We start from the raw sequence: 72,089 nt of genomic DNA, 5'->3' as shown, positions 1-72,089 counted from the left end.
CATTTTTTGAATATAAAATTCCTCATATTTCTTTTTTGAGGAATTTCATGTTCAAACAATGATAGTTTTAGTAAAACGTGCATGGGTCATGCTTGCATAAATACAGTTTAGATGAAAAAAGCATTGACCTTATAAAAAAGTCATAATTAAGTGTATTAAATTTTTTTTTTTTGCTTCAGGGAGCGTTAGAAAACTGAAGGCCTTTAAAATTTACAATCGGGCGTATTTGAATATATTATTAAAATATTAGAATTTTGAAAAAAAACACCGATCTTTTAAAAAAAAGCAAAGTATAAATATTAAAAAAAAGAATAGTATTTTCTGGCTAAAACATCGGTTGAAATAAAATATCAAAAAATATATTCTTTATAAGGGGCCCACTCAACAAGTCAAACCACAATCTAATGGAATTTTTTTGAATTAGAGGCAAAGGAGTGTTCTCTAGAATAAAAAAAAAATCTTAGTTAGTTTTAAATAAAGCCAAGGAAAATAATTGGATCTAAAGTTTAGACATTTTTTAAAAATTGCAAAATAAATGCTAATCGAGCTAATTTAACGCTCGTAAATTCATGTCGTAAACTTTTAACGAAGCTACAAACACAAAACTACCATATATATTTTTCTATTTAGATTTCACCCTGATAAGATTTTTTGACTTTCCTACTAGGTTCTTTTTTTGCTGGGTGGCAGACCATATTTTAACACAGTTGTAGTATTAAAATTTCCTTTTAACTAATCTCTATATACAGTACCATGTGTATACTTTTGTGAAGCACTTACAAAAAAAAATGTGACACAGTAATGTATCCAAGAAGGAGATTGCAAATTGAAGTTTTATTATTTTAAGAAACACAACTAAACTGTTTCACCTCAAAGCGGACTTTCAAACTGTAAATCTGTAATAAAACAATAATAATAAAAATGACAAATAATACAACATTTATGTAAATTAAATTAAATTTTGAGAATACTTAAACTAAAAAAAATATATTAATGCTAACAAACTTAAAAAAAAAGTCTTGAAAAATTTGTTATAAGCGTAAACCGGTAAAGACAAACAATTAAATTATAGTACATAGCAGGGGCGTCGCGTGGGGTGTTGCACTGCCGCAATTGCAACACTTTAAAATTTTGTAAGAAAAAGTCAAGTATCTATATTCTATAACGTTTTCGTTTTAATTTATAGAACAAAATCTTTTATAAAACTCCCATTTAGAAAACGACCATTTTGCTCTCTTCACTGCCGCAAACTATTTGCAGACTGCCGCAAATGAACTCAAAAAAGCAAAATATTATCAAGAATTACCGCAAAATCAATATCTTGCGGTAAGAAAGCTAAGTTGAAAATTCCCTAAAACAGTACAGGCTTAAGTATTATTCCACAAGCTATTGTAAACAATAAATGAAAACAAAGCTAAGCAGAGCAGAGGTAACTTTAGTAGAAGCAACACAAGCAGAGGCGATTCGAGTAGAGGCAACTCAAGTAAGAGCAACACAAACAGAGGCGGTTCGAGCAGAAGCAACTCGAGCAGAAGAAAATCGAACAGAGGCGATCCGAGCAAAAGCAACTCGAGCAGAAGCAACTCGAGTAAAAGCAACTCGAGCAGAGGCAACTCGAGCAGAATCAACTTGAGCAGAAGCAACTAAAGCAGAGGCAACTAGAGCAAAGGCAACTCGAGCAGAGGCAACTCGAGCAGGGACAACTCAAGTAGGGGCAAAAAAGTTTAGTCTGTTGTTAATTATGATAATCAAAATTAACAAGTGTTTTATAAAACTTAAAATTTTGATAGATTTTTTTCATAAACTAAGTGATAAAAAAAGACTTTTCAAATGATTTATGGAGTTTTAGTGCTTTTAATTTTACTAAACAAAAAAAAATTATTTGCTTTAACAACTGTTATTGTGATGCTATTTCGTTAAGCTTTAAAATTTTTCAAACTTAATTCAGTTAATTACTTCTAATTCTTTGTTCACTTAAGGCTTTTGATAACTGTTTTAGTTTTAAAAGCTTTATGACTGTTTTTAATATTATTTTCTAACAAAAGTAAATAATAAAAAAAACTATTTAAAGTAATTAAGTTATAAATCTAACAACAATAAAGTCTTGATGTATTATGATTAGTTGGATAATGAGCTTAAACATCAAATTTCCTACATTAATTTTTCCAACTTTAAAGTTGAAATGTTTTCTAATATAAAACCAAAAGTATGAGATTAAAGATCACTTTTTATAACAAAAGACTACATTAACAGTTTATATCTTATAGCTTTAAAAAAAATTCTTATGTTTTTTACAAAAAGGGTATGAGATGTTAATTGTTTTCTTTTGTTCACTACATTAGGTATTTTAAAAACACAGGTCAGAGTAACCAGTGGTATTTAGAGTTTTAATTGACAAAAAAGCTATGATTTCAAACTTTTTCAAAAAGGTATTTGAAATAATAGATTAGTCTCAAAAGATAAAACATTAAATATTTCTTTCATTCAGGCATCAAATTATAATCTTCATAAATATGCAAAACTTTATTTCTGTAAAACTTAACTTTTTTTCTTTAAGGTTAGCTACTAACAATGTGTTTTTGTTATGTATGTACATATGTTCACTTGTACATCTATTTGTTTAATGTAAAGTCAAAATGTTTTATATGTGATTTAAATTTACATTTTTATAAACAAGCTTTACTTTCTAAAGTGAGTTTATTTCATAACCATTAGATAGAACTGTAATCTTTAAAATATAAAGTTTGTTACTTTATCATATACGTAGTATATTTAAATAACCTATGGTAAAAAAGAATAAAAAATAGTTTTATAAGATAATAACTTAGTTCAAAGAATATTTATGTGTACTTTAATTTAGTTTTGTAAAAACGTTTTGTCATTATGGACCTAAAACTAAACGCAAAAGAAAAGTTTAAATCTTCAAAAATACATACATTCACTACATTTGATCGTCAACCTCTGAGTAAATTTAATGCAACAAGAACTCCTAGCGGAGTAAAACACAAAAATAAAAATTTAAGTAGCGTTTCTTTGTGTTCAACAAAAGTAGATGAAAAAAATTCAATATGTCACGTAGCTGAGATACGCCAGTAACTTAAGAACTCAAGCTTAGAAATGCGACAGAAATGGAGTGAACAACTCGTGCTCAAACTAGTTTTGTTACAACAATGTTTTAGAGATAAATTCGTAATCATTACTCTTGAGTCCATTTACATTGATGACAAATGTAACCTTACCATAGATCTAGAAAAATCAGAATTTGACAGTGTGGATATGTTAGATCTTTATGTAGCACCGGAAAACATAAATAAAAACAATGATAACTACTCGATTCATCAAACTATGTGGTCTGCTGGTATTTGTCTTTACTATATTAATGCGTTAAGTTTTCCATGGCTTAAAGCTTCAACTGAAGATAAAAACTACCTTTCTTGGCTGCAAAAAGAAAAGTTTTCTTTTGAATTTAATAGTTTTGTTAAAAGAACTTTAAAAGCTTTGTTGTGCCCAAATCAAAAAATAAGTGTATTAGCAAGAAACTGGATGCCTAACATTTTTGTAGATGACCTTGATCGAGAAGTTGTCAGTAAGTGTAGCTGATTTGTTTGTTTAAAATTACTTGTACGAACTTTTTTTTAATCAAAGATGATTCAAATAAAGCAAAGTTATCTTGTCAAAATTAAATGACTTTTAATTAATAGTATGCTGAATTCATATTTTTAATTGAGTAGTTTTTCACAACAATAAAATAAAGTAAATTATTTTTTTATTTTAGTCCAGCTTTTTTCGATGCTACTTGTGGATATCAAAAATAGTTTTAAAGCGAATGATGAAAGTGTTAATTTCAAAGAAGTTATACCTAAAAATGGTGATTTTATAAATATATTTATATAACTATAATCAGGATTATTATTGTTTTTTTGATACATGCTATATACTGGTACATGCTGTTCTAGACAAGACTTTAAAGGTATCCAATAGGTGTGCGACTCGATAACCGGAAGGTTTTTTGTGCACCAGGTCTTAAGACCAAAAATTTTGAGCGCTTTTATTTGTCGTTCAATAAACAATATTATATTTTTGTACTTCAAATACAAAATAATAAAAAAAGGAACGAACTTTTTAACGCCTGTTGTATTGACTTGTACACAACTTTTTAATTTATATAAACATAAACAAAAATTATTATTCTTAACTTTACTGAATAAATAAAATGACTTAAGTTCTTTCTTTACCAATATACTTCATTAATTTATTCTTTGACAAAAAAGATAAAAAGAGCGCAGCAGTCCAAAATGCGATGAAAAAATCAGCTCTAGCTGAACATTTAGTAAACAATACTTGCTGTGGAGACAGTTTTGATATTTCAAAAATTAGAATAATGAGACAACGTTCAAACACTTTGGAATAAATAAGACTAGAAGCCATTCTAATACATTTAAATAAACCTTATTTCTTTAAAATGAAAAAAAATAAGATTACACTTTAGCCTTATTTAGTTAAAAACCGTTTTGTTTAATTTTCAACTTTACTTATTTTGATTACGCTTAAATTTAGTTAATTGATTAACTAGTTTATTTTTGTAATATATATTGTTTGTATTTTGTCTTAGTTTATGTTTTTAATTGTACTTTCCCTGAAGAAAATTGATGAAACATATTGGAAAATAAAGAACTTGAGTTATTTCATTTAATGAGGTAAGTTAAAAATAAGTCTGATTTTTAAATTGAAAAAGTACTATAATTGTTTATTAAACGGAAAAAAAGCGCTTAAAAAGTTTGCTTTAAGAACCTAGTGTATGAAAAACTTTTTGGTTATCGAGTCATACACCACGGATAAAATTAAATGTTTTGTACAGGACAGGAAATACTAAGAAATAAACAGAAGTACTAAGAAATTTAAGCTTTTAAGAAATTTAAAAACACAATACAACTGTAACAGTTAATCAAATAAAGCAAGCGTTTAACAGTGAAATACAAATAGTAACACAACTGTACCAATTAATTCAATAGAGCATACAACTATTAAAATAAAATGTGTTACATTTTTGTTTCACAGATTAAGCGGTTGCTTTATTGAGTGAATTGTTATAGTTGTGTTACATTCTTCTAGTTTCTTAAAGGTCTAAACTTCTTTCTTTTTACTTATAATTGTAGCTACAGCTACACGAGTTAAATAACGATATAAATTCACTTTAGTTTTTTTTACTTATGTTTAGTAAATATTGATGGTATTTGGTTGTGTTCTGTTATAATGGAAAACCATTGTTTCAGTATATAATTTTTCTTTAAAACTATAACACAATTTTAATTATAATAAGCTTTTAATTTAGAATAAAAGAACAACTTTTCTAATTAAACTTTGTTGTTTAAGAACTTTGCTACTTTATTAATTTATTTTTAGCTGAATCGCAAATAACTAGGTTTAAAACTATATTGACATATAATTTTTTAGCCGAAATCCAATTTGGTCCAATAAGTCTAATGTTGAAGTTTGATAAATATGGAAAAAATGGGTTTAATCACGAATTGATAGACAAATTAACTCCAGAAGAAAAAGACTTAAGCTTTTTGTGTGGCTACGTCAGTTTTAACCCTGTTTTTAAAAAAGAAATAAAAGAAGAAATGCCTCAATATACAAGGAGTAGATTCGAAGTTGTCACTAAGGCTAACAATTATGATAATCGTTTAACAATAGTTCCAAGAGAAGAATTAGAAAGTTTAAAAAAGGGTGAACAGTTTAAAACATCTTACTTCAAAGATAATGCAGTAAAAGTTAAAGAACGACTAAAAATTAAAGACGATTACATTTGCAACACACTAAGCTACTGTTCGCCTTGGTTAAGAAATGACGAAAAAACTTTAAAAAACCGAGGTAAGGTTTACACATCAGTTTACGTTATGTTTGAAAACAAGAAAAAAGTTATAATGACGCAACAATGTGAACGAATAGTCGGATATATTTCATACCCGCTTTGTGCGACAGCCACAGTTTTGTTTCCACCTACTAAGAAAGATGAAACTTGGACTGTGGGTTGGATAAAGGCAATTACAAAAAGTGACATAAATGCCGATTATGAAGATAATTCAAAGTTTTTCTTTAATTATTCTTTTTAAAACTATTGACTACCTGTAGCAATAATCGACATTTATAAATTTAAGATGTTATTTTTTATGTTTAATTTTGCAAAAATTATTTGTGAATTTGAGGTAGGGCGTATTTGGCATTTTTTAAAGGTATACTTATTTTTTTCATATGTGGATTCTCAACTACTGTTAAGTATTTTTTATTTGCAGGTTCTTTTCACAATCAAGTCAGCATGCAAACGGAATAAAATTTTGCTGTGATACTCATGACGCTTGTCCTTGGTTTAATAAAGAATCAGTTGTAACTTTGAACGGTCCACAAGAGAAATACTCATTGCTTAAACTAGATGTCTGTATTGAATATACTTAACAAAAGATTTGTTTACTAAATAAATTAGTTTTTTTTAATTTTAATAAATAAGCAGGTTACAGCTTTAAAAAAAAATTAATTAATAGTGTAACTTTAATTTGTATACATTTAGAAAAATTCTTTTATTGAAGAATTTTTAAATGAACTGTCCATTAACTATTTTGGTTTTGTAAAAAGTGTTCTTCGTCAGCGTTTGCTTACAATTCATTTAGTGATAAAAAACATATTGTTGTTTGTTAACTTAAATAAACAAATTTAATCAATTATTTATTTAATTCAACACTGTACTTAAATCTTGTTTACTAAACCATTTTTTTTTATTTTAGCTCTATGTTTCCACTCATTAAAACACAAATTTTTTTTTTTTTACAACAGATAAATGATTATCATAGTGCAATTTTACCAACTTTTTGTCCTAAAAAAATAGATGAGTCTTTCAAGTTTGTATTCTTGTTGGTTGCGGTTGAAGAAAACAGTGGTAAAATGTTAGTGCTGCAAACAATCAATTGGAAACATCAAGTTACAATGAAACTTTATTGGAAGGAAACACAATTAAAGCTTGATTTAGAAAGTTTTTTAACTAGCGCTTCCTGCAAAGATCGTTAGTCAACATTAATGCACATTGAAAAACTGTGGTTTGAGAAAAATTTTAACTTCAAGAAATTATACTTGAAACTTTTTAAACAAGCTTACTTTTTGGCTCACTCGTTTTGATCTAATTAAAACTACTTGTCGGAAGAACTTTCTTAGTAACAAGATAGATTACATGGAATTCCTTTTTGTGGACTTGATTTATTAAGAAAAAGTTATTTTTAGGCTAGACTAACTTTTAAAATCAGTATCACTTATAAGTTAAATTAAGAGCATGATCGAAAAATAAGTGCAATACATTCAAGTTTTAATTATCTTGCACGAAATTTTTATAGCTCGAAATACGTCGAGGACCGAAATTTAAAATCTAATAACAAACCTATAAATTAAATCTTAAAAAAACAATCAAGTCCAAGAAAATTAAAGGTTGTTTATAGTTTCAACTTCCATTGTAATAATAAATATCTCGATTAAAGGTTACAAAAGTTTTATATTAAAAGGGATTGATATGCTTGATTAACATACTTAATCATATATAGAGTAAAAATCAAAAATTGGTCCATCGGCTTTTGCAGTCCTTTTTTATATATTACGAGATGCTCTAACTAACATAAAACAAAAACTAAGCAAAAACTACAAACATAATTTAATCATTAATGTATTTGATCAAAAAAAGTTACAAAAAAAACTTTATATTGAGTAATAAAAATTGTTTTCTCTATATTGCGCATATTTGTTTGATATGTGGAGCTAATTATGAAATATTTTCGATTTAAGTTTAAGTTTTGCAAGCTATAATATAATTTTAAAGGTTTTAAAATATAAAAAATTTGAGTTTGAAAAGTTAAATGATTTATGAACATATTTTTCATGTATATCACACAACTGTTACATTGAAATAAAACACTTAGCATTATCAACATATCTACTTTAAACAGATAATTTGGAGCCAAAAAAATCTGTTTACACAGTAACCGAACTAGAAAATGCAAGATCAAGACCTTCTAGTGACGATCCAATTTCTAGTGCGTTTAAAAGACCCAACTATTATGACTCAGTAATACAGAAGTTTACTTATAAACACAAAGCAGATCGTACAATCGGTCCGAAATCAGTGCTTCATTCTAACGAGCCGCTCTACTTGTACCATGGTGAACGTCCTTGTGTGAGTTCAACAACCGATGTTGCGACTTCAAGCGGTTGTATTTTTAACCAGCTTTTCTCTACACCAACGTGCAACTACGAGCCTGAGCCGGTGAGGTTGTTGAGAAGGAACATGATAGGAAAATCTGGAGGCTTTTCACGAACAAACGCACCTGAAAAATGCCCTTCGTTGTTTGTGCCTAAATTACACGAGATTAAAAATTACGAGTATGATGAGGATGTTTTGATGGTAGCACTAAGGAATAAAATGGATATTCTTGGAAGAAATGATGTACCGCTAGGAAAAAGACTAAGAGTGAAATCTAACGAGTTGAATAAAAAAGACTGAACTGTCTAGTAATTTATACAACTTCTTCTATAATAAACTAGAAATTAGGTTTAAGAAGTATTTCTTTTTATAAATTATTTAATTATTTTTCAAAAAAAATTTTTGAAGGTGTATTTATTGCTTAACTTTTACTTGCTTTTGTTTTCTATCAAATTAAATTACAAAGCACTAATTATAATTTTAAAATGTTATGTCAAATATTATAAAATTATTTTCTATCAAACGAAAACTATAAATTTTAAATTAATCTAATTAGTAATATAGAAAAAAGTGATAATTTTAAAAATTAATTGTTTTTTACATAGTATTATATTTTAGTACTAAAGTTTTAACCATTAATGGTGCAGTGATTCTTTTCAATAATTGATTTATAACTATGTGACTTATTTTAAAAAATATGCACTCATAATGATTTTTGTGATTTTTATTGTTTTCAAAAGCTTGTTTTAGTATTAACAAAATATAACGGTTAGTATAGATATACTTAAAAACGGTTGCTTTTCAGAGGGTTCCATCAAAGGGGTGCATTTGAAACATACACTAGATCAGGGTTTCCTATACTTTTATCATAGGGCCCTCTTTAAAGAGTTAAAAAAGCAATTACCCCTCTAATAAGGTTTCTTTAAAATTAAACTAAGACCTTTTTTCACTTATCATCACTAAATCTAAAATAGATAGTATAAGTTTCAAATGAAAGATTTCAGCTCCTTTTGCAGCTTATTGCCTCCCTACCTTTCTAAAATAGCTTAGTTTGGGAACCCCGATCTAGTGTAAGTTTCAAGATTTACTCATAACATTTGGTGTAAGTTCTCAAAAAACCCTTAAATACGCCTAAGACCTTATATTTTTGCGAACTTTTATTCCACTATATACAAAGTAACTTTAAAAAAAAACTGAAAATTTAAAAGCTTTTTTTTTTGCGAAGTTTTTGTATAATTTTTGAATTTACCACCTACTCAATTTTTGAGTAATCTCGTAATCTTGGCAATCAATTTTATAAGATTTAAATGAGAAAAATGTATGTGTTCGTTTTTAGTTATAAAACAGAAAATATTCGTGGATTTGAGAAGTTTGTTTAATAAAAATTGCCTTCTTAACTAAAAAAGTAAATATAAATTTACTAAACTCTTTACTACTTTAAATTTATAAATGAACTATAATACAGCTACGTTTTATATATTTTGTAAAATTTAAAAACTGTTTATAAAGATTAAAAAAAGTAAAAACGACAAATAAGGACACCATACCAGTGGCGTCGCGTGGTATTTTTCTTAGGTGGTGCAGAAAAAAAAAATCTGAGTTGACGGTGATCGATTTGCCCCTACTTGAGTTGTCCTTGCTCGAGTTGCCTCTGCTCGAGTTGCTTCTGCTCGAGTTGTCTCTACTTAGTTGTCCCTTTTCGAGTGGTCTCTGCTCGACTTACTTTTACTTGAATTGTCCTTGCTCGAGTTGCCTCTGCTCGAGTTTTTTGCTAGAGTATTATAAATACATATATAATAAAGATAAGATTTTGGTTTAATAGCCATCTGTAAATTTTAGTTTTCTTAAACATGTTTGTTTTAGGCTTAATGTACGTAAAATAGAATCAAAATTTTTAAGCTACGCAGTGCCGGTTGAGTACCCACTTTTGTGCTGTGTTCAAAGTGCGTACGTAAGAGACATGTTGATGTAGCTATTTATTAAAGCGAAACTTATATTAACAAACAATAAGCAGCCAAAAATAGCCATACGTAGCTTTCCCAAAAAAATTATCAATATATATATATATATATATAATTGATTAATTATTTAAAAGCCCTTCAAGTGGGCTCAGTTGAAAGTGTTTAAGTTTAAACATTAACCTTATTTTATATATATATATATATATATATAGAATTAAGTTATTTAACTTAATAAATTAAATTTTTCACACTGAGCCCACCTTGAGGGCTTTGTTAATAAAAAGGTTTATTTAAAGATGCAAAACTCGAAGAACTCAAGTTTCGTGATTACTCACTCATCAGCTTCAAAACAAGTTTAAAATAAAGCACAAAACAAAATCACTAATGAAGGTAAAAATTTTTTTGCATAAATAGATTATGACGTAATTTTCAAACTATCAAAAATCGTGCAAAACGGCTTGTGCAAAAACTAATCCACCAACAGACAATAAACTAGCGAAAATTCATATAACTTCAGTGAGTAACTACATATTAGGACAGATAATTGGAAGAGATAAAGATAAAATTAAGATGAAAATTGAAATTTAGGTTATTTTAAGATGAAATTAAAACTTGTTAAACTTTAAAAGCGACTTTTTTATATGTCTACAAGACGATACAAACTCGCTTCTTTTGTTCAAACATCTTTTGTCTTTCAGTGCATACACAACGGCTGATGCTTCTTTGAGACACAGCCTACATATCGGGCTATTGCCGTCGGCTATAGGCTGTGCTCTTTTTATAACTTCCCAGGATATTTCATAGTCAATGCCGCTGCGCTTTAAGCCACAAACATACTTCGAAAGTTCAGTGTCATTTTCATATATGCCGCCTTTAAAAGATTTTTTATGATTGGCATACCTGAATCTAAACTGAGTCGAGCACAAGCCGACATAGAACTTCGTCTCAACGCCAGAGTTAACTGTGGCCTTGTAGACGATGTTCTCTGAACGGCAATTACCCCCTTTCAAATTATATTTACAGCTACCAGCGCAGCCGCATTGACTTTGAATTCCTGAGTTTTGATTTAAAATTTTTTGGTTGTGTGCCTTAATGATATTCTCTAAATTTGCCGTACACGAATAACTTATTCGCATATTATGTTTGTTGAAGATTTTAGTTAGCGGATTTTGTTTATTGAAGTGTTTCTTGACTAGATTTATAAATTTTCTTCCAATATTAGTTTTTACAGAATTGCTAAAAGGAGGGTTATACCAGATTACATTTCTTTTTCTTTTGTGTTTTTGATTATTAGGTTGTTGCTCAGGTTTTTCGAATTTAAGTTTGTTGTCGTATCCGCATTTTTTCATTATTTTTTCATATTCATCTTTAGTCTTTGAAAAATTTTCTTCTTTGCTTGATCGTATATTTAGGCGTTGATTTATTATGTTAGGAATTTGTTTTATAATGTTTTTAGGGTGGCTTGATTGTTTGTTGACATACATAATTTTAGCGTTTTGTTTCCTGTAAAGCATAAAAGAGATATCATTCAAGTTGAGCTTCACATCTAGGAAGTCAGTTATCACTAGTGGAGATTCCACAGTGACTCTCAACCCCATAGATTTGAAGAAGGCATGGGTTTGTTTTTTTAGCTTCTCAACTTTAAAGCCAGAAGAGTTGGGCAATACAGCTAGACCATCGTCTCTGTATAGCCCAACTCTATTTAAACCAAAGATATCTTTTAACCCGTCTAACAAGAAAAGTCCAACAAGTTCGCATAGTTCTGCGCCCATGTAAGACCCCTGTGCTACGTTTCCAAAAACCAAAAAATTTTAAATCAAAACTCAGGAATTCAAAGTCAATGCGGCTGCGCTGGTAGCTGTAAATATAATTTGAAAGGGGGTAATTGCCGTTCAGAGAACATCGTCTACAAGGCCACAGTTAACTCTGGCGTTGAGACGAAGTTCTATGTCGGCTTGTGCTCGACTCAGTTTAGATTCAGGTATGCCAATCATAAAAAATCTTTTAAAGGCGGCATATATGAAAATGACACTGAACTTTCGAAGTATGTTTGTGGCTTAAAGCGCAGCGGCATTGACTACGAAATATCCTGGGAAGTTATAAAAAGAGCACAGCCTATAGCCGACGGCAATAGCCCGATATGTAGGCTGTGTCTCAAAGAAGCATCAGCCGTTGTGTATGCACTGAAAGACAAAAGATGTTTGAACAAAAGAAGCGAGTTTGTATCGTCTTGTAGACATATAAAAAAGTCGCTTTTAAAGTTTAACAAGTTTTAATTTCATCTTAAAATAACCTAAATTTCAATTTTCATCTTAATTTTATCTTTATCTCTTCCAATTATCTGTCCTAATATGTAGTTACTCACTGAAGTTATATGAATTTTCGCTAGTTTATTGTCTGTTGGTGGATTAGTTTTTGCACAAGCCGTTTTGCACGATTTTTGATAGTTTCAAAATTACGTCATAATCTATTTATGCAAAAAAATTTTTACCTTCATTAGTGATTTTGTTTTGTGCTTTATTTTAAACTTGTTTTGAAGCTGATGAGTGAGTAATCACGAAACTTGAGTTCTTTGAGTTTTGCATCTTTAAATAAACCTTTATATATATATATATATATATATATATACATTTGTATTCAAATACGAAACACACAATACGAGGAAAACACAGAAAGTCGTATTTTGTTTTTAAAAAGAACATTTTGTATAAATATTTTATAGATTGTTAGAAATACACCGAAAAAAGTTTCATTATTATTTGTTGTTTATTATTTTCGACTAAGACTCATTAAAAAAGTTATCAGACTTCAGTTTTTAATCCATTTCATGAAATTGTTTTACTTTGAATATTTCTTATACATTTCAAAAGCTTATTTTTATTTTTGTAAGTATTTATCGTTGATTCGTTCTAGTATAATCTTAAACCTGATAGTTTTAAATGTTAATGTTGGTGTTTTTGAGCTCAAACGTCGAATTAATTTTTATTATAACTTCTGCTTGGTTTCTTACTTTACTGAACAAAATTTTACATAAAAACAAAATGTTAATTTAACTGTATGCAAAAATTAACTGATGCTACTCTGCTAGTTTTCATTAGCAAAAAAAAAAAAAGAAAAAACGCTGTCTGTAGGAATTTTAAAAAATATAGTAAGCAAAGCAATGAAATACTGTAAATATAAAACTTATCTTAAATTTAAAAACAAGTTTTTGATGATTGTTAAAAGAATAAAAAATCAAATTGTATAAGTATAAATTAAGTATTGATTCTAAAACTAGTTGTTTAAATAGTTTATAAAATGTAAAATATGATTAAATAAAGTAAATAAAACAGAAACTAAACATCAAAGTATATGTTTTATTTCACAAGGATGAAAAGTCTTTATTATAAATGTTTGATAAAATTTTTTGAAATTAAAATAATACAGTGATGTTTTTAAATCACTTTTTAAAACTAAAACTTGTGTTAAGAAGAAAGCAAGAAGAGTAGTGAATAAACATTAGAAAGTAGTTATTAACACCTTTGCTTTTCATCGAAATATTTTAGTTTTGGGACGCTCCCTAAAAAGCACTTTACAAATATTTTATTTAACTCATTTGAAAGATGCTAAATATTAAAAGCATTAAAATATAAAAATATTTTGTTAGGAACTTCAGTAATTAAATTACTAATATATAGTTAATTCAAGCTAAAAAATATTTATGACAAAATATATTAAGAACGAATGCTCATCAATCCCTGGATACAGTGGAAAAAAAATGTCCAATTAGACATTTAGTAGGTTTTTTTTTTAAGGTAGAAAAACATCAGAAGAAACCCACTCTACAATGATAAACGTTTTCTAAAGGTCATACAAGTGTGTTTGAGCTCATAACGTGTTATTCCACCTGCCCTATCTTTTAAATTTACTAAAAAAATACTTTTTGATTAAAAATAAAACTAAATCTGTCTAAAAACTAAAAAAAATGTTTAACTAACCAAAAATAATAAACTAATCCTAACCCTTTATTAAACAAATAAAAATAAAACCTTTAGTGACACACCATTTGGCAAACACTCACAAGGCTAAAATCTCAACATCAAAAACCACAAAGTGTGGGAAAACGATGAAGCTCAAATCCCCAAGCAAGTATCCACCGGCGCTACAACAAAAAACACATCAACAATCCAATCATGTGATCACTGCCACCAGTGTGAACTCACAATCAGCTGTTGCAACTCAAATAAACCAATATCTAATTATAAGTATTTAGTTCTAGAAAAAACGAGCTAGAATAAAATAAAACTGTAAGTAGGAAAAAAAGTAACTATTTAAAAACAAATAAAATGTATTAACAATAAACAAAATTTATTTCAATAATTTATAACAATCACTCTTACATTAACAGGACATTCAGAAAATAAAGACCAACACATCACAATCTGATGCCCCAATAACATCAATCAAATTTCAACAAAAAAAAACATACTTTCAGAAGCACTCTAGATCTACTCCTTGTAGTTATTCAACAAAAAGTTTTTATATCTAAATTAAAAACAATCTTTTTTTAGTTTTTTAAAAGTTTCAGGGACACTAGACCAAAACTTAGGACCCAAATACCTAAAGCAGTTAAGGCCAAGTCTTGTTCTAGGTCTTTCATTTATAAAATTCATTTTCTTTGAAAATCTTGTATTGTGTGAGTGAACAGAGCTAGCAAGTGTAAATCTATTGTGTTCTAAATCAAATCCTGTTATAGTATTACGCATCAAATTACAAATTTGCAATCTATACACATCATTTAATTTTAGTACACCAGTTTTTTTTTAAAAAGGGTTTGTTGTGGTCAAGGCAGGCACATGACAAACATACCTAATTACTCTTTTTTGCATACAAACAATTGGTTTTAAGTAACAGTCAGCAGCACCACCCCAAGCAGATATACAATATTGGAATATAAAACAAACTATAATACACCATTATCAAAGTACTTGTATCCAAATAATATCTCAATTTTGACAAAACATAACAAGTCTTAGACAATTGCCATTTCAGAGAACTCAAATGTTTCTTCCAATTCAGCTCATAATCCAAAACCACACCCAAGTATTTTATACTATCACTCCGCTCAATAAGAAAACCATTAAGCTTCACACTAAATTCACAACTTTTTGATGTTTTATTGAAAAGAAAAAATTTAGTTTTTGAATAATTAATAAAAAGTTTATTACCACACAACCATTTATCAACTTTAACCAGCTTGTTATCAATAACTTCATTTAAATACTCAGGGTCACTATGTTGGTAGCTCAAGCAGGCACCATCAGCAAACAATCTCATATTTATCTCAGTAGAGAAAAAAATATCATTAATATACACAAGAAACAACAAAGGACCCAAACAAGAACCTTGTGGTATTCCAACATTCACAATTTCACGCTCAGACACAACATTATTTATGACAGTTGATTGGCTTGTATCATTTAAATAGTCTTTTAATAAATTTAACATTGTACCTTTTATCTTATATTTTTTTAGTTTAGATATTAAAATTTTGTGATTCACCTTGTTAAAAGCTTTAGCCAAATCCAAAAATACAGAGCAATTTATCAATTTGTTCTCACCAGCCTCAATTAACTCATCAACAATCTGATTCACAGCCAGTTCAGTCGTACTATTTTCTCTAAACCCATATTGTTTCTCATGCAGTACCTTATTCAACAAAAAGAATTTTTTCAATCTCTCACACACTAAAAACTCAAAAGTTATACCTTTTAAAAACCAATCTAATTTTCTAAGTAGAGAAAAGCTACTGTATTTTAATACTTACTTAATAAAGTTTGTGGTTCTTTCAATTTTTAAAATATAAACTTATTGCTGAAAATTATTTAAAATACCTAAAATACCTAAACAATGTAAAACATCTTATGTAATTCCAGTATACAAAAAAGGTATCAAACACGACCCATTAAATTATAGGCCAATATCCTTAACCAGTACGTTTTCCCGAATTTTTGAACACATTATTTCCCAAAAAATATTTAACCACCTCTTCGACTTTAATTTATTAACACCAAAACAATTTGGCTTTGTTCCCCACCAATCATCAGGAATTCAACTATTAACATGTTTTCATACTTGGCTAATAACTTACTTAAACAATAAATCAGTCACAGTGGTCTATACTGACATCAAAAAAGCTTTTGACTCTGTGTCACACATTACATTATTAAAAATTATGACTCAATATGGTTTTGATGATAAATTGGTTTAGCAAATTTTTAAATAGTAGGACACCAAGTGTACTCATTAACAACACATTATCAGATCCTCTGAAAATTCACAGTGGAGTACCACAAGGTGGAGTCATTGGTCCTCTTCTCTTTTTTTTTTTAATTTACATCAACGATATCACTTTTAATACTATCATTCAAAGCGAAATAAGTCTATTTGCAGATGACACAAAAGTATTTAGCAAGTCAGAAACTTCTTTACAAATAACATTAGATAATATTCACGAATGGCTAAAAACAAGAAAACTTGATTTAAATTTAGAAAAATGCCAAGTTCTAACCATCAATAAAAATAAACCCTTCCCTATTAACCTTTTAATTAATAAAACTAAAATACCAGCAGTAAAATCTTTTAAAGACTTAGGAATACATATATCTGAAAATCTAAAATGAAACAAACATATAAGTTATTTATATAAAATTGCTCAAAACTCATCATATCAAATACTTAAAAGTTTTAAGACCAGTTCTGCTAGTATTCTTACTAAATTATTTAAAATCTACGTTCGCCCTAAACTCGAATACAATACTCCAATATGGTCACCCTATTTAAAAAAAGACATTATTAGGCTTGAGTCTGTGCAGAGAAATTTTACCCGTTTTGTTTGTATTAGATGCAACTTATCTAATACCTCATACAAAGATAGATTGGTGAAACTCAGATTGGAGTCTCTAGAGTATAGAAGATGGCAGTTTGACTTGATAACTCTTTTTAAAGTTGTTAATGGTAAATATAAAGAATTTTTCAATAAGTTTTTTGTTTTTTCTCTGACCAATTATAATTTGAGAGGAAATTATAAAAAAATAAAATTTAAATATAATTTTAATAACAGTCAGTGGCAATATTCTTTTTTCTGCAGAACAATAAATACGTGGAATAAGTTACCGCAGGATGTGGTTTTGTGTGGGAGGGTGGAACAATTTTGATTAAAACTAAAAAAAATCGATTTAAATAATATAAACACAAGTAAAATACAGTGATTAACAACTAAAAATTCATTGTAAAATATTAGTATCACTAAGATTAATTTTTCTTCCTTACGCCTTCCCCCTACAGATTATAAGTTTTTATATATAATTTTTGTAAATGTGTAATCTTTTTTAGTCTATGCATAAGTTTTTATATGAGAATTTATTTCGTTTTGTTCTATGTGCATACTAAGTTATTGTTTATCATGCAGGACTATTTGTTTGTAATTTTTGTACTATGTTATTTTTAGATTTTAATTTTCATTGAATGTAATTTGTTTGTTTCTTTTTTCGTGTGTATTGTTTAAGCGGCTCAGGTTTTAATGCCCGAGTCCATCTTTGCACAATAAACTCCAATAATAATAATAATAATAAAAAATTGAAAACTTTTAGAAAAAGTACAAAATAAGTTTCAAATACTTGTTGTTATTTTTTTATGGTAAAAAACACTAATCTCAAACTCTACCCTCTAGTTATAATAGTAATGTTAAAAACTAAATCTAAAAAGTTAAGAGTAATCCATTAACCTTTTATCTAAAAGTAGATTAATAATTTTACTGTGAAGAAAACACTTAATAGTCTTTTTTTCTTATTAAAGATGCCATTATCTGTGAAACTAAAGAATAACTAAATATCTTACTTTTCTTTTTGTAAACATTTTTGTTTAATAAAAATTTAACTAAGGTTGTAAGCAAGTGAATTTTAACTTTTCATACAACTCTAAAATACTCTTTCTGATTATATTTAAGTGCTAAGCAATAGTTAAAAAAACATGGATATTTTTAATAAAAAACCTTAAGAAATCGGTTGATGGAAACAAACAGGGTGGCCATTTTATTTTGAAAAACCTGGAGTTTTGAACAATTTTTTTGATTTTTTATCAAATAACAGTTAGAAGGCGCGATTCTTGTTTTCAACCAGAACCTTATTTTTGCAACGTTACTGTCAAACTAAATACTAAAACAATATTTTTCTAAGGATCAGCTTGAAATTCAAACAATATAAACATGCTGGTCTTCAGTAGTAGTTATACAAACATTCATAACAATGTGAGCAGTATCTTTGAAAATATTAAGGTTCATAGAAACAAATTTCTGTTATGATGTCTTTGTACTGACTTGAAGTTTAAAAAATATAATGAATGGTATTTGATAGTATCTAAACAAGTTTACATAATTATATGTGCAGTATCTTTCCAAAAAGGATGTTTTAATTTAGAGCTACAACTTGCCTTCTCCAGTAAGAATTCTATATATTTTTTATATGTAAATAAAAAAATAAGATTAGAAAAAAGGAAACAATTTTACTTTATTAACAAATAAATTAAATGATATTCAGAGTTTGTATACTTAAATGTTGTTGTATTTATTAAGTTAACCTGAGTATTATTTCAGTAATTTTCTACCTTTATAATATATATTTTTAATTTTATTTATACTAAAAATAAAAGAACAATATTTTTGTTTAAAAAAACCTTTAAATTTCTAAACCCTAGTGGCCACCCTGAAAAAAGAAAATCTTTTCTAATAAACATATTGCACTCTCCAACTTACATTCTTTATATCATAAATGTTACTTTCAATTTCATCAAAATGATAAAAAATTATCTGATAGCTAAGATAAAGCTCTACAAAATATGATAAACTTGCAAAAAATTAAAAACAAGGCTATTTACCATGTAGCATCATTTTTATTTTTAAAGTTTTTACATTACTTAAAAATTATGGGATTGGGTCAAATATGCACAAAGACATTTTTGCACACAGGGTCAAATATGCAGGAAGGAACATTTTTGCACAAAGGGACATTCTTGCACAAAGACATTTATTCACAAAGATACTTTTGCAAAAAAATGAAAAATATAAATAAAAATTTATGAAAAAAACAAAAAGATCAAAAAGATAATTTGATAAAAAGAAACTAAAAAAAATAAAAAAGTTACCGACCATGGGTAAGGGTTGGGGTAACAGTGATACTAAAAATAAAATTAATAAAAAATTAAAGTTATAAAAAAATAGAATAAATTGTATATTTTTTTAATTTAGTAAAAGTGTCTTTGTGCAAAAGCAACCCTTCATGCAAAAGCTACCCCTTCTGCAAAATTGAAACCTTGCAAAAGTGTCTTTGTGCAAATTTGAAACCTACTTAAAAAGTGTATTGGTGCTAATGATTAAATTTTTAAATGTTATTATTTTAACTTTAATCAATGTAGTAAGATATTAAAAACAGGATACCGATGTTTTTCAATACTTTTTCAAAAACTACTGCACCACTTTAAATATTTACATACTTATAAAACATAAGTTTTTATTTAATACATATTTACAAACTTACATAATTCAATACATCACAAAAATAGTTTTTTTTAACTACTTTTTAATACAAAAGATAAAGATAAAAATTACATTATCACTTTATGAATAAAAATCTTTAATTTTTTCATAATATTACATAAAAAGTTATATCAATAACTAATGAATTATATAAAAATTATTCTTTAATTTCATTTGTAAACTCTTTAATTTTAGAATGTGCTCTAAAATAAGTAAAGAGGAAGAATTAGATGTCATGTTGTCTTTATGGCAGCATAACAACTTTGAAGCTGATAAACCAGGAAGATGTAAGCCAAATGAAAAAGCACAAATGCACTTGAGTAATATTTTACAAATGTCACTTTCCCTTGATGACGAAGATCCAACAATAAAATACGAAATAGCTAAAGAGATGAATGCTTATGGGAACATAATTGATGGTTTATCTAAAAGTTATTTTATTTTGTAATCTAAACTGTAGTAAGATTAAAAATTGCTTATAAAAAATCATTTTTATGGTACTAATTTTTTTATTTGTTAGTTATAAATATAAAGCAGCTATTTTTATAAACAGTGTGTTATTTGTTTCTATTTTGTATTTTGTTTAGTGTGTATTTTGTTTCTAAACACTATTTAAAAACCATTGTTTATTTAGTCTGTTGTTTTTTTTTTAAACTTTTGCCTAAATTCATATATAAGTTAAAGTATTGTTTAAAGTTTGTAACTAAAGAAAATTTCTTATCTTTTTCAACAAATTTTTAGAATCAGATAAAGAAATTGGCCTTGACAACTACTCGGAAGCTGTTTTTCAGCAGACTGACCAAGACATGGAAATTCATAATGAAAAATGGACAAGTTGCTTGGACATAAACAATGTAATGGAGTGGCCAGAAGTGAAAGCTTTCATTAACAAGCCAGATCAGTGGGAAAGTGATGTTGAGAAAAAGTGTGGTAATATTAAGTAAGTTAACAAAATTAAACTTTCACAGTACCTAATATTATCTGAAATTTATGAATTATTTTGAGTAATAGTTTGATTATAAATAAAATATGTTTTAGTTTATTTTTTTAAACATATAGAAATGCAAAAATATTCTCCAAATTATTTATAGTATTAAAATTTTAGTACTTAATTTAAGGTTTATGTTTTAAATATACAGTGATAAACTATTTATGTTGCTAAATTTAATATATAGATAGTCTGTTTTAAAATAATTGATTAATAAAAAATGGATTAGTGTGATGCTATTACGGTACTTTATCCTTAGGGATATATTTATATATCCTAGATGATAAAGCAGCTTGTTCCAATCCACTATTTATGATGCCGAAAGGAAGCACAAAGAGCTCAGAATTTCTTAAGTTTGTCTAAAAAGCAAACGTCATTGACCTGTATAAAAAGCAGCACCAAAGCTGTTCAAGGTAAGAGAGGATCTTAAACACTCCAATAAAAAAAGGCTTAAAGTAATTAAACTTATTTGTATTAAATTAAATTTACCAAATGTTTTTTTGTGGTTTATTCATAGTATGCAGATATATGTAGCTCATTGTTGACTAACCAGATGCAACACGTTATAAGGGGTGTGAATTAAATTAAATTACTTCAAATGGTAAAATAAAATATTGAAATATTGAGCTATAATGAAACTGCAAAAACATGGTATAATAAATTATGGGTGATTACTGTATTTATGGTACCTTTTGTTATTAATCACCATCTGACATCATCACATTATGCAGCTGGTGTAATGCTGTATATACTTTTGTAGTAATGTTCTTTGAAGATTTAATTGTTCTTCATTGTTAATTTACAAATTCAGTTACTCTTCACTAATATTTTAGTTTTGGAAAACGTTTTCTTTGTCAACATTAGCTTACAATTCATTTAGTATTTAAAATTAAAAATTTTGTTTCTTAACTTAATTGTTTGTACTGCAAAAAAGTTTAATACTTTATTTATTTCATTACTGTAGTTAAATATTAAGCATAAAAAAACAATTATATTCTAATAAATGCATCATTGGTTTTTAAATTCTGTATCAGTAAAAACTGTATGAAGAGACGAATTTTTGTTTATTGTTAACTTAATTATTTGTACTAAGACAGAGTTAAAAAATGTTTGTTTACTTTAATACTGTACTTAAAGCTTAAGCATAAAAAATATTGATTACATACAAATAACTGTAATATATATTTTTTATGTCTTAATTAAAAAAACTTTATGGCGAGATGAATTTTTCTTAAGTAGTGGCATTTAATGTTTTTTGTTTTGAAATTTCACAATAGTGTTCTACCAGATCTGGATCAGTTTTTTAAATTTGGAATCGTGCCAGATATGATTTTAATTTTAAATTTGCATCTGGCTGGATCCAGATCAAAAAAGCTAGATTAGGATCTTGGACCTGGTAGACCACTATTCTATAAATAGATTTTTGAGTACTTGACAATGTTATACTATAAAAGTGAGTTTGAAATTTATTAAATTGATTTAACCATTCGAAAGTTAGTATAAACAACAAACACCTATAAATCATAAATAATCTGAATAAAAAATTTATATATAATGTGATAACAATAAAATAAGAAAAACATTTTGACAGACTTTTGAAACCAAAAATGTCACCTGTCCAGTCAAGCTCTACAAAATTCAACTTCAAAAAAGGCTTATCACCTGCACGCGAGAAACCTTCATACCAAATGCCAAAAATTCGATCTCAATTTGAGTATAGCTCCTCAGAAGAAGATGAACCTCATTTTACTGCTCAACTAAGCAGCCGATTGCCAAAGAAAAGAAAAACTGAAATTGATCCAAGAGAAAAAAGTAGGATTAATTTTTTCAATTTCCTTATGTTTTTGTTTTTTGTTTATACTTACTGTAAATACATTTTAATAACCTTAATGTAAGCTGCAAAGTTTACTTTTAAACTTGTTCGAGATTAAGTTAATATTTTATTGAAATTAATTATCCTGATAAGTTTATTTCTAATAGTTTTCAGTTTTTAAATTTTTATTTTATTATAAAAATACAGAATTAATGTTTGTTCATTGAAGAAAATCAAAAGAGCTTTATGAAAAAAAGAAAATAAAATTAACTTGTAACAAACTTTATACTATTAAAATTTAGTTTGCAAATAGTTATTAAAATAAAATTTTTATCAATGTTTTTCATCTTTTTTTTCGTAATATAACTTTAGAAGTCATATGTTTTTATTGTAAAACATACTTTCCTTTTTTTACCAACTGTTTAATAAAATTTAAAAGTTTTTAATATTGAACATGTTTTAGGTGAAAGTTTCCGTTCAGCAAGAGATCAACTTGCAATTGAAGAAGCCTTAAAAGGAAACAAGAGACCTCATCCTAGCAACAGTTGGTTAAACTTTGAAGACTCATTTGTTATAAAATTAGAATATATTTCAAGAATTTAAAATTTCAGAATTGTTTTAGCTGTTGTCAAATAAAATAAGAATAATTATTGTCAATTTAAAGGTTTTTTTAGAAAAAGTTGTTTATATAGTTTTTATTTATGATTTTACAAAAATTTCAATAAGATATACAAATCGTTATTAAATAACCTTTTCAGATACTAAAAAAAGCCTTGGATCTAGACCTAGAGGACAGTGTTACGCCAGGTTTGTACCACCCAGTAGAGGACAAAACGAAAATGAGGAGAAAAAAAAAGTTAATTTTTTTCATAAACACTGTATAAATTAAATTAAAAACAAGAATAACAATATATTTTTTATTTTTTTAAAACTTTAATTAACTAAAAAGTTTATAATCTTTACAAAAAAATTTACCATGAAATATTGTTTTATTTATTTTTTAGTTAGCTTTAAGATAACTAATCGTTATTTATCTAGTACAGAATCCACGCTAAAATCTTAAAAACTCTGTAAAACAAGGTAGTATAAGTAACCTAAAGCTGTCAAAAGAAGGGCTTGTACATTTTAATAGTTTTAATTTGTTTCTAATTTTTTCAAACTGCACGTTTAATAGCAAATTAAACTAATTAAAATTCATCTAATAAAAAACAAAATTGATTTTTTTTCAAAACTTACACTTAAAAGTTTGTATTTATTAAATTGTGACTTGTGAATGAGTATGATTAAAAACGTTATTTTCACTAAAATATAAAAATTAAAAGTGATATACAACTGTTTCATTCTTTTAATACCTTTTTGATATAGGCAGCGGAAACTAAAGAGCCTGAGCATCCAAAGTTGAAAGGAATTGAACCTCAACTGATTGAACTTATAAAAAGTGAAATAATGGATCACGGAAATCCTATACAATGGTCTGATATTGCTGGTAGTTTTAAAATCATTGTTTTGTAATACTTTTAAATTTATAATTAACTAAAAATTTTCTTACTTTAGTCTTAAAAGTCAGCATAATTTTTCGTGCAGTTTAAAAAATATTTTCAACATCATTTTGGTTTTCTATAGTAACATTTCTAACTTATATTAGAGCATACATAAAATTGTTGTTTTATTTCTTAAAACATAAGTTTAATAGATACTACTAAACTTTGCTATGTGCTTTCGTATAGTTTGATTTCTACCTTAAGCTTTTAATTTTTTTTTTTTAAGTTTTTAAGACAAGTATTTTTACTTGTAAACTTAATTTCAATTAATTTATTGAAAATAATTTTATTAACTAAAACCTTCTGAACAAATTAAACTGTAAGATAAATTACTTTAAAAAAATATTTCAACAAAGTATATCTTTGTTGAGATTCTTTTGTCATTAGAATTGTTGATAATGGTCAATTGACTATATTCATAACAAACTTTGTGTACAAAATACATGAGTCATAGCATTTATATTATAACCGACACTAATGATTTTTATTTATTTTAAAAGTATACATTTGGTTACTCATATAAAAAGGAAAAGCTTACAGTAAATCTAACTTTATATTTCCAATAACAGTACTATTTTTTATATATTTTACTCTTAGGATTGGAGTATGCAAAAGAAACAATAAAAGAAATAGTGATATGGCCTATGCTTAGACCTGACCTTTTTACAGGATTGCGTGGTCCTCCTAAGGTAGTTTTTTAATAGTTGATCTACAATACGATAGTCAGTAAAGTATTTGTATCCTCTAATTACATGCTTTCTACTCGTAAGCTTAGGCTGCTTGAATATTTTTTTTAAATAAGATCAATTGTTTCATGTAATTTTTAACTTTTTTTGGTTTCTATTTTCAAATGTAATAGAACGTTACCACTGTTTTCTTTAATTTTAGATATTTAAAGTATATTTTTGGGAATTGCCTTAGGAGCAGTTAAAATTTTTCTTCGAGTTAATTGAGTTCAAGAATAAATCTTAAACTTAAAAAAAATTAATTATTTTTTGACAATATTTAGTTGGGTTTTATTTTGTTAAACTGTTTTTTGAGTAAGATACAACAGATTTGGGTTGAAAACTTAAAAGTTTTAAATATATGTTTTATTTAAATAAAAAACAGTTTTATTTTAAATAATTTTAATTTTTAGATTAAAAAACTATATAAAACATATGTAAAATTTACGTAAAATAGTAAAAATATCAAAAATATCGACCTAAATAAGTATACAAATGTTTTTTTGTTCTACTATATAGTTTTCAAATGGTGACATAAATAAAAACAATATATAAAACTACTTTACACTTTATTAGATAAATAGAACAGCTAAATTTGTTTAGAAACAGTTTTATAAATAAATTATAAGAATCTTTAATAAAACATTGACAAGTATATTTAATCATTTACACAAGCTAAAAAGTTAAAAGTACAAAAATTTCTGTTTTCATTTTTGTAAAAAAATTTAATATGTTTTTAGATGTTTCAAACTTATAATGTGTAATCGTTAAAAACTGTTAGTTCTATTGGTGATAAAAAAGTTCAACTCAGGGTTAAACATAATATATATATAAGGCATTAACTTTTTTAATATTTTTTTTTAGTTTTTACTTGTATGTTTTTGATGACTTGTGTTTTCATTAGTTGTTAGGGTTGCAACCATGTATATTTTATATTGATTTTGTCCTCAAAATTAAACAACTTTCTATCTTTGTTTTATGTTTTCAAATGCTTAACGTTTTTGATTAAATCTTAAATGTAGCATAAAAGCTTATGCAACATTAGGTGTTAATTATAAATATAAATTTTGTGGATTTTAATGCTTAGTAGAAACCAGGGTTTCCAAAACTAATTTTCATAAACACCCCCTTTACTAGATATCGCCTATTTACTAGTTATTTATTTACTTTTTTGACCCCTTTGTTGCCCCTTGATAGCCAAAATTGCACACTTTGTGAAAAATTTATAAAACTATAATTAAACTGATATTTAAAAATATATTTGTTTAAATAAAAAACTAAACACTTTTATAAAATACAAAATATTAGTTGTTAAGGGCATAGGGGGAGGGGGCCAAACATGTTTTAAAACTAAAATAACATTGGCTTTTATATAAAAGCTTAAAGTAACTTAAACTACGAGCCAGTTTTAATAGAATTGAAAAATCTTATTTAACTTTTTAAATATTGCAATTTTTCTAAAAAGTTTCCGATACAAATGTATAGACCGCAATTTTTTCAGAGTCAATCTTCTTGAAATTATAAAATCTTTAGAAATATATTTTCTCCTTAATTTTTTGAGCTAAAGACCTCTAACTTTCAGGAAACGCTCCTTTTATAGTTTAAAAGACTTTGAGTGTTGCAATTGTAAAAATATTTAAAAATAGAAAATTAGATAAAATAACAAAACAATAGGTGGTTTTTTTTATAAAAAAATATCTTTCAAAGTTAAAAAAATTTTTGCGTTCAATCTTTTTAAAATCTAAACAGTATACTTTCTATGAAAATTTTAAGAATATTGGTTTAAAAATGAAGGAGAAAATAAATTTTTAATGAAATAGTCTTTTTCGCGTTTTTGATTTGCGCCTTCCATAAGGAACCTAAACTAGTTTCAGTGAGCGCAGGTTTCTCTTTACGGATGAAGTTCGTACAATCTTTATAACAACATGCACAAACACTTTTTTAAAATGATAAGATATGTTTCGGTTAAAATAAAAACATTAACGAATTTAGTTGCATAATAAAACTAAAATAACCATGTAATTTTATGGTATTATATTTAACCAACAGGGTATGCTTTTGTTCGGACCACCAGGCACAGGAAAGACATTGATTGGAAAGTGCATAGCGTCTCAGTCGAAAGCAACTTTCTTCAGCATTTCCGCCTCATCGCTTACTTCTAAGTGGATTGGACAAGGTGAAAAAATGGTCGGTAAAATAAATAAATGGTAAAATAAAATAGATGGTATTTTTTAGGTTTAGGTTCTTATTTACTTTTATTAGTCGACTGATATTTTCCATATAAAATTCAGTTTAAAACGTTTTGATATTTTGTATAAATCACCACTTTTAAGTACATTTTTTACGCTATTTTTTTGGCTTACATACAACTCGTAATCGGACTTGTATACAATTTATGTTGTATACAAACAATATTATACAATATTTGCATTATTATTATTTTCAGGTGAGAGCGTTGTTCGCAGTCGCACAAATAAACCAGCCTGCAGTAATATTCATCGACGAAATCGACTCCCTGCTTTCTCAACGATCTGAATCAGAACATGAAAGTTCAAGGCGAATAAAAACAGAGTTCTTGGTAAAACAATATAATAATACTAGGCTAGATTGTAGTTAAAATACTTTTTTTTACTTAATTTCAAGTTATTTATATTTAAAAAAAATTATATATATTTGAGTTAAATTGTTAAAAAATACTTTGAATTTCTAAATTTATTAAAACAGAATTAAATAAACTCAGTATTTAATCTGTGTGGCTAATAATGTTATTTACGACTCCTGTAGCTACTACAATTAAAAAAAAAAGAATTAGAGAACTCAGATTAGTTTAAATGCATATTTAAGAATATCTTAAACAAACATAAGTTTACTTTTGCTCTATACCTGGTATATAAAATTAAAAAAATTAAAGCTTTAGCTACGCACAAACGTAAAAAGTGTTCAATAAAACGTGTAAATTTAGCATTATAAAGGTAAGACAAAATAAACATACAATTAAAAACAGTAATAACATAAAACTTATTTTAAATGTGCGTACAAAGGTTTAGTCTTATTTTGCTTCAAAAAGTTGCTACATTACAAAGAGAGTAAAGTTAAATTTCATAAAAAAGCAAATGAATGAACAGATCAAGTCTCATCAATTTTTAAATCGGTTATTATGTCGTCACACAGGTTCAATTGGACGGAGCGACGACATCCAGTGACGACCGGATACTAGTTGTTGGCGCCACCAACCGGCCACAAGAAATCGATGAAGCGGCAAGAAGGAGGCTGGTTAAAAGACTTTACATTCCGCTACCGGAAAGTGGCGCTAGAGAACAGGTTTGTGTAGATATCAATATAAAAAAATATCTTTTTTTTTTCTGTAAGAAATTAATCAATTTTGTTTATTACTAAAATAAGCCTTTTTTTAGTAGTATTGAAACGCTACGAAATTAAATATTAGTTTATAAAAAATAATCAACTCTATACCAACCGTTATGTAGTTTTTCATATTGGGTAATTTTTATTGTAAGGTGAAGGCTGTGTGTTTTGCAACTTTTAAACTGCTCTAAGGTTTTGTTTTTAATTTAAAAGGTAAATTTTTGTGTAGATTGTACAACAAACTGTGGAATAATCATTACAAATAGTTTAGCTTTTTAAAAGTGTGAGTTTTATTAACTTATTTGGAAGTGCACGCAGTAAAGTTATATAGTGTTGGTATATTGTGACAGTTTTGTTATGGTTAAAATCTTATATTCTACAAAAAAAAATGTTCAAAAGCTTATTGAATTATATTTATTTTTTTATTACTCAGACTTTTTTTTTGGAAAACAAATTTTCTTAAAATATATCATTTTTAGACTATTTTAAAACTTACGATCATATTGTCCAATAGTTTTAATCATATAATTTTCAGATAATAAGAAAACTTCTTGACAAACAAGAAGGCAATACAGACATGACATCATCTGATATTGGGACGGTTGTCCAGGCAACTAAAGGGTTTTCTGGTGCTGACGTAACCAATCTTTGCAAAGAAGCGGCATTGGGACCAATCAGGAGTATTCGAGTTAGTCATGCGATCTGTTAAAAATTTGTATTTTTAAATTTTCAAAATTCTAAGTATTTATTTAGTATCAAATTTATGCTTGGTTTAAATTTATAAAGTTTTGTTTTAGCTTTTATTCCTAGAATAAAAAATACATATTGAAACTTAAAAAAAAATTTTAGTTTATATAGTTGTTTATAGTTTAATTGCATTATATTTAACTCATTTATTTAAATAAAAGTTAGTGGATTAATAAGTTATTTAATAGCTGCTACTAAGTATAGCTTAGTTGACTTAGTATCGACCCAGGCAAGATTTTTTAAATACTGTATATCAAAAAGTTTTTTTTTCTACAAATAAAAAAAAAACATTAAAAAATACTCTAGACAGGGTTGTTAAAAGTCTGGAAACCTGGAAATACGTGGAATTTGATAATTTAAGCAAAATAGTTATACGATTTGTAATTAAACTGACTATAAGCATAGCAAACTATTTGGGTGGTGAATATAATCAAAAACATGGTACATAACAGTGGCGTCGCGTGGTATTTTTTTTAGGTGGTGCAGAATTTAAAAAAAAAACCCTAACTTTAAAACTCTTTTTTTATCTTAAATAAAGACTTTTTTCTAGAACAATTACATTAAATTGCTAATGTAACTTGGGAAATTTTGTTTAAAAATAAAACATTTATTTCTTCAAAAAAAAAAAAAATTTAAGAAAACAACTTAAAAAAAAAAGTAAATTCTTTGAAAATTAAAGCAAATATAGGAATATTAAAAAAAAAATTAATTAATTTAAAAGACTCAAAAAATTTTAGCTTACTTATGAGTATTGATTTTTAAGAAGGCTTTAAAGTTAAAATTAACAGTAGAAAAAATTTAGACAAAACAAATTGTTATTATAATGAAAATACAGCAACTTTAATAGTTTTTTTTATTTTGCCTCAACTTTATTTAAAAAATTTTTGATTAAACATCATACTAAGAATGGTTATTTCATTAATATTTAACTTAACAAAAAAATAAATGTCTTATCAGACTTGGCAAGGAAATTAAAAAGTCTACAAACAAAAAAAAAATTTCTTCACTACAAAAAAAGAAACACTTTCTTCACAATTTGATCTTATTTTATGTAGTTTTTACAAAGCTACAAGATGCTTTTTACAGATTTTAAAAATTCAATATATTCTTTTAGATATAGCTGGTCAAAGTCAAAGGCAATAAAAGGTTCCTTATGGGAGGCACAAACTAAATCAGCGCTTAAAAAAAGTGTTTTACCCCCCCCCCCCCCTCTTTTATGCCCTTAACATCTACTTTAGAATTATTTGTTAGAAATTATTTTATAAAGTTTTAATTTTACTACAACTCATCTTTTATAAATATAAAAAATTCATATTAACTTTTGAGATATGGTAACTCACAGTCAGAGGTACAAAAGAATCCTTATTAATATAATATAAACTCAAACAACAAATAAATTAAATCACTAAAACCATATTTTTTTTTTTATAAGTTGGCCTCAAAATCTTTAGATGTTTCTTTTATAAAAAAAAAACAAATTGCTGAAATAGATATTTGAAACACTAAGAAAAAAAAAATAACAAAAGTTTTTTTTTTGTATTTATAAAAATATATATTGATACTAAAAAATTTAAATTTCTTTTTAACAAAAGTAAACAAATTTTATAAAACTTAGGATGAAAAAGTTTGATAAAAATTGCTTTAAGAATGATGGAGAATATAGGTTTTTAGTAAAATTGTATTCTTTTGCTGTTTTGATTTGCTCCTTGTATAATAAATCATTGTACTCTCTGGCTTTGACCGGTTGTAACTAAAAGTTTAATTGGAAATTTCAAGTTTATTAAAGAGTAACTATTAGCTTTTTGAAAAAGTTAAAATAACAACAACATGTAAAAAAGTGCCTATAAACCTTCCCCCCCCCCCCCCCCCCCCTTACCCCTCACTATTTTGCACTTTTTTTTTTTACAAACATTAAGATTTTTATTAACTTTTTTTCTAATTTTAATGTCTTTTTTTGGAGGTTTAAAATTCAAAAGTTTTTAAGGGTATCTTTTCTTTATTTAATTTTAATATGTTTTTCATTTTGATGACAGTATTTTTCTCAGGAGCTCAACTTTTAAAGTTTAGTTGGTGAGGCTTTTGAATTTTTAAAGAATTTTAAAGATAATTTTTAAATAAGTAACCCTTATAGCAGTAAAAAATTGGTTAGTTAGTTTTCATGTGGCCATAGGGGTAAAACACTTATTTTTTAATTTTAAATAAGCTTGTTATTTTCAGAGTAAAAAACTAAAACTGCTTTAGTCAGCCTTAATATTTTTATAATTTGGTCTGTTTTAATTTATCTTGGGTCATCTTGATTTTTTAACATTTCTAAGTTATCCTGATTATGAGGCAAGGCAACCATGTTTCAACAATTTTATCTAAAACTTTTGCTTTGTTTATGAAAAAATTAAACCAAAAGTCATATAAAGTAGACTAAACTTTCCTAAAATGTTAAACTACTCTAAGTTTCTAAGTTAAGGCTATTTACTTTATTTAAATATGTGACTGTTTCAATAATACTAATTTTCATTTAATATAAATCTAAATTATTTTTCTGTAAGAGTGAACTAGAAGTTTATATTAAACTTCTTATTTTTTTTTCAGAACTTAAAGTTTACATTTAAAAATAATTTAATTAAATATTTTATTAATTTTATGGTAACAATAATCAGTTATAATTAAGTTTATGTATGCAGATTAAAATAAAAAATCGAATTTCTTAGACTTTAGTGATTTAAGGTTCTTATCTTTTTTTTCTTTAAATATTTCATTCATGACAACTTTTGTTCTTTTATTGTCCAGTTTTAATAGAAGTGATCTGTTAAATTTAAAAAATCATGTGGGTACATAAACTCAAGTTTAATCCTTTGCAGTAGCTTAGCTTTGTTTTTATTTTATGTTTACAATAGCTTGTAGATGATACTTAAGCATATCCTGTTTTAGGGAATTTTAAATTTAGTTTACTTACCGCAAGATATTGATTTTGAGGTAATTCTTGAAGAAATTTTGCTTTTTTGAGTTCATTTGCGGCAGTCAGCTAAGAGTTTGCGGCAGTGAAGTGGGCAAAATGGTCGTTTTCAAAATTGAAGTTTTTAAAGAGATTTCGTTCTAAAAAATAACGAAAACGCTACAGATACTTACAAAATTTCAAGGTGGTGCAGTTGCGGCAGTGCAACACCCCACGCGACGCCCCTGGTACATAAGTACTTTCAGTGTCTAAAAATTACAAACAATTGCAAAGTCAAAGCTAGGATAGAAAAATATAAATTACTTTGTTTGGAGATAGACACAGTATAATGAATAATAAATTTTCTGCGAATAATTTATATTTTGTGAAGAACATAAATTTTTGTAGAAAATGTGCTTTTAAAAAAATTTCCTAAGAAAGAATTTATTTTTATTTTTTAAGATAAACACATTTTTTAAATTAAAACATATTTTTTAGGGTTCTAATGTTTTTCTACTTGCGATAAACTGTATTGTTGTAGATCAAGTTATCTTACCTTTTTCTTTAAAAACTGTAACAGTCGATAAGGTAGTTTTTTTAGCATTGAGCAAAATTTTTTAGTTAAAGTCTATCGTCCGCATAGTCTTCCAATTAAAAAAAAAAGAAGTTGGTAGCTTGATAATGATAATTCTAGAAAAAAAAAGGTTTTTCGAACAGAATCGCCATTGTAGTTGCATCAATCAACGCTAATTAACAAATATTAATGAACTAAACATTTGAATGTGTGTTTCTAGAAGGCTAAAAAAGAAGAAACCAGTTTTATGTAGTATAAATAAAATATTTATTAAAGCTTTATTGAATATAGTTATTACAATTTTGCTTAAAAAAGTGGCTATTATTACTATTAGTTTGGATTCAGAAAAAATTAATATCTCTGTTTAAATTTGTTGTCTTCTTTGCTGTAAAAATACTTGATTAAGTTTTTATCATAAAAATTAAAATAAATGAAAAATTTTAAAACGTGAAAATGTAATACAAAAATGAAAGGTAAAAACTTGTAAAAACAATGTTCTTATCTTCGTTTTAAGAAATAAAAACATACTTAATTTAATGTCTATCTAAAAAGATATTACTTATTTTTGTCAGTAAAGTTCAACTATGATTTCAAACAAACCCTTTTCAAACAGAACATGGACATAGCAACTGTAACTAAGGACGACGTTCCACCAATCAGACTCGTTGATTTCCAAAATGCATTGAAGCATGTCAAATCTAGTGTATCACCCAACGACCTTAAACTTTACCTAGAGTGGAACAAAACTTATGGTTGTGGCTCCATTTAAATTTGTCAGTTAAAAGTTATTTAGTTTATTTGGCATTAGTGCATAAAATCATAGTTTTGTTTTGTGTCCGTGGTATTATACCGTTTTTTAACTTAGGCAATTTGAATTTAAAAAACATTATGTTTGAGCTTCTTGTGTATTGAGCTAATGTTTGGAAATTAATAAAAGTAACTAGTAACTCAGTTTTATAATGTTTTATTAAGTTTTTTTAAAAAGTATGGTATATTTAATTTTTAAACTAAATTTTGTAAAATGTCGTAACAAATCTATCGGAGCTCTAAATAGTTTTTATTAATGTTTTGTTTAAAATACATGATGATATTAGTTGTTATTTATATATATTTTTTTGTTTTAGTTATATATATTTTTTTTTGTTTAAGTTTGTGTTTTTATGTTTAGTTCAATAAATATATAATGTGTCTGATTAAATGATTTCTCTGACCGTTTCATTCGGTTTCATTTTTAAAGTTTAATGTTTTTTTTTCGGTAGTTTTTTAAATAAAAAAACATTCTTACTTCATTATCTACCAAAAAGTATTACTAGACACAATTGTTCCATAGTAAAATATATTTGAAAAAATATTAAATTAACAACTGTTCTTAAAATTCAAAAATTATTATTTTTTATTTTCTAAAAACATTAACCTTTCAATTTGTTATGATTTATTTTCATAACTATATTCATTATACCACTCATCTGTTTTATTTTCAATTTTTATTGTGAATAACAGTAAAATTATTTAGGTTTATTTAAGTAAGAGTTTTTAGGATTTATTAAGTAACGGTTTATTTAGTTCAATAAAGATTTATGAACTAAAAGGGTTGCCAAAAAACCTGAAACCTTGAAAAACCTGGGATTTGACGATTTAGGGTAGAAAACCTGGAATTCTAAACAATTTTTACACGTAAAGTAGTATAACTTTGATTTTACACAAAATATCTATCATACAGATAGCTTTTTTTTGTATCATTAATTTTTTTTTAAACTTATTTTAAGTAGCTTTACAGTTTTTATTAATGTTGTTATGCTATTCAAGACATTTTTTACCTTGAACTTAATTTTTTACAAAAAAAAAGACCCAATAACCTGTACTTTGAAAACATGAAAAAAAATTCTAAAAATACTTTTGGCAACGCTAAACTAGATAATAAAAAGTATACTGTTTTTCAAAACAAACTTGTTTATATTTATTGTTTTGTAATCTAATTGTTTTAAATTTGTTACAAACAAAACAGCTGTTTTTGTACACAATAATTTATTGACTTACAGCGTTTTAATACACTTATGGATGTTTGACTCTGTAGAGCTGTTCATATTTTGTGGGCAGCAAAACACCGTAAATCAATAAGGTATTGCGTACAAAAGCAATTGTTTTAATTTTCCACTTAGCTCCGCTTGTTTAGATCTCTAGGATTAAGCACATTTTTACTAAATATGTTATAATTATCAAAATAGTTTATTTTTGTTTATGTTTTTTTAGCTTTGAAACATACAATTGTCAAAAATAAATCTTTTGGTTAAGTTTTTCAAGCAAGTATTTTTATTTCAGTAGTTTTTGGTTTGTTAAAAACTTAATTCTAGTGCAGGTCTGCCACAAAGTCAGAAAAATCAGGAAAAGTCAGGAAAAAAAAAGACAAAATTCTAAAAAATTGGGGTTTTTTGAAAAACAGTCAGATAATTTGATATAAACATGCTCTTATTAAGAAAGTTTATCATCACTGCATTTTGCTTTCGCAATTCATCTTTTTTCAAGGTCTAATTGAATTTTTAGAATAAATTCAATTAGTTTATGATCTCACGTGTGTATTTACTGAGTGGTAGAGATACTGATAGAGCTGTTTATTGCAAATACATCAATCTTACATAGATTGTTTAAATGATGCGATTGAAGTTATATGAATGAATCCAGCAAAAATAAAAAACTTTAGTTTCAACCTGTATAAAGTTAAGATTGAAAGCTTAGAATAATTTTAAGTTTTTGTTAATGTACTTTTTATTCGGTTACAATTAAGAATTTAATAAAGAAAAGTCAATTTTTTTCAGTTCAATATTGTGCAACCCCGTTTAAGCTTCTATCGAAGACCTTATAATTTTTATTATCGTGTTTAGTTTTCATTGGGAATTTTTATTCGAAAACTTATGTAAAAGTAAGTTATAAGTAGGCTAGAACAACTATTTTGCTAAAAGTAAATTATGAAGCATTCTATAAAAAAAATGAAATCCAGGACTTAAATGTTGTAATTCGAAAAATAAAAAAGAAAGTTGCTCAACAAAGTAATTATGTACCAGAGACATATTTTTATTTTATTTATATAAGCAAGTAAATTACAAGTATATAATCTAAGGATTAGTGTTCTAATTAAAAGCGAAAAATCTAAAATCCTTGTCAAAAATTTTATTAAAAATTATCATTTTCTAATCTAGTTTAGATTTTTTTATAAGTATATCTTAATAATATTAAAACATTTAAAAAAATCCTTATACCTATGTATTATATAGGATCTAGTTTACAAAAAATAAAAATCAAACTAAAAAATTATATGACAAATCTGAATATTTTATTGGTGCTTATGCTTTCTAAAAGTTATTTAGACAACATAAATTTATATAAGTAAAAACAATTATTCCACGTAACTAATTATTTTCTTTGAATAAATAAAGTTAATAAAGAAAAAATAGTTGCGAAGTCGACCAAAGTAATTTGTAAAGTTCAATCGAAATTTCACATTTAAAAACTATCTTTTGTAAACTATTTGATTATAGTAAGATAAACTTAACAGACAAAGCATTTAATTGCAAATTAGAGGGTAAATATTTTTTTTTAAACATACTAATAAGTTCCCTTAAAAAATTAGATTTAATATAAGGGAATGTCATCGATGAGTAGAAAATGCAAAACATATAATTAAAAACAACAACTATTTAGGCTTTAATCTACAAAAAATCAAAGTATAGTGTACATTTAACGAACATTTTATTTTTGAAGACTGTAGTAGTTTAACTACGGAACAAATTTATTTTTCAAAGTTTGACTTTTTAGCTGATAATTTAGGGGAGCGAAATTTGAAAACTGCTGTTTTTAGAGTGTAGCTTTTTAATAGCATATACGAGATTTTAAAACTTTTAAAAAGTAATTTGTATTCTATTGATCACAAAAAAATAAATGCTTCAAGATATAATCAAATGATTTGTTTATAAAAAAATATTGATTGTATAGCTACATATCACTTATTTACTTTAAGTAATTAAATTAAAAAACTTAGCATTAAAAGATTTTACTTTTAGAAAAATTAAAGATGAAATAAAAAAGGAAATACTAAACAGATCATGACGTTGAACTTAGAGAAACTACACGTATAAAATTTATGTCAACAAAAAACATCGACGAAAGTCTGCAGAACAGAAGTCCGGACTTTCGTTTGCCGTGAGACAAGCTCAAATTTAACAAAAGGGTTGATCATGCCAATTTGATCATCAGACTTGATGATCGAATTGGCATGATCAACCCTTTTTTTATAAAATTTAAGTGGTTAAAATAGTTTGCATAGAATATCAATTGCATATTAACTTGTTTTTAATTATAAAAATGTTTAAGTTGCTAAGGAAAAAAAAGTTTTATGAATGTTTTTTTAAAATCTGTTTTCAATTATAAAACTTTTTCAGCTGTAAATATGTATCTACACTTATAAGTTTAACTATGACAAGATAAACAATTTAAACAATCACAAAAAAATACACTCAAACTGTTTAGTACAATAATTAAAAAAAATATTAAAATTTTTAGCTTAAATTCTTTAAATTTTATGTTTTACATTTTTTTTATTAATTACTTATTTGACTATTTTATTTTTTCGAACAATTATAGCAAAAACTTAGTTAATATACTTACACGAAAAGTTTTAATTTTTTAATAGTCGAAATTAAAAAGAAAAAGGGCAGAGAATACAAAAGATAATAATTTTATTAGTTTTTTTTAAAGATCTTATCAATCATATAATACATTTTCAAAATATTCTTTAATTAAATGTATTTAAATATTTTTCACAAAAGTAATGAAAATATTTAACTTAAACTTTAAGTACTGGCAACTTTAGTTTTTGTTACACTATTGTTACGATACCAATTCCACTAATTAAAAGTTAACATTCAGTTTCATAGTAAGTACATCTAAAATAAAGTATAGTAATTGAACTATTATTGTATTTTTAAAGGTGATTATATTAGTCAAAAATATGACATAAGCTTCTACAAGTTAAGCTAAGTGATTGTAAACCAATAAAAACATATATTTAAAGATATAAAATTTCAAGTTAACTAATTAAAAAGCATAGTGGTGAACAAATGTGACAAATAAAAATGCTTACTTATACTTAGTGTTAATAAAAATATCAGATTCTAGTAAGTTTGTCAAACAATTACTAAAGTGAAATCTGAGTGAGTAAAAATGTATACTTATTTAAAAAATATTATCAGTATTGCAACTAGAATTCTTACAGTTAGATTTATTTTAATACAGGATTTAAGCAAACACATCTTTGGAAAAAAATACTGCTTTTAAAGGGGAGTTTTTAAATTTACTTTTTACTAAGTTCGAACTATTTAGTATTAATAAGGTTAAAAGAACGATAAAGACGTGAAATTAATTTTTACTGCTAATGTTGTAAAATATTTAATTCATAAAATATATAAAAATGCAAAAACTGGGTCGCAAGGCATATTTTAAGATATTTCTACTGTTTAAACATCTACGATCTACTAAGATAATTTTTTAGATGTCAAAGAAATAGTCTGTTATGTTTTAATTAACTAACAAAATCTCTTTTTTCTATAAATGACCTCATAAAATGAACCCGATATTAATAATAAAATTAAAGCAAATGAATAAAAAGGGAATATTCTAAGTTTTATTGAACAAATTATTCACTAGACTGGTAAATGGCTTTATTTAGATCATTTAGAATTTATAAACATAAAAACTATTTGTTTAAAATTAAAACTATTTTTTGTCAAAATTAAAAGTTTTTTTTTTTTTTTTTTTAAATTAATGAAAATAAACTATAACAACTATTTTATAATTAGCCAAAGCAAAAAAAAAAAGTTTATTGAACGATATTTCACTCTGTAACAAAGTTTAAAAGTACATAAGTTTTATTAAATAAATTTAAAGGTTTTTAACGTATCAATTTCAACAAAAAAAGTTTTATTTTTCCGTTTGAAATGTTGTATTTAAAATTTTGATTACTCTACTAGTTTGTAAAAAAAATATAATTTCCAAAAACTATGTGATAAATACTCTTTAAAAAAAAGTTAATGCTAAAAAAAAACTTGTACTATTGTTATAGAAGTACACTAATAAACTTTATATTATTATATTATATAAAAGTAGCATTTTTGAAGTTTATTTTTTAGCATCAGTTTTCAATTATAGTTTACTGCACTTGTGTATTTTAGATAGTTGATAAACTGAAAACAATTTCTAAGAAAAATGTTAACTCATCTTTTTATTTATAGCTAAACCAAAAGAAAAAAATTACCTCCTAAGGCAAAAAACTTATAAAAAGAGAATTAACATGAAAGTAGCTTCAGTCAGTAATATAGTTTTTTATTATTATAGAGTTTATTATTTTTAGTTTATATAAATTTATTTATTTATAGATCGTTTTAGTCCAAAACATTTAATAAAAAAAAAGTTTTTTAATTTGTGTAACTAACGATAGTTAAAACGGCTGGAATTATTTGTTATTATAAAGACTACTGTTGAGTTTAAGTGTTTTAAATATGTACAATAATTTTTAAGAAGTAAATTTTTTATGTAAACTTAATAAACTTAAGTTCTAAGCATTTAGCAAAGTAGCTAATTTATTGATAAACTTTTTTTTTTATGTTTTAACATTTAAGCTAAGTGCTTCTAACAATTACTTAAAACGAATCATGTACTTTATGATTATTTTAATAATTCATAGTTATAACTCAACAAAAGATTTATAAGTATAACATAGCAATAGAATAGGAAAAAATATGTTTTTCAAGCAAAACAAATGGTAATGTAGAACTTATGTAGTTTTTTAAAATGCAATGAGCTGCTTTAGTTTTAAAACTCGTGTTGTAATCTTAAAACTTGATTGCTTATACAAGTAATACATACGGGCTGAACTAAAGTAGGCATACTCGATAAACATGTAACAAATTAACACTATATATATTAAATACTTGTACTTTTTTTAAAGCACAGTATATAATTTAAAAATCAAACTGCAAACACTTTATAAACTTTATTCAAAGTTGTTTAAAAAAAAGTTGAATAAATAAACAATACTAATATATTCAGTAAAACTTTATTGGAGAAGAGCTTTTTTACAATCACCTATTTTTTCTATAGAGAGCTTCAAGCGCGACCGTTTAAAATTTGAAAGCAAATAAAAATAATGTCAACAAACATAAAAGTTTAGCCTTTTATAACAGAGAAGCATAAATCAGTTTTTAGCAAAATAATCAAATGAATTTGAGCATTTTGTTTTTTTAATTTTACTAAAACTTTAGTTTGTTTAAATTATAACTTTAATATCAAATGGTTATAACTATTTAAAACAACTAAAGTTTTAACACATTTACTATCAGCTTAAATAAAAAAGTGAAACATTTGGTTAATAAAATATTCATATAAGTAATTAAACTAGTCTATTTAACTATCTGTAGCCTAAAGTTACAGGATTTTATTTTTTAAAACACTAAAATTCAAAATCGTTATCAAGTACAGAAAAAGTTGTTTTAAACATTCAAACCTTCGAAGCTTAAGAAATTCTTTAGCTAGTTATATAAGTTAAATATTTTCTTTAGTCCATAGTAAAAAGCTTTATTAGTTTTATATTGTCTTTGTTTTCAATACTAATTATGTTTTTGAATTAGAATTATGTATAGCTTTATTTTGTTAAGTTAATAAGTGTTTTATAAGGAAGCTTTAACAAAACTTAAATGAAATTGTTTTATAACTGACTATATTAAATGACATAACGTTTAAGCTTAACTTGTAAAATTCAAACAATAATAATAAAAAATGGAGTGCATTCATTTATTACAAAGAGTAGAAATTTTTTTGAAGGACGATTTACAGAAAGAAAAACTTAGTGAACATGTTTCTCACAAACTTTTAGAACTGCAATGCATCATTCAAAGCTTTCTTGGAAAAACAGACAGCTACAAAAGTTTGTTTAGTTTTATTAGATTTATAGAAATGTATCTAAGTCCTTAAATTTTTTAATAAAATCTTGTTTTTTTTTGTTTTTAATAACCTAATCAAAAAAGTATACTATAAATACTTATAGTAAAAACAAATCTTCCTTGAAAAATAAAGTTTAAATTTATTGCTTTTATTAAAGAATGCTGAACTAATTTAAGTTTTACAGTGAATATATTTTAAATGACTTAATCTGTTAATCATTTTATAAATATGTTATTATAGTAAAAATATAAAAAATTTACTTTATGAAATAGTTTTACAAAAAAATATTTGAGTTTAAAATATAATAAAAAGAAACACAAAAATATTTTAATATTAAATTAAAACTATGTTTGATTATTATTAGTTTAAATATTAAGTTTATTATACTTAGTCAAAGTAAAAAAAAAAACTAACTTTTTAATCTAACTTTTCCTTACAAAACCTCATTTTTTAAAGTTATTTATTTACTTATGATTATAACTAAGGCGTTAGGTTTTATAAAAGGTAAATAAAGGTAAATGCTTAAAATAAAGCTTAGTTGCAGTTTAACCTTTTAGTTGGAAATTTTTTCGTTGACAAAAATAAAACAAAGTAAGAATTTTACGTTTAGACTTATTTTGTAATTTTTAGATCACGTTATATATCATAATCTTTAAGCATTTTTTTATGTAGAACCCTTTATTTTCTTATTTTATTGTTTACATTATGAATCTAACTCTGACTATTATTCTTAATTAAATATAAAAACAAATTGTGTTTAAATAATAAGTTTAAGTGTTTTCTTATTTTAAAAGCTACTTACAATTATGCAGAAACAAAACTATTTTTAACAATACAAAAATAAAGAAATAAGTTTATTTTCAGAATAAAACTGAAAGATTTTTTAAATAAGAACTTAAATGCATAAATTAGATATTTATTCGAAAAACCGTTTGAACTATACAACAAGAAAATATGTAATTTAGTATTTAACGTTTTGAAGTTTTCTAATGATCTACTTCTTACTCTACAGTTTTTTTAATATAAAATTTAACATCTTTTAACTTTAAACTTCATCAAAATCTTAATAAACTACTTATAAAAATTACAATGTAGCTTTTATGTAGAATTGTTGCCGATTTTTTATAAACTGTTTCGTAAATACATTTCAATTATAAAAAATACACTGGGTAAAAGAAAGCAGTCTCTATCAGAAAACTATTTTTTTTCCTAAAATTTTATAAGTCAAACTAATTTCATAAAAAATGTTTATACATAAAGTACGTTGGAACACCTAAACTACCTTATAAGATAAAAGTACTAATATTACTATACAATTTATTATTCTAAGTAATCTAGTGTTATGTTATTAATTAGTTTTGTTTTTAGTTTTATACTTTTAGTTGTTGTTAATAATAAAGGAAGCATTTATAATACTCTAGCTAAAGCCGTTCTAGTTTAGTTAGTTTAAGGAAATTAAAACTAGTGATGTACCGGACTCACTATCCGGGTCCGGGTCCGGCCGGATATTGCCATTTTTGTCTGATATCCGGATCCGGCCGGATTCTAATTTTTAAAAAAAGTCCGGATCCGGTTCCGGCCGGATTCTAATTTGAAAAAAAAGTCCGGATCCGGGTCCGGCCGGATCCTAACAGAAATCCGGCCGGACCCGGACCTAGTTAGTAAAAAAGAGCATACTGAAAAGTATTTTTTTAAAAACAAAGCCTGTGTAAATTAATAAGAGTCATTTTCGTCAGTTAAAATTAAACACCTACCGTGATTGGCTCATTTTGTACACGTGACTAATTTACATTTGTTTACATTTAAACTATGAAATAAACATTTCATGAAATGCAACTCTTTACATATGTTGTAAAATTGAAACCTTTGGAATGGATACTTGCATTATTTATTGTTTAAAGTTGAGCTCAGAGAATATTTAGAGTTAATACGGTTGAATGTACGAGCTAATGAGAATCATATGACGAAATGTTTCAAACTAAATACTGATGCAACAAAACATCAGAACATGACAGGCAGTTTATATGTAAGCAGTTAGTTAGTTTGGTGTGTAGCGTGAAGCAACAAAATATCTTGAACGTTTTTGTGAATGCTTATTGTAAGTAGTGTTTTGTTTTAAAAGTGAATATTTCAACAGGTGTTTAATTTTTTAAATATTTAAGACAGGTTTGTAGTTTAATATTTTATTAAAAGTTTTACAGTTTCATGTTTACTAAAAGTTTTATTTAATTTTTTTTTTTTGTTTTAAGTCTTTTGATATAGATTTAAATAGCTTCCAGTTTTTAAAGTGTTACCAAAGTAATAAATAGTTTTGTATATGCTAGTATTTTTTGTTGTGTTTTATATAAAAGATTCATCACTCAAAACTGTCGTGTCTGATTATAGAAAGTAGTCTCAGTTAGAATTCAGTATTTGTTAGATATTAATTAAATAAGGTAGGATTTAATTATGATGGGTAGTACTAATAAGTTAAGTGTACCACAATTAGTCCACAACTTTACTACCAAATTGTCAACCTTTGCTAGCTGTTCTACTGATTATTAGATTAAAGTAATTTTTTAAGTTTTTAAAATCCTCATTCTGACTCAGACTTGTTTATACTCAATCTAGCTAGTTTTATTGACTTAAACAGTGGCAACCCTGCTAGTTTGAAAATTTTTGGGAATTTTAGAAAATCTTGGACTGCCTCAGGCTAGTTTAGTTTTTTATAAAAACTCAGGCTAGTTTTCTTTTAGATTTTGAATGAGCTTGAGCTGATCCAGTTTTCAATATTTTGTAATTTTCTAGTGTACTTTGTTCAAGAACTTGATTTCAGATTTTTAATTGTAAATAACACCTAAATTTGTAAACCTTGTGGCTTGGTGTTCTACTTATTATTAGATTAAAGTTCTTTTTTTTTTCAGTTTTTCAGTTTTGAAAAACCTCATTCTGACTCAGGCTAGTTTATTCTAGTAATGTACCGGACTCACTATCCGGGTCCGGCCGGATATTGCCATTTTTGTCTGATATCCGAATCCGGCCGGATTCTAATTTGGAAAAAAAGTCCGGATCCGGTTCCGGCCGGACTCTAATTTGAAAAAAAAGTCCGGATCCGGTTCCGGCCGGATTCTAATTTGAAAAAAAAGTCCGGATCCGGTTCCGGCCGGATTCTAATTTGAAAAAAAAAGTCCGGAACCGGGTCCGGCCGGACCCGAAATTGTGGGTCCGGTACATCACTAATTAAAACTACATAAAGTAGGGTCGGCTGCAGTTGTAAGGTTTTTGAAATATTTTCATTTATAATAATATGCAAATGAGGTAAAGTGATAATACAGCTATATTAATTAAGAACATCTATACCCTTATACCTAGCTCACCTTACCAAAATATATAAAAACAAAACAAAAATAAAGTTTTAGTAACTAAAACTTAAATTAAAAATAAGTAAGGTTTTAGCCAATCAGAAGCGATCTTAGAACTGCAGCCGACGCTATAAAATATCATTATTTTCGTAGCAAAATATAAGCAGACTAAAAAATACTATTATCGCCTTTTAAAACGTAATTGATTTTAGAAAAAGAAATTGAAGACAGCAAAAAACGTTCGCAACAACCATTACCACCTGTGAGTAATTACCAATAAAAAACTTATTTTACTAACTAAAACAAAATTGTACTAAAATACATTAAAATAAAACTGAACTGCCTTTTATTATATGTAGTTTTGGTTTGAACTATATTTTACTAATTATACTCAATGTTTTAAAATAAAACACTTACAAACTATTCTTTAAAAACAGACTCAATAAACTTCCTCTCTTTATTCATTGTTTAATTATATTTTTTTTTACACTTTTGACTTTTAAACGAAGGAGAGAATTTTTTGTCTTGTATTTTTTGTACTTACAATAAAAATATGTTTATGAAAAAAGAACTAATTTGTAATATATAATGAAAAACAGTTAATCAAAGATTGTTTATAGATTCCAAATCGTAAAACAGAAAATAATATACCGATAGATGATGAAATTTATGAAGATATTTGCAGTGAGGTTAAAATTTAAGTTTTTTTTATACAACAAAAAAGTAAACTACTAAATATTTTATAAAAAAAACTATACCTATAGCATTGTTTTTTAAGTGTGTAACCATACACAGTTTATAAGCACTGACCTAAAGTGTGCCCTGTAGCGTTCATAGAAATTAGTTTATTATTCATAGAAATCCAATTTATTCACGAATAAAAAAAATAAGCAGCTTATTTTACATCTAATCTTTTCTTTTTTAGTAAATCTTATCAATAACTTTTTATATAACTTATATTAGTTTAGACAGTTACACTAAATAATTACTAGTTTTAGACTATAAACGATTAGCTAAAAATAAAGTATAGCAGTCTTACAAATTACAAAAATTTATTTAATATTTAATTGTTTTTAGTTTGAAATCTACTGTGCACAGTTTTTAAAACTTATAAAACAAATGATATAATGCAATTTTTGTCAAGTTATTTACGTACATTTAGAAAAAAAGGGTAAAAGTAGGTATGAAATTATTTTCAACAATAAAGAAATTGAAAAAAATAATATTATCAGCATCAAAAAATTATAAATAAAATAGTACTTGTAAATTAAGAAATACTTCGATTCGAACAACTTCCAGTGTTCTTGAAGTCTAGTTTTTTTGGTTTTCAATCATTTCGGTTAAAATATATGTCAACGTGTTTTTTTTTGTTAAATTGAGCTGTGTACTGAAAACTATAAAATTATTGTTTTTGAAATATATATATCAAACTATGTAATAGTAAACAACTTTTCTACCTATTAAATGAAAAATATAAGTCACGTATATAACGAAATTTATTTTCTAACTTAGTTTCTAAAGTAAAAAAGTTCACGTACTTTAAATTTTTAGTTTAAAATGCTTAAAATTTTAAAGATACCTAACTGCTCGAGGAAAAATCTTTGAAAATATTGTTCTTGATATTTACTAAATTATATTATTCTACTTTTATGTTTAACTCAACAAAAAATAAACTACATTAAAACCTGATGTAGACTAGTAGATTAAATCGTTTAAAAGGATAAAATACTCTAATGAGTTTCTTATTGAGAACTGAAAATTTTATTGTTCACTAAAAAAAGCTTTTCAAAGATATAAATAATCTCAAACAAACATTTAAATATTAGAAGTAACTAAAATGGATCAATGTTTAATAAAAGTTTCGTTTTTATGTGTTTTAAGTATTTACAAAATGTTTACTAATATCAGCATAGAATAAAATTGAAGCAAATAAGTTTTTGATATGTAATAGATAAATTTAAGACAATTTTTTTTGTCCACTAAACCTTTAGCTTTTGTTTACCGTTGAAAAAAATTAAAGGAAATACATTTAACTTTTTTTTAAAGTTATGTTCACATTACCAACACTTTAAGGTGAATAACAATTTTCTTTAAATTTAGGTTAATTCGCTTTTTTCTTATAACTGTATAAAATTGTTATTGCCTGATTTTTAATGTCTCAAATACATACTTTAGTAATTAATATTGAAAAGAATACTACTGTTAAAGTTTAATTTAAAAAAATTTCTAGTCAATTTACGTCGAAGCTAATCCGGTTGAAAGATTTGTATCAAAACAAGAACAAAAACCAAAAAGTAAGTAAACATAGCTATTTTATTAACTTTTAGGATAAGCACTTTTACAACTTTCGTTTGGTGTCTTAAAACTTTTCTTTTAATCTACTGATTTAGTAAATGTCCCAAAACAAATGATTTTTTTTACTTTTTTTTCAAGTTTGACATATCAAATTTTATTTACACTTTTGAAATTTTTAGATTAAATTCATATTTATTTTATGTTGTTTTCTAAGAACAGGTAAACGATTGAAGGATTTTACGTGTTTGTAAAATTTCTGCGAACTTAAAAATAAAGTTTTTCTTTAAGTTGATTAAATGACTATTTAGTTTTTAAAACTGCTTAAGGTTTAATTAAGCGTTAACTTTTTGCGCAATACTTTTTTTTCTCTTACAACTACTTTTTTAAATAGTAAGTATTTTAGTTCAATAAATACCTAAAATATATTTAAAATCTTCTTTTAATAATCATTGCTTAAAATCTATTTTTACTAAGTAATTTTTTTTAGTGAAGCTTCTTAAAAAAACGTTGTCTGAACGATTTATATTTGCTGATAGAGGAAGAAGAAAGTCAAACTTTTCTTTAGTAAACGAAAGTTTATACAAAATACCTCCTGATTTTACTAGTAAGTTTTTGACTTAGTTAAAGAGATGTTTGTTAGATAAACAAGGTTAAACTCCTAATTGCACCAAAAAATATTTACTTCTTATAGTTTTATACCAATTTCAGTTGGTTTTATTGACTTTTATTAACAAATTTATTAACTTAGTCATAACATAAAAAATCTTACTCTTATAAGCTTAAGCTGTTATAAATACTTTTATCAACATTTTCTTATTCATTAAAACTTCTTGATCATAACAGAATTTAAATTGACTATTCTTTTTTGAAATAACTTCAAGAATTGTGTAAACAAAGCGCATACTAGTAATTAATGTTTACTAAATCATGAGTTTAAAGTTAGGATAAATTTTTAAATTAGATTAGTAAGATAATAGCTTGGTTACTATAAGAGTTAGATATTTATAAATTTTATTTTCGAAAAATATATTTTTTGAATAAAAGTTTACAACTATAACTTTTTATTAACTTTATAGTTTAGTTAAAATGAACTTTTTCAGAGTAGATTATTAAGTAAATATTTGTAAATTATAAAGTAAGGTCAAGTAAACAAGCTAAACCATTTTACTACTTTCAAATTCTTCTGTACTATTTTAAGTATGATTTAATTTGCTTGTTCTCAAAAATAAAAAATATACTACAATCTTTTTTGTTTTTCAAAAAGTATTTGAAATATACAAGGAAATGAAACGAAACATTGTGTATAAAGACTTTTACTACAACTTTTTAAGTTTTTTTATTTTTATATCTACAAAAAGTATGAGTTTGCTTTAAAACAGTCTTTTTAATCTATTTAATCAAACACTGTACTCATCTGTATTTTTCCAATAAATATTTTTTTCTGCTACATCTAAACTGTTTTAAATTTTCTCCGCACTTTTTATATTTTAGAATAAAAAAAGTTATAGTGTATAAATGAATTATATAATAATAATTTATTGTCTTCATTAAGATATAAAATAAGTTTTAAGAAGTTTTTAAATATAGTCACTAAAAGAGATAACTTTTAACAAAGTTGGTTAATTTTTTTTCTAGTCAGTAATTAATTCTTTTAATCGTATTAACTGCTAAATATAAATATTATAAGCTAAAAACCATAATAGTTAAAAATTACATTAAGTTGCAAAAAAACTAAAGCTTAAACCTCACTTATCTTGATTTCTTTAAAGCTAAAAACTAACCTTTGTTTTTATTTTTAAAGAGTTTTATTTAAGTTGAATATAACTTAAAATAAAATTTCACAACGTTTTCTTGTTTAATAAGAACTAGAAAAAAATGATTTAAAAACAAATGAACTTTAACTTAAAAAAGAGATATCAAGTACAACTACACGGAAGAACATTTTTTGAAAGACTAAAACTTTTAATTTTTATCTTATAATACCAATATTAATTCATTATCATCGAACTTTGTTTGATTTAGTAATTGAGTATTTTCTGATGAAACTTAAAACTGCTTACTTACTTATAATCTAGTTTAAAAATTAATTGCTAAAAGAAGTTGTTGACAAGGGTTAGCTGAGATATAGCCTACTTGTTTACTGAAATTATTATTTTTTGATTGATTAAGTCTAAGTTTTTGTTTAATATCTGTAGTTCTAAAAAGTTGTTTGAAAGTTTTAATTACTTAAACATTGAAAGTAAGTTTTTACAACAGCACACTTAAGAGTTTGGTCAAATGACAAGTGGAGCAAAAAAGTATGCTCAATAAGGGGGAATCACCTACTCGTACAAAGTAAAAACAAGAAGAATGACACAGTCGTCAACTTGGACGGTTGTGAGTTATCACCAGACGTAGATTCTCATGGAAACAAGAATCAGTATGTGTTCTTGCTCACCAGGGAGAATGTAGAAATGATAAAACTAAAGGTCCATTAATAGAGCTATAAATAGCTTATCTAGTATTAACAGCTAAGAAATAAAAATAAAAATGTTTATATACGTAACTGACAATGTTTTTTATTAATTAGAAAATGTTTCAATGGTAAAAAATATAATTATGAGCTACAAAATCAAATAGAAAACTATTAATCAGCTTATTTGAAATCATATTGAAAATAACTTATAAGATATGTTTATAAAATAATAGTAAAACAAAACAAAGCAGTTTACTAAAAACTCAGGTATTTAACAGTATTAGTAAATGTTGTTTAATTACGTTCTATGACTTTTTAAACTTCCCAATATATATTTTACTGTTACGAATATGAAATAAATTAATAATTTATATTACCTTTTGGTCAAATTTAAATACTAAATATAAAAATAACTTTATAGCACAAAATATTTTAAGACTTGATTTAGTACAGTGTTTTTTGCAGTGGTGTACGACTTAATAAACAAAAGGTTTTTTCGTACACCAGATCCCTAGACCAAACTTTTTAAGTGCTTTTATTTTATCGTTCAGTAAACAACATAGTACTTTAATTATTTAAAAGTGTATATACAAATTTACAATAACAAGAGTTTTCTACTTTTTAACAATTTTTTTTTTGAATTTTTTTAATATTTTTTATAAAAATAAAAAAATCGTAAGTAGTAAATGTAAAACTTCTAAATACTTAATAAAAATTTTAAAATACGTCCTTTAACCCAGTTGAAGTAAAAGGAAAAATATTTAACTTCTAATCTTCTATTTTAAACTTATCAAATAGGCACCATCAGGTGAAGAGTTAGGAAAATGGGTTATGGCTATCACTAAGGCACAAACAAAAAGCCTTACAAAACCAAAAGATGAAAACTGTGATCTTACTGATGAAAATGAGCTTTATGTTGGTATGTGTCAAGAAAGCTCTACTAATGAAGTAAATATACCAATAAAAATTTAACTTAATATTCTTATTTTTTAATGATAGACTAAATTTTTTTTATTTATTTTTTATTTATAAATATTTTATTAATAAACAAACATAACATTGTTGTAAATATGTTTAAAGTTAAATCTAGGAAAAATCAAGTATGACAATTTAAAAATCTTTGACATGATTTAGTTTTGACTTGATTTGGTTTTTAGATGTACCAACAAATGAATAAAAATACTATTTTTATATTATATCAAGTCCTTTACATTATTTTTGTTTTCTAAGAAATAGAGTTTCCTGGTTTAGCTTAGATATAACTGGTACAAATAAAATTAAAAAAATAGATAGAAGTATATGTTTACAACACATGTTAGTTTAACTAGATATATATTTATTTTTAAGCCCGAATTGAAGCTTGTATTTTAATTTAAGTTAGTTGTGTTCATAAAAACCTTTAGTTTTAATTATTATCTATCCAAAATATAGAGATTAAAAAAGTTCAAACTTCTCTAGCAAATTTACGAATTATTTTGCTAAACTAAGTAAAAGCTTGATTTTATTATCATTTTCTTTAAATCTTTAACAGCACGACCTATTGACTACTTTTTTTATATAAAAACACTTAAAAAAATATATTTAAAACGTACGACCTTTTAAAGCTTCTCTTATATTGAATTCTTTTGTAACGATGATGTTTGTAATAACAATGTTTGAATGTAATGAACAACAAACAGCAGGCATCTGAAGACGAAAATATTTACGTCGCTTTCGATCCAGTACTTGAGAGAAGTAGGCCAAGCACGAGCACGAAGAGTGAACCGAGAAGTTTCGCCGAAGTTGACAGCGAACCGAGCATCAACAAATCTCGCTCGTTCACTTTGTCTGACACTAGAAAAATGTCTTCTAAAAGTTCAAAAAGTTTTGAGGTTAGTGAGACCGAAGCAGAAGAAATCAAGGAAAAGATCGAAGAGGTCGACAAGTTCATTCATATGTCAAGGTGAAGAATTATATACTTAAAATATATTTATAAACTCAGTACATGAAATTCGTAAATAAATAAGTATTTTTTTGCTTTTGAGAATGTTCATTAGCTTTTAAATTACCCAACCATGTGCATTGTACATGTGGACTGGTAAAAATTATAAATTTTAATCGTTGTAAAGAATATATAAAGTTAGTCAATTGAAACATTTCAGTTTTGCCTAATTATAAATTGACCTCTAAATTAATTAGTACTACACATAAAAGTATTTTGATGTATTTTAGTTTAAATGTATGTTACACAGTTACGTTAACTTAATTTGCTTGCTAGAATGACTTTACTTAACTATACTTCAAAATATGTTTCGTTTCATTTAACTACAGACTAAAGATGCTTTCATGCTGTTTAACAGAGTATGTGCTTGTAATTTTTTTTTCTGTCTAACTTCACCTTTAACAATTAATTTTAGAATAAAAGAGGCACAGCTACTAAGATACTTTGACGCATCTGTCGAGCAGAAAAACTCCATGACAACAAGTGAAGTTGACAACATCATATCTTTGACCCGGCAAAATATTAGCAATCTTGAATCACAAAAAGACTTTCTTCGTAGAAAGCTTACCGGAGAAGTTGCGATTGGCGAGTCTTTCCGGAGAAATCCCATGCCAATTGACCCAAAAGTTCTAGAAAAGCGAAGAGATTTGTTTGACCGCCACAAAATTAAAAACAAGGTTTTTTTTTCATTATTGTAGTAATTAAAAATGCATTTATATCGTCAGACTTTTGAAAACATAGTGAAAAAATATATGATATTCCACAATTTTCTTTAATGATTTTTGACATCAAAATGTGTAATTTATTAAGGTGTTTATAATAAATACTACCTTTACCATCTTTTGTATATAATTTATATACTTTAAAATTCATGTCTACTTAAAATAAAAATAATAAAATTAACTTTTAATGTTTTATATCACATTTAGTTTATGTTAAACTGCCTTTGCTTTAAATATGAAACATTTTTTTGATAAAATTAAACTTTTTTTCAATTAATTACTGGTTTAAAAGTTAACTTGTTTAAAAAAGAAAAAGAACTTTATCGAAAAAAAACTAAAATTAGAGAAGTTATTCCTAAACTTAAGAAAATGTTTAAAAAACTTTGTCAACACTTTATACTCAACTTGTATTTATTTTAATGAATAGTACTGTTATTATACCTCGTTTATTATACAATTAGTTTTTTATAAAAATATCAAACTTTAATAATTTAACATAAAATAGACACAGAGTTTATTTAAACTAATGATAATTTAAATTAGTCAAGGAAACATTATTATTTTGTTACTGTTCATATAAATTTATGATACTATTTTATAAAACTTCGGTGCACAATCAAATATCTTTTATTCAGACTTTTGAAACAATAATGTTTTAACCTAATAATATATAAAAGTTTTCTGATTTATTCTAAATGTTATCTACTTATTTAGACGCGAAATTTTATAAGCTTCCAAGTAACAACAGTTTTAAAATCAAACTTGCTATTTTTTTATGACTTTCGATCTTTATTTATTGCTTATAGCTTTTTAGCTCGTTTTTTTTTTACTTTAATACTATCTGCAAACATTTCAATGGTCTAAGTATTAGTTAGAATATTTATAAAACTACACTAGATAAAGAGAAAGCTTAGATAAAAACTATCTAAATGGCAAAAATATTTCATAAGTAGTCAATAGTATACAGGGTATTTTTAGTTGTAAGTATACAAACGATACACATAAAAAAATAATTCATCAAAATAGAACTTTTTAGGACGTTAAAATATTTTCAGAACTATAGAAAAAATGACCGATTGCACTCAAGTGCAAGAAAAATAGTGGGAGTTGGAAATGTACAAAGCTTGAAAAGCGTAAGTTATTTTCTTTGTGTTTAAACTAACATAAAAAAACAAAAAAATAAAGTTTTAAAATATTTTGTGTCGAAAATATTCTTATAAAAAATAACTGACTGACAATGTCAGTTTCTATTTTCATTAAAAAAATACACAAACAAATATACACATTTATTTAAAATAAGAAAAACCTTAATTTTGTTTGCACAAACAGAAATTTGAGCAGCTTGAATGAAAGTCTAGTTTTAGGAGTGAAACAAAATTTCCTAGACAAACAAAGAAGATCATATTAGTCGTAAAAATTCTGATTTAGCATAAAGAAGCAATTTTTAAATAAAGATATTAATATAATGTTATTTCATTTTAAAAAGTTTTAAATGAATTATCCTTATCAGTCAAAGCTAATCTAAATTTTATAAAATATTTACTTTAATTTTTCTATAAATTTAGATTTCGTATTAAAACCTGAATTTAAATTTTAACTCAAATACTTTTTTAAATATTTTAATCACAATAAGAAAAAAGAAAAAAAGACTAACATAACATATATGTATTTGTTCTTTTTTTAACTTGTCATTAAGGGATTACCTAGAATTGACTAGTTAAAGTTTAATATTGTATAACTTTCCAAGTTTGTATCTTAGTAAAACAAGAAAAAAAAAACTAATTAAAAAAATTGTTTTTCAATTCTATTAACCTTTTGGTTTAAGTTTTAGGTAGCTAATATTTTTTACTCTCTTACTGTACAATTATGAAAATAATAATGTAGATATGTTGTAAAAAAAACAAATGAAATCAAACAAAAACAAAAAGTTTTATTTTACTTATTTCGTGTTTATTCAGTACCTTTTAGTTAACTAGTTTGTCGATAGATAAATATTTTTTATGGTTTAGTATATAACTGTCTTATTTAAGTGTATTTTTAACTTTTTAAATTTGCTCAGTTTAAGTTTGATCTTGTTTTTAGTCATAATTTTTTTAAATATTTATAAAAGTATGTAAGAAAAGTAGTTAATTATTTTGTAAATTAAGATTTATTATTTGAAAAATTGAAACGAGACGTTATAACTTTTTTAATTTTAAACTTTTTCATGAAAAGTTAAGCTATTAGTTATTAAATTTTTTATATTTTATTTTAGTTTTACTTTTTGAAATAATAAGAATAAGATCTTTAGTTTTTAGCACATTTAAGTCTTAAAAACTTAACAATGAATGTTTAAAAATTTTCAAGCAAACGTATACTTGTTTTATATTAAGACAAAAAAGTACTCTGAAACAACTTTTAGTAATTTTAACTAAATTTTTTTAGTCTGCATTGATAACTTAAAGTTTTATCATAAAATAAAATAAAAAGATAAAAATCACAATCATAAATAAAATGGCAAAGTTTTTTTTTATAAAATGAATTTAATACTTCTTTTTACTCTGATAAAAAGTTTGTAATCAGTTTTAGTGTTTTTATTCATAGTTTAGTGCCGTTATAAGTGTAACTATACACTGTTTTTTTGTTAAATATCAATACAGTTTTGTAAATAGCATTTATAAATGTGAATATATTTAATTTAATTATTTGTTGATCATTTTTAGTTTAACTGTGTAATTTTATTTTGGTTGCTTACTACTGAATTTTTAATAGAAAGACTAATAAGTATTTAATCAATATTTTTTACGTTAGTTTAGATAGATATCTACTAATATTTTTACCTAAGAGTAACAAAAAATATGAGTGGTAAAATAAAATTTAATTTCTAAATAGTAGCTTTATCAAATTCAAGTAAGCAAACTTTTAAAATGATAAAAATCTGCTTTAAAAATGTTTGAAAATATAACTAAACATTAAAATATATTTTTAAGTTTAAATAAGTAATGATTATACTTAACTGACCAAAACACAAATATAATCTTTAATACAATCGAAAAGTTACTATTTTAGGTTGGTAGTAAACGTTTATAGTTTTTTAATTTTTATTTTAGGCTAGATTGAATATAGTTTTCAAGTCCTGGACAAGACGTTAAAAGGTATCCGTGGTGTGCGACTTGATAACCGAAAGGTTCTTTGTGCACCAGGTCCTAGGACCAAATATTTTGAGAGTCTTTTTTTTTGTCGTTCAATAATTAATTTTACCTATAAGTTATTTTTTTTACCTAAGTTAAAATTATAAAACATTTATATTAGCTGTTTAAAAGCTGATCTAGTACAACTTACAAATAAAATATAAGACATAATTATACTGATTTTTTACTTTTATACATTTATGGATTCTTAATATAGTTAGTACTATAAAAAAATTTTTACATGATCTACTTGAGAACTAACAATTTATACTTCAGAACAAAAACATTACATAAATAGTTACCATTTTCGGTATATACTTTATTTTACACGCGAGTTTTTAAACCATTTTTTGGTATTTTGCATATCCTTAATTTTTTTTTACTTTCTTTTTTTTACGATACCTTCTATTTATTGTTCGAAAACCTTTTTCAGACACATTTTAACAACTGATGATCTCTTATAGTCTAATATGAGAGTAAGACATTGTATTGTTTGAAATAATCTATGAAAATAAAATCTACTATCGTTTATTGTAAATATTCACAATTCTATCTTACACACGTATTTTTCATAATACATCTTCAATTGTTGTACTTCCAGATTTTTTCTAAATGCGTAAAATTGCTATAAAATTAAGTGTTATTCTAGTTTATTGAACAAAAAAAAGGCGCTTAAAACATTTGATCCTCGGACCTGGTGCACTAAGAACCTTTCGGTTATCGTGTGGCACACTACATATATCTTTTAACGTCTTGTCCAGGACAAGAATAGTAAATGTTTATTTGACAACATATCGACCAGTGCAAACAAAAGATTTATGAAAATCATAAATTAAAAAGTAGTTTTCAAATGATAAAACAACATCTAAGTAGGGTTGTATAATCAAAGCCTAATCAAAAATGGTATAAAGACGGTAACTATAAAATAACAAGGTGGTAGTATAGCATTTGTTTACTTTTGACTTTTAAGAGAGAAAAGTATATAAAAAAAAAACTTGTCTGATAATATACAAATCAGATAAACAATAAAATAAACACTTTGAATAAATAAAAAATAAACGTAGAACGAAAAATTTAACTTATAACGAAATAAAAAATCCTAATAGCCAACATAAAAATATCTGAAACATGGGTTTCAACTTCTTTAAAAAAAGTAGAAATGAAATAAGCTGAAATATTTTTACTTAAAGTCTTATCAGTATATTTTGTAAATAGTTTAAACATTCAATCTTTTTTTTAAATAACGTGATTGAAACAGCTAAAAAAATTTATACTTAAAAAAAAACGAAAAAAAAGTTATTACTTTTTAAAGATGTGAACTCAACCATAAAATTAGTTTATCTTCTATATTTTTTAAAACTTTAACAAGTATATGTTTATAAATAAGTAGTGTAACACTTACACACTATACGCTTAATAGGAAATAAAAAAAGATTAATGAATATTTGTTGCGACAAAAATTTTCCTATTCTTTCATATTTTAAATAGTTTGCTTTGCCAAAAAATTTAACTATAAAAAAACAAACAAAATCTGCAACAAAAAACTTAGGTATCCTTACAAAAAAGTTGGTTAAACTATTTAAAAGTATACTTAAACATAAATCTCAGCGTGTAATTTATATATTTAACTCTTTAAAAATACATCTAGAACTAAGTTTTAGCAGGGCAAGCTAGAAAATGTTAAAGATATATTATTCTTAACCGCTTTGTTAGTTTATTGTATTCAACTTATTTAAGCTAATTCGATAACCCACTCGATAACCGAAAGGTTTTTTGCTTACCATGTTTAAGATCAATTATTTTAATCATTTATTTCGTCATTCAATATACAGTATTGTTTTTTTTTTCTTATCATACTGATATTTTCAAATTTATTGCTTCAAACAATAACAGTTGTTAATTTTTTCAAATAAATTAAGTTGTACAACCAGCGCAAAAATTCTTTTATGAAATATTAAAACTAATGATCTTTTTACTTTACTTATTTATTTTTTTAACGTAACTAGCTTTTAATAGATGAATAAAATATTAGTTGGGTTTAAATCTAAGTTGTTTTCGGCTTTTATGTCCTTAGATATGAAAATGTTAATGTGTTTTTTTAGTACCAAGTATTAAAGTTTTAAATCTTAGCAACTACTTTTTGGTTGATTTGAAATAATTTTAGAAAATAAAGATAGACCTTAAGCTAGCTTCAAATGAACTAGAAATTTAGATTATTTTTTTGAGTTTTTTTAAATTTAGTTACTAACAAGTACCAAGCTGTAAGTACTTAAATGTTTAAATTGGTTTTGCTGACAATAAGTTTATAAAACTTCTGTGTAAAAAATAATTAGTTGTGAATTATTTCAGACTTTAGCATAAAGGATTCTCCTGAAATGTATGATAAGCTTTTGTTTTTAAGTTTGATGACCTAAAGGTTTAGATTACAATTACACGAGGTCTATTTAACATACTTATGTAAACGTTGTTTGTTTTGTTTCTTTTTTTTCTGTTTAAAATAATATACTTAATGTTAATTTCTTAAGATCAGAAAAATATTTTATTTAAGTAAGTTAATTCTAATGAATATTAAAATCACAAAATTATATTTTAGTACAAATTGAAGCGATAGTTTACAGTTTTTGATTAAAGATTAAATACTTCTAAATTGTGCAGATTTTTTTTCTCCAGAGGAGAAATTACTAAAATTTTATAAAACAGACATGATAAATAAATTCTTAACTTCTATTCCAAGTGAATACAAACTTTGTTTTTTAAACACTGTAGTCTTATAGTATTTTTAAACCTGCGTCGTTTGTGCTCTTAAAAAAAGTTTAAGAAGTATATATTATTTTAATGCAATCTTTTTCAGTTATTCACATGGAGAATACAAGCAGTTTAAGAATAACGTGTAAATTAAAATTTTTGTTGAAGTATTATTTTACTATTTAGTTTTTAGAACATAATACAGAATATCGTATTTAGATGTGGTAGCTTTTTATAAAATTTAGTTTATAATAACACATTATATTTTGCTAAACATGTTTAAATTATATACTCTTTTAAACTATACCACAAGTGAAACTTGTCCTTAAACTTTAGCTGAAGTAATGTTTGAGTATTTTATAACCCAAAATATTTTTTCTGATAAGTTAAACTACTCACACACAAACACAAAATCTGTCATACACAAAAAATGACAATGCTTAGCGATTTTTAGTTTTTAATAGTTATATTTTACACTTTAGTTTGTATATCTACTATAACTTTTGAATCTATAACAAATATTCAATGTCGATTTGTTTTAAGTTTTAATATTTTTGTATAGATATAACTTGTTTTAAAAATCAATTTACTATAATGAAATTGATTGAATGTTGTAACCAAAACAATACTATTTAACCAGACCCTTCAAAGAAAAAGTGATCTTTTCGATTATCTTTGGCCCAATAATAACTTTTATAGTATTTGTTTTTACTTTTTTGTAGGCTAAAACTCAAATCGGTTGTAATGTAAAAAAATAAATAATAATACCCAAATTGTATATAGGTAAGAAATAGTATTTAGTTATCTGTTTTTAAAGCTTCGTATAAAAAAGCACTTTTTAGAACCATAAATGAATTAATTCAATAGGTAATAAGAAAACATAAAACGTTTTTGGTATTTAAAACATTCACTTAATGTAAACTAGTTTACCATAGACATTAAGATATAGCTTTTACTCAAAAATAGATTTAATTACGGTAACGTGCTCAGACATGATAATTTTTAATTCTAAAAGTGATTAACTTGAACATTATACATGTTGATTTAATCTTTTATCTTTTATTTCATTTTCTTTTATTAAACTTAAAAAAGAATTTCTCACAAAATTTTTATTTTGTTTTTGTTTTTTATGATTTAATAGTCTTTTATTATGATTTTTAATTTCAGAACTTTTGTTTCCTAAAAACAGACTTTTCAAACTTCATAAAACAACAAAATGTTTGGTTTACTATCCTTCGTATGATTTTCATATCAGTGAGTTATGAATTAAAACCAACTTTAAAATGCCATCATTATAAAAACTAAATACCTCTTTGTAAGTGGATAACTGCTGTATTTTCTAAGTTCGTAGAAAACATTGTAAATATATATAAGTTAGGCGTAATAAAACTAACTAAACAAAACCTTTAATGCAACTTTAAGTCGAGTTTACAATAAAACTTTAATTTAAAAAAGTCTAGTGTTTTATGCTTTGGTTTAGTTGTAAGTTGAATATTAAAAATTTAAATAGAAGTAAAAGTACACTTGAAGTATTTACTTTGAACTTTTACAAAGTAAAAGAAATACAAGATAGTTTATAATGATAATGTTAGCTTTTTTTGATTAAGTGCAAAATGCATTTTAAACTTTTCTAAAGCTTATACAAACTTATTCAGAGTGAGAAACTAGTTTAAGTAGTATTAGTACTTTATTAAATGTTAGTTTTAAGAAGGTAAAGTTAGTTTTTATGAAATCAATTTTTTTTGATAAAGTTATAAACAATAAGTGGTATAAAACTAGAGAAAACTATAAATAACAAACCACTTTATGTCTGTTATCTAGCAAAAAAAAACAACTTTTAAATAACTTAAAATATGTAAAACTATAAAATTTTAATCATAAAATTATTGTTTGTTACAAAACACGTTTGTTATACTATTAATAAAAAAGTTTCTTTGTTTTGTCAGTTTAAACCACAAAGTCAGCTTTCCTGCTGAATACGTAATATAGTTAAAACATTCAATTTTACAGGAATTAATTAAATCAAAGTAACAACAATGTACAAGTTTGTATAGCCTGTTAGTAAAAATATACACAAAAATGCTTAGTTAAAAGAAAAGGTTCAATAAATTCAAATTAACACTTATTGTTTTAAAAACAATTTTTTTGTAAAAAGTAATTTATATTCTGTAAATTATTGAAACGGTACATATTATTTTCTCGTATGTATACATATTGTCTATTTTTTTGACTTTAACTTTTATTTCTCTTAAAATTGTTTTGCACTCTATAAAGTATGATATTTTTATTATTTAAAATATAAATAAAAAAACAGGCCAAAAATTTCTCAACCAATCTTTTAAACTAAAAAACAAGGTATTATTATAAAAAAATATAATCAGAAGCGTTTTATAAAAAAGCGACAGTTGATATAAAACTGTACAATTAAATATATGTAATTGTTTTCTTAAGCTGCGCAACAAAACAAAGATAAAATCTTCTGTTTAACTAAGATAAAACTTGCAAGATTACACATGTAATGTTTATATGTATAAGTTGCTTCGATTTTCTACAAAATTTTTATTGATTGTAGATTGAGAGTGTAAGGTGCCACGGAAAAAAAAAGTTGAACGCTGTTTAGTACACAAGCAACAACTTTCAATTAAACTTAAACTTCGTTAGACGTGATACATCCTACGGCACGTCATGTAGTGTTATTCAGATTATTGATCAGATTTAATAAAAACTACATGTTTTTTTACAGTTTTTTTTAATTTTTTAGGTAGACGAGAAATAAAAACTAAAGTTTGCACAAAAGTATTGTTTAAAAATCAAAAAAAAATTAAAACTGCTGTTAGTCAATTCGTTTAATGTTTTATGATAATAAAATATCACATGACTTTAATACAAAATTGAATAGTTTTTGAGTTGTATCAAATTAGAAACTTTTGTAATAACTGTTTTAAAAATGATTTTGTACATTTTGAATTAAGAAATTTAAGTTAAAAAACTGTATTTTAACTTATATCAAAATAAACAACTGTCATGTTTTAAATGTTGTTTTCTTTGAAAATTTAAAACCTACAAGTATCATATTAATAAAGGTGTATTTTTTAGATACATAATAAGTAAAAATGTACATAATTATTTGTACTAAACTTTTTCGAAAAAATGTACTGACTTGACCTATAAAAGTAACAAACAAGATAATATTTTAACATTTATATAATATTTGTACAACAACATTTAAAATTTGTTAAACAACGTTAAAAGTAAAACAAACTTTGATAGAGATATAACAAAACAAAAATTTCGAAAAAAAATGAAAAAAAATTTTAGTATTCTACATTTGTATTCTAACTAGTGACTGAGTAACGACCAACTTTTGTTTAGGATTTTTTGGCACGCTTTAGACAACTAAACAACCATTACTATAAATTTATAAAAATTTAAAGTAAACAAAAATAGCTCATGTAATTTAAAATTAAAATAAATATCTATCAACAGTTATTCTAATAACGTAAACAGTAGTTTGTTTTAACTGATATATACAATATGTGTACACATTTCAGTGTGTTTATCAAATCTTGTGTTTAAAAAACAATAATTTGAATTAGTTACATGATTGCAACTTTAGTTTAGGAAGATATATTTTAAAAGAAATTTTATATATATTTTTTAGTCAACAAACTTAACCTCATTTGTCAAAACATTTTAAGAAGATAAATTGTTATCAAAGAGAAATAAATATATTTACTACTTGAAACAAAACAGTTTATATCTTACTTAAAAAAAAAAACTATGGACGTTGAAAGATTTCCAAATGCTCCTCTTGAAGGTAAGTTTAAGTTTTTATTTTAATATAAATTTCCTAAAACGAACTTTTACTATGAAAAATATAAACACAACTTTCATCGTGTAAACTTTGTGTGGTGAAAACTTAGTCAAATGTTTTTTTATTAATCGATTTATTGTAGCAGTATAAAACATTCAATTGAATCGTAACACTTTCGTTTCCTTCGGCTATATTTTACAATGTCACAGTTGATCAGATGTTCTACGGTGATTACAAGCACGTGTTGGAGGAAGGGAGCTGCACGAAAGCTCCAGAGAACCTGTTTGCTGCCTTCATGTTGCTTCTTGTCGTCATCGGCTTGTTCGGAAATGTGTTCATAATTCTCATAATACTCACGCTGAAGGAATATAAGAAATCCGTCGCTAACTGGTTCGTGCAGTTTAAAAAAATCAGCTTTTGATTGCTTGTTAGTTCAGTATCTAAAAAAGTTTTACTTGTTATTTTTTTACAGATTTTACGACACATTCTTCAAAAAAAATTAGCTTTTCAAAAAAAAAATATTAAAGTTTTGTAAAATTAAATATAATATAATAAATTAAAAGTAAAATTAACACAAAAAAATTAGTAATATTGCAAAAATAATTAGATACTAAGTTTTAAGCTAGTAATCAGTAGTATTTAACTAAACATAAAATAAAGCATTTTTGTAACGTTAGTTTTTTTTATACATGTTTCTGATACTTATGAAAAATATAAATAGTCTTGAATTGGTTCAATTTAATAAATCACTGTCCTAATAACCTTACAGAATATTGGTTGCGTTATTGTGTAACTATGGTGCAACTAATACATGAGTAAGTATAACAAAGCTATTAAAAGCTACTTCTGTAAACTTCCCAAGCACTTCAATTCGTTTAAAAACGATTTATGGTAAATTAAGTAGTATAGGACGGTGATAAGAATTATTAAACTAGATTTACACAAGATACAGAGTATAAAAAAGGCTGAAGATACATAATTAACATACACATATTTTTCCAGGTACATCTTGCAACTGGCCATAGCTGATGGCATGTTCCTGGTCGTGCTGCCGTTCGAAGCGGTCTCAGAGATGCGAGGGGGGTGGGAATTCCCCCTGTGGCTGTGCAGAGGGAAGCAGGCGCTTCTGTTCATCAACTATTACGCAAGCATCTACTTTCTCATGGTTGGCACTTGTTAAGTATTTGCTCGCACTTATTGATCTAAGCAGCTATTGAACTGTTGTGTCTGTTTTTGTAAATTTGAGACGGCACAGCTAGTTTATTATAAAAAGTTGTTGTACGTATAAAATGAACAGTTTTACACCTTAACGCTAACTTTTTTAAAAACAAAAGCTTTCTTGAATGTAAAAAATGCTGTAACAAAAAATTAAAGTAGAACAAATCATGTTTTATAATACATGGTTGGCACTTGTTAAGTATTTGCTCGCACTTATTGATCTAAGCAGCTATTGAACTGTTGTGTCTGTTTTTGTAAATTTGAGACGGCACAGCTAGTTTATTATAAAAAGTTGTTGTACGTATAAAATGAACAGTTTTACACCTTAACGCTAACTTTTTTAAAAACAAAAGCTTTCTTGAATGTAAAAAATGCTGTAACAAAAAATTAAAGTAGAACAAATCATGTTTTATAATACAACTTGATTAAGTTTATCATTTTTATTTAAATGAGTTAAAAATATTAATAAAATGAACTGTTTAAAACTTTAAGTAGCACAACCTTGCAAGTTTATAAAGCTTCTGTACAAAATTTCATTAGAAAAGTACGTATTTTGTTAAATTGACACTTTAAAAATAATAAAAGCACAAAAAAATATTAGTTTTGTAAAAAAATTGTCTAAGAAACTGATAAAATTAATGAATTACTAAAAAAGAAAGTTTTTATATAAAAAGTAAAAATGCGAAAAACTAAGTTTTACATTAAGTTTTTAGCGGTTGAATAAACTTAATTAAAATTTTAGTTTTTTTTTTTTAATTTTTGAAGGTAGCCTTACTTATGTAAAATTTTAACCATGTAAAAAAAGGATATTTATAAAAATAAGATAACTTTCTGGGAGAATAAATTATAAAAAATAGATTCTTAGAAGAAAAAAAAAACCTTCATATAAAAATTTTAATTATTATAACTTTTTTTTATTAACTTTTATTTAAAGTTAAATCAGCTTTTACTACTAGGAAAGTTAAAGTGTTTCTGTAAAAAGACTATAAAAACAACTTTAATAAATAAAGCAAACACTTTTTATTGTTCGTGTACACTGTACAGACTTAGTTTTAACAACAAACTTAAGCTAGTTACTTAAGCCATGTTATGTGAAAGGTTTTGTTTTAATTAAACAATCAAACCCTCTTATTAAACATAAATAATCGCCGCTGATGGAAAAACTTGTTTTTTATTCCAAAATTAAAAAAACAGGTGATGAGCTTCGACAGGTATTTGGCCGTCACAAAAGCGTTTGCCTTCAGCGCCTGGGTCAAGACTCTCAGAACGTTCAAGATGTCGCTGCTCATAACAATAGTTGGTTGGATTATCAGCATATCCGCATGCACTCCGCTGTTTTTGTGGTCTGATGTCTCGCCGTGCCCAAAGTTTTGTGCAATTCAGTTTCCGTTGAGTTTGAAACAGGTTAAAAGAATAATTTTCAGTTATATAAACTGATTGTGCTTAGTTAAGTAATTTAAATTTCAAGTAAACAACTTTAAAACTTCTGGTGTGAGAACTTAAACTTTGCAATACGGTGCATTTTTTATCAACGTTCTTTAATATATAATTAAAAACAATAAGTTAACACTTAATTTGTTTTTATATGAGAGACTGTACCATTGTGGTCAAATTTTCTCAATCATTTTATTAATGTTTACATATCAAAACTTAAAAAGTTGTAATCTAAAGTTTTATGAAATACTTTAATAATAAACAAGTAGGACTACTACACACGCGAAGTTGTTTAGAACGGGTAGGTGTCAGAAAAGCACAGCGTCACTTTAGCACAAGGTGACACTTTAGCACGAAATGACACTTTAGCACAGCGTTATTTTAGCACAGAGAGACACTTTAGCACGGAGTGACATTTTTGCACGTAAAAAGTTTAAATTTTTAAAATGTTTTGTTAAATAATGTTTAATTATCTAAAAAAATTAACTTAACAAACAAACAATTATGAAAATTTGTTTTCAACACTTTAAAAGTTTTTGTCTTAAAAAATTATAAATAAAGTTTTTACTATGGGCTTAAAATGAAATAAGAAAGCTTTTAATCTCTATATTTCTCACTTTTTATTTAAACCTTACGCTTAAAGTTTAATCTTATTAGAATTAGTTAAAGGATTAAAAAAAATAATAATAATCCTAGAGCTTGTATTTATTGCTAACTTTATTAAAATAGTTTTATGTCGAAAACTTTAAAGTAAAAGTATCAAAATATTTTTATCTAATATTAAATAGTAAAACAAATTAGTTAAGTTTTTAAATTAAATTTTGTCTTAGTTTTAGGTAAAGCTTAAAGCTTGTTAAATTTTAGTTTACATGTTGCATAGTTTGTTTTTAGATATTTTAAACAACACAGTGCCTAATGTGATTTAAGCAAAGAAAAAAAATGCAAAATAAATTCTGCGCTAAAATGACACTCCGTGTTAAAGTGACACTCCGTGATAAAGTGACGCCGTTCTAAAGTGACACTCTGTGCTAAAGTGTCACTCTGTGCTAAAGTGTCACCCGTGCTTTTCTGACCCGTTACCGTTTAAAACATACGTTTAGGAAATTATATAACTAGTTAGCAATAAGTTTTAAATACTTAATTCTATTTTACTTTATCAATTTTTTTGTTTAAAAAGGAAATAAACATTTCAACACCAATGCACGCTTTTGGAGCTAACAAAATCAACCAAGTCTACGACTACGACTCTTACGACTACGCTATGAACAACTCCACCTCCAACGCCACTTACACAGTTCCTAACTACCTGAACGAGTCCGTTCATTATGACGCTTCAAACATGAGCGTGGAGGAAATGTTCAATCACTTCGCGACGAGCGATTTTACCGATTTTACTTTGGACGACTTCAAGGACATATTTGAAGGATATCAGAATATTCACGAGGACGACCCGAACGAATTTCAGGGAGAGCATTGCATGTTAGTTTTATTAAAGCTAAAGAAGCAATAAAAGAATAATGTTGTTTCACCTTAAATGTTTTCAAAGTTTAAACGCTGTCTAAAACACATATAATAGTACAAAACACTAAATAAATTAATTTTAGAAAACTGACATATTTTACATAAACTTTTATTATTAAGTTCTTTTAAAAAGACTTTACTGTGTTTATAAAAAGTGTTTTTTTACATAGGAGATTTGAAATTAACGGTTTAACAAATAGCTACTTTTACTAAATGCAATTACTAATTTGTATCTATAACAATTTCTGTAAAATTCAAAAGTATAAACTAAAAGAAATTTATAAATACAGCGTATTTTTAGCTTCAAACAAGTTAAAGCTTAAATTTATAACTAACGACTTAAGTTTTTAGAAAATGTTAGTAAGTTTTATAAGTTAAGTGCGTTGGAGGTTTTGCTAAAGTAATTTCAAGAATCAACAAAGTATTAATCATTATATCATTAATTATATTTGAAAACAAATTAAGTAATCAGTCACACTAATTTAAAAGCTACTAAAATTTACCGTAAACGCTAAAAATGCCGATTAGCTTGTACTCATTAGAAGTCAACATTATTAAAACCAGATAGCAATTACAGGTTAGCCAAACAGCTCATTCTCATCACGTTAACTGATAAGTACTCAAGCACACAGTAAACGAACATGCAAACCAAAAATTTACATACCTATTTGGCATGGCACGTTTTATTCCAACGTTTGTTATTCAACGATATTATTTTTGTATTTCGTAAAGAAAATACGTAGAAATTTTATTACAAAATAGCAACATTGTAGCTAAAAAATATTTAAGATTTACTAAAAAGTCAAGTTTATGGTCGGTCTAAAGCATTCTGCGGTATAAAAATAGCAAAAAAGATTTAAAGTTCAACTTTTGATTTAATGTTTGGTCTTATACTTGTTTTTTTTTTTAATTGCTTTTTAAAATTTGTTTTTATTTCTATTTTTTCACAGTATAAATAAATTTAAGTAAGTTTTAACCTACAAGTTTGAGATGTTTAATATTTTACTCAAATACATACAAACCTAAATAGAATTTTAAAACATTCATTAATTAATGAGCAAGAAAAAAATATTACTTGCTTCACTCATCTAAGTGAAAGAAAATTAAATTACTTAAATGTTTTATCAATCAGTAATTTTTCAAAAATGTAAACTTTTTTGCCCGCTTTAGAACTAAGTAGAAACTTGTTTTTATAAATACGTTATCTGCTTTAAACAAATTTCCGAGATAATCATAAGAAGCAAGTTACAATAAGAAATTTAAGGTGTAAGTACACTTATGTATATTATGTTCATATTTTTCATTTATAACTAGGTATTTCCTTGATATCAAGTTAGATGCAAAATTTCAGTAGGATAAACATTCACAAAATTCTAATAGCAAACTTTAAATTCCAATTAAGGGCATCATAGTTTTCATTCAAAAGTACTTACCGCGACCTTACATGGTTTTTACAAGACTACGAACGACTTGTAATTCGTGTTCTGTGTGACGTATGTTGTACTCTCGCGTCACAATTGACCTCACTGATTCAACTTTTGATACATGAACTTTTTTGTCTGCATCTGTTCCAATATTTTGTTGCCTTTGTTTTTAAACTTTGTGTTAGAATATTTAAAAAAATACTTCGTTAATGCAAACAACTAGTATAAATAAAAACAGCGCCATAAGCATCACAAAAATTGCAAAATAAACTTATTAGAATTAATTGTAATGCTCACAAAGCTATTTAAATTTATAATAGTTTTTACTAACTAAAACACGTACCGGTCGTGAGAATCTTACAGACTACGAAGTACAAACTAGTAACCTTACTGATTCAATTTTTGATTGAAAAAAGAAATAAACATTTTTTATTTACAGTAAGATTGTGGTTCACAGAAAATAGGTATATACAATAATTAAGCAAATGAAAGGTAAAATCTATTAAAATAAAAACGTACTTAGCTTAGTTTTAAGTGTAAAAGCTAAAATTGACATAACTTTACTACACATTTCGATTTAAACCATGTTTCAATGCTAATAAAATATTTATGTAATACTTATTTTATTTTAATGATCTTATTTTTTTAAACCAGATTTCCAGACAGTGAATCCTTACGTCAATGGGTCTTAAGCAACTTCGTGATAGCTTTCTGTGTTCCGTTCTGCATGATAACTTGTTTCTATGGAATGATAATTAGAACTATCATGCAAACCTCAACTGTCAGCAACACTGACTCGCAAGTTCGTTTGTTGAAACGATATTATAGAAAGGTTATTTTCTACCTTTCATAACTACTTAAAATCATGTAAACTATCGGGTTATACACCAAATAGAACTTTTGTTACAATTAAAATAACAACTAAATGATGTATTGTTAGTATAAAACTTATGAAAAACAGATTACTTTATAATGAACCTTTAGAAAAAAAAACAATACAAGACCACAATAAATTAATTTAATTTGTTTATACGTAAATGATAATCATAATTTAAAAGTAATCTGTTTTAAGCTTTTATAAAACCTCATTCTAAAAGAGATCTTATCATTAAATAAGCATCCGAAAAGTAGTACATAACGATTGAAAGTCATCTCCATTATCACTTGATCAGAAAAGTATTTTTTACGTGTTGTATTTATGACAAAATTTAAAAAATATGAATTGTACGTATCATAAAGACGAGGGTAATTAACTTTAAATAAATTTATGCGGTAAAACTAATTTAATGATTTTAATAAAGTTCTAAAATGAACATAAAATCGTTTCTTCATATTTTAAGTCTTCATTTTTTTCATAAGGAGAAGGTTTTAATTATTAACTCATTTTAAAATCTTTGATTTAAGCTAAAAAAGTAAAAATATTTTTTAACTATAACTACATAAATAGATTTATGCAAATTTTATATTTTATTCGCGACCGGTTTCGGTTTGACTCATTATATTAATATTAATTCAATCTTTTTTTTAACAACTAGTACCAATTTTACCTAAATATACTCTGATATGCTTGAATTTTCGAATATGCAACATTTTTGTTTTTTGTTTTTGTTTATATTCTTCACGCATGAATAAGTTTTTAAACAACAGTATAATTAACTAACATTGTTACATGCAGTTTCATATTTTATTTTTGCTATATAACTATAACTACAAAAAAGTTTAAAATAAAGTATATGTAAGATACAAATAAAAACTGTGTACAGTAACTTTAAATATGCTTTATGTTGAAAAAAAATATTTAAACCACCTAACGCAAATCAAAAACTTGACACTTAAATATAAAAGAGCGTTCATCTGAATTCACAATATTTTTTTATTTGATTTAAAAATCACAAAACAATAATATGTACCAAATAAAACTATAAAGTAGTTATATAGTTCTAGGTGAAAAATGTTTAGACATGGCAACTAGTTATATAACATAAAAATTATTTTTATTACTAAATAAAAAAGAACTAGTTTAGACTACTACTTGTGAGTCTTAGATAAGTAATATATACGTTTGATATAAAAGCTCATAAAACGTTTTAAAATGCTGCAAAAACTTAATTACTAATATGGCTTTTTGTAAACAAATTTATCTTGTTTACGACATCACAGTTGTGTTCCAATTAAATAATAACAAAATACTGTTATAATAATTATTTATGTAGTGTAAACTTTATTTTTTTAACAGAGATCATACAGAAAGCGGGTAACATTCATAGTGTTCATGCTGGTAGGACTGTTCGTGATCAGCTGGCTTCCTTGGCACATTCACAATATTTTGAAAATTCGCGGCTTCACCTTGGCGCACCAGGGTCATTGCGACATGTTCCACAATGCCGTGAGAATCATCGCATACATGAACAGCGCTTTCAACCCTTACTTTTACAGGTTGTTTAGAACTTCAACTCAAAGAAGTAGTTGAAATCACTTCACAATATTCATTAAGTTTTAAACTAAGTGAGTCCCTGTATACTAATTTCACATTGTATAAATTTATCTTTGTATTACAAAGTAAATTGTTATTTTTTTTTAATAACTATCAACTAGTTTTCTGGGAGTTCGGTTCAAAGAGCGAATCAAAAGAATGAGCTCTACGGTTTCAGGATTGATCAGCAAGCAAAGGAATTTCAGCAAATCAGGGGGAGGTAATTAATCAAAATAATTCTTTAAGAAGTTATTATTTACTTATTCTTACGCCTAAAACTAAGGTAAAATGCACGCTCAAACTTTATTTTATGCTATTTATTAATTTTCTATCTAACTTTAAGGAGAAAAAGTGCAAAGAAAAGAAAGTGCCAAGGCTAAAAGGCACGGGTCTGGAAGTAACCCAAATCATTCGAGAAACCCTCAAGAAACACATTCAAACAAAGAAATGAAGCTTTTTCGAAGCAACTGGCTTAACAGAAGTAACAGACAGAAAAAAGTTGAAAGCGAGGTTGTAAATGGTGGTACCATGGAAAAAACTGAACGCACAATCGTCTAACTGTGTTATACTTGCCGCTAGAACAACACGTTTGTGAGTTATTCTCACAAGACTTATTCTACCACAATCTATTACATCGCTTAGTATCATTGAAAGGTCTTATCAATTAAACTAACTCTTTTGAAAATATAAAAATATATGAATACATAACTGAATGAGATATTTTGAGAAAATAAATAAATGTTTAGATGACTGATGAGCTCTGTGTTGTGATAAGTTGTGATAAACTTTTTTTCTGTCTTTTTGTATTTATTTAAATTGAAAACTCTGATGGTTTCCCTTTTTATCACAGTATAAAGTCATTATCAAATAGTTTTTAAACTAAAAATTAACTATCTTTTTAGAAATTTAACTAAAAGTTTCAGAACTTTTTTCAAGTCCACGACCGATTTATCATTAGATACTTTTAAGATAAATATTAACTATTATGAGTTCAACCAAAAAGCTATTGTTTATAAAATAAAAATAGCTTTAAAGTTCACGTGCTGTTATTTTGAATTGATGTAATACTTTTGGCACTTAAATCCAACTTTTAATCCTAAGTCACTAATGCTGCTTTTAAAGTTTTGTTTAGCTACTTTATGTTATTGTCTGTAAAAGTTTATAAGATCATTCATGTATTCTACATAGTTATGTACTTACTAGTTTTAAACTTTTTATAATTGTTTTTTATTATTAATTAAATTTTGTTTTAAGTTTAAAGTAAACTAATGGTTAAAAAGTTTAGTTTTCAATGTTTTTTTTTTATTTCAATAAAAAAATGTACGTAATACACATATTAAAATTTTTGTTATTTAACTTTATCTAGACTAAATGAAACAAGAATACTTAATTTATATTTGTAGAAAAACTATTTTAATTGTTTTTTAACATATTACAGTTAAAATTTATCTTATAAAGGCGGATATTTGTTCGTTTATTATAAGTATAATGTTTTTATATTTCACGTCTATTTCCAATATAATTTTATAAAGACCAATTAACTGGCTCAGTTTTACTAACTTGAAAATAAGTTACGTACTTAAAATATTTTTTTGAAAAGTGTTTCTTTGAAAGTACAATATTTAAAAATTTTCTCGATAATGCAAAATAAAAGTTCGAGTCACGTAGAGAAGTGGCTTCCTGCAGCTCATAAATGTCAAATTTGTTTATATAAGTATAATTTTAAAATGTTTTAACGAGCAGATAAAACATGGAATTTTTGGAAACAAGCAGAAATTTTGCTTACTTAAAAAAATTAAATCTTGCTTAAATTAAGAACTCTGAAAGTTTAATTGATTATTATGAAAAACTTAAACACCAATTTGTTTGTGAGTCATTTTAAAAACAAACTAAAATTACAAATATTTCATTTAAAAAACAAGTTTTCAAAGATATATTGTTTTTATAATGAAGTTTCTTTTAAGTTTGAAAAATTAATACGAATATTAAAATTTAATTTCACTTGCTTTCAACAAACAGTTTAAACTGGATGTAATTTTATTTGTAAAAATTAGTGATAGTTTACGAAAAAATATATATATAACTAGGTTTTGGATAACTTTAAATATTTAAGTAAATTTTTAATTATAACTTGCGGTGTTTTTGTGAAGTCAGACTCCTTAGAAACAAATAAACCATTTGTTTTTCATTCTTACTATGGTCAAAGTGCAATGTCTAACAAGTGAAAATAATGTACTTCACAGCTTATGTTGAACAAACATATGTTTTCGTGCGTTATAATAGTTCAGTTATGTTAGTTAAATTTTAGCTTTAGAGTTAGTTCATTTTCTTAAAGTTTGTTCTGTATGTTAGTATTTTTTTTTAATCTTAAATGATTTATTAACATCACTTATCATAAAAGCTTTGGCGCTTAAAAACAACTTTTAAAAACAGCTTAAACTTCTTGATAATCAAGTTTTCAATATATCTATTTATTATTGAAGTACAAAAGTAATTGATTTTTGTATTTTAAAGAGAATACTTTTGTAATCGATAATCTTTATAATTTAATCAATGAATGTTAAAGAAAACGTTTAATAATGTTTGGGATAATTAATTTTCGTAATTGATAATGACTATATAAATTACTTAAAGTATCTCTTTGTTCTATATACCAAAAAAATAGTTCAGTTTCTATGATAAATATTCTAAACTATATTTAAGTATATAAAGTTATTAAAGTTGTACTTTTAATTTCTTAAAATTATAGTTTAGCATTATAAGTTTATTAATAAATTGTTAAAATGAAGCATATAAAGAAAAAAAAATAGGTTGTTTTAGAACTAAGAAATGAGCTCTATAGCACTTGATAAGTAATTATAAACAACATTTTTAGTTGCTGATTTCTTCTTACGAAACAGATAACAAACTCAACTACCGTCATAAAATGTTATTAATTTTTTAATAACTGTATAAACTACTTCATAGTCTTAAGAATTAAAAGTTTATTTAAATAAGTAGTATATTTTGCTAAAGTATATGTAGCAACACATTTTCATGCTTTTAAATTTACAAGC

The 72,089-nt window shown here is 25.4% G+C and overlaps 2 protein-coding genes and 1 long non-coding RNA gene across 4 annotated transcripts; all 3 read left to right on the top strand.

Moving 5' to 3' along the window:
- Window positions 1-20,055: 20,055 nt before the first annotated feature.
- On the top strand, window positions 20,056-33,302 carry LOC145834204 (fidgetin-like protein 1). Of its 2 annotated transcripts, XM_082941580.1 has the most exons (12): window positions 20,056-20,190; window positions 20,513-20,711; window positions 22,351-22,571; window positions 23,036-23,116; window positions 23,331-23,428; window positions 23,938-24,058; window positions 24,711-24,802; window positions 26,888-27,025; window positions 27,285-27,416; window positions 28,010-28,159; window positions 28,737-28,889; window positions 33,065-33,302. In XM_082941580.1, the coding sequence occupies exons 1-12, from the start codon at window positions 20,082-20,084 to the stop codon at window positions 33,218-33,220; spliced, it is 1,650 nt and encodes a 549-aa protein (XP_082797706.1). In that variant the 5' UTR covers window positions 20,056-20,081; the 3' UTR covers window positions 33,221-33,302. The 2 variants fall into 2 exon arrangements, with proteins under 2 accessions (XP_082797706.1, XP_082797707.1); XM_082941581.1 differs by lacking the exons at window positions 20,056-20,190; window positions 20,513-20,711 and adding an exon at window positions 21,044-21,172.
- A 17,804-nt stretch (window positions 33,303-51,106) lies between these two features.
- LOC145835270 (uncharacterized) lies at window positions 51,107-52,632 on the top strand. Its single transcript, XR_014369847.1, has 3 exons — window positions 51,107-51,189; window positions 52,290-52,367; window positions 52,564-52,632. It is a non-coding gene; the product is annotated as an uncharacterized LOC145835270 (long non-coding RNA).
- Window positions 52,633-60,929: 8,297 nt separating this feature from the next.
- On the top strand, window positions 60,930-69,735 carry LOC145833480 (somatostatin receptor type 2-like). Its single transcript, XM_082940655.1, has 9 exons — window positions 60,930-60,966; window positions 61,173-61,353; window positions 61,966-62,128; window positions 63,376-63,585; window positions 64,793-65,094; window positions 67,215-67,362; window positions 68,797-68,996; window positions 69,156-69,253; window positions 69,377-69,735. Exons 1-9 carry the CDS (start codon window positions 60,930-60,932, stop codon window positions 69,589-69,591), a joined length of 1,554 nt encoding a protein of 517 aa, XP_082796781.1. The 3' UTR covers window positions 69,592-69,735.
- Window positions 69,736-72,089: the final 2,354 nt, after the last annotated feature.

Source organism: Thalia democratica, chromosome 4 (assembly GCF_965202585.1).
Source record: "Thalia democratica chromosome 4, ktThaDemo2.hap1.1, whole genome shotgun sequence".
NCBI classification, from domain to species: domain Eukaryota; kingdom Metazoa; phylum Chordata; class Thaliacea; order Salpida; family Salpidae; genus Thalia; species Thalia democratica.
This window is presented reverse-complemented; position numbering and strand designations above follow the sequence as displayed.

What these genes read in the sequence shown, in the direction of transcription:
- LOC145834204 (XM_082941580.1), top strand. Translation starts at nt 20,082, where the DNA reads ATGCACTTGAGTAATATTTTACAAATGTCACTTTCCCTTGATGACGAA. An exon ending in GAGACCTCATCCTAGCAACA is followed by an intron (nt 23,117 to 23,330) that starts GTTGGTTAAACT and finishes TAACCTTTTCAG; the next exon opens with ATACTAAAAAAAGCCTTGGA. An exon ending in ACAATGGTCTGATATTGCTG is followed by an intron (nt 24,059 to 24,710) that starts GTAGTTTTAAAA and finishes TTTTACTCTTAG; the next exon opens with GATTGGAGTATGCAAAAGAA.
- LOC145833480 (XM_082940655.1), top strand. Translation starts at nt 60,930, where the DNA reads ATGGACGTTGAAAGATTTCCAAATGCTCCTCTTGAAG. An exon ending in TTCCGTTGAGTTTGAAACAG is followed by an intron (nt 63,586 to 64,792) that starts GTTAAAAGAATA and finishes TTGTTTAAAAAG; the next exon opens with GAAATAAACATTTCAACACC. An exon ending in TTCAACCCTTACTTTTACAG is followed by an intron (nt 68,997 to 69,155) that starts GTTGTTTAGAAC and finishes ACTATCAACTAG; the next exon opens with TTTTCTGGGAGTTCGGTTCA.